Source organism: Numenius arquata, chromosome 1 (assembly GCF_964106895.1).
Source record: "Numenius arquata chromosome 1, bNumArq3.hap1.1, whole genome shotgun sequence".
NCBI lineage: Eukaryota > Metazoa > Chordata > Aves > Charadriiformes > Scolopacidae > Numenius > Numenius arquata.
In genome coordinates, this window is record NC_133576.1 from 9,311,139 (window position 1) to 9,383,227 (window position 72,089).

The following is a 72,089-nucleotide window of genomic DNA, read 5'->3' on the forward strand; positions in this document are numbered from 1 at the left end:
GTTATGATTTCAGCTTCTCTTAGTAGAACAATTTAAAATACATAGAAGTACTTTGTTGCACAGGCATAGATATCTTTTTCGAATCTGTTGCAAGTTCAAAACAGGGATTAGATAAATTCATAAAGAGATACTGAAGGGAGTGGACTGAGGTATGCTATCTATCAACCCTAGTCTTGTATTTGTGGATGCTGGAGGAATAGTAGGGGAGTGGACCACACAGAGGCTAGGCTTGCAAGCCGTCTCCAAATAGAAGCTCTTCCTGGCACTGGAGACCTAGAGAAAACTTGGGTTAGATGGATGTTGATCTGCTTCAGCATTCTTTCTTGTGTTTTGAAATGTAGTTTGCACTAAAGCATGCAGAATTGTTATTCTCTTGACCACACATTGAAAAACACAAATGTTCTTCCAATAAGGAAGACTGTCAGGAACTCTTGACTAAGAACTGACAATTTTTATATTGTGTTGACAACCCCATTGTTTCCATTTGCCTTTGTGCTTCCTGGGAATGAGATACTTGGACCAATATTCGAACTGGGATTTCTACAAAGTAGTGCAGGATGGAGCATCCTCTCTGCAGTGGATCAGGCCCAGATTCTTTTAGGGAGCAGAATATTGGAACTGACCTTAGGTCTCCAGTAGGAATCGTGGGCTATGGGAATAGTAGTTCTTCCTGCTGCCTCTGGTTTGCACTAATTTCACAGAACTCAATGAAACACCTACATTCCATTCATGGAGAGGAAGAACCTGCCAGGCCTTCATCTATTTTCTAGGAGACTTGTGCATTGCCTGAACAAACCCTAGCTTGTTTCTTAATCCTAAAGGCATGCCTGAATTCCTCCTGCAGAAGCCAGACAGGTGCATGGTTCAGATGAATGCTTAACTGCTCTTTGAGGTCAGGTTCTGCAGGTGGTATTTGTCAGAGGGGAATAGGGTCAATGTACATTGCTTTCTGACCTGTGGGTACATATTGTCTGCATACTAAGATAGAACATGCTTCAGCGAAGGTCTGTCTAAAGGTTTATGAGTGGAATCAAAAGGATTAGAAAGCAAGGGATTTTCTTTATAGCTTAGGTCCAGCAGAACCTGTGGCCAGCAGAGAATTAATACAGTTTATCTAGTTGTCACTGTTCTTGGTCAGTCTCAGAGTGCCAGGCAAACTCAGAAGAAAAACTGCAGTCTATTCTGAGGAGATCCCTCTTAGGCTTGTCATGTGCATGACCACCTCCATTAAGACTCAAGACGTATGCCACTGGGGTACTCTGAAATAAGTGACTACACAAACGTAGGAGCAAATCTGCTTCCCTTCTAATAAAAACACATTCACGGATGGAAGAGGATTTTGAGTCAATACTGACCCGTTTAGCAACAGTAGTGCCCTGTCACTCTTCAGGTGTTGTCAGTGACAATGCTTGAACTTTGAGGGAATCCTTTATTTGCATAAGGAAACTGCAGCAAAGATACTGGTTGCCTGAAACGCTTGATGTTTGTCACAGTTTAAATACAGGATGAGCACACAGCAGCCCCCTTTGTGACAGCAATCTCACAAGCACGGACCTGTACAAGTGTCAGCTGTCCTACTACATATGGGAGTACTATCACTGTCTGTCCTGTAGCACTGAGCATCATTTGCCTGGAGACTGTACTAAGGTGTTCCCACTTCAAGACTGAATTCAGAAAAAGTGAGAAATTACATCACTGTCTCTGTCTGGTGAGAAGAAACAGGCTGTAAACAGTGCCAGTTAAACTGGGCATATTATGTTTCACATTCAATGCTTTCCAGTTGAAATGGTTTGTGTTTGCAGTCTTGCAAAGCCCAGCTTTGAGGTGCTGGGCGAGAGCTGACTCTCTTCTGAGTTAGACAACAGAAGAGAGCAAGGGAGATTCTGACTATATATAAGGAAGAAAAAAATAAATCCCCAGTAGTGTTTCAGCACTGGAACTGATGCCCAAAGAAGCTGAGGAATCTCCATCCTTGGAGGTGTTAAAAACTTACCTTGATAAGCTTCCCGAAGAACTTTTCTCCCTCACTGGTTGTTCAGCTAAGAAACCAGGATTCTTGAAAATACTAGTGATGATTGTATTAATTTCTCTTATTGAATCCTGAACATAACTAGACTTTGGAAATCCAGATACCACAGTGATGGTGTCAAAGTAAACAATCATCATAGCATTGGTGAATAATGTATGCAAATAACCTGGAAACTTCCATCTTCTGTCTCTTGGAGCTTGGTACTAAAGCAAAGGCAATATGTAACTGATCTTTTCTGACTGCTTGGGATCTTCACAGTTTTATAGGGTTGAATCATTAAAAGGCATTTGAATCCTCAGGAACTCTCATGCTTTTCAGATGCTTTATGATTTTCAGGACTTCAAAGGAGTTGAAGATTATTCCACTAGCCAAGGAAGTGTATGCCCCAAAATGGTTTAGAATCCTTTATGGAAGAGTTAGCACAAGAAGGATTGACAGCTGGTACATGGGTGGCAAGTTCTACGTAGCTGGAAGAGAGAGAGAATGAGAAGGGGTATTTAAGGAAGTTTGTTCAAGGATCCTGTGCAGGGAAGGTGTATTACTTTGTAGTTGGATTTGGAGGAGAATGGGGGATTCTGTAGGAAGGAGAGGTCATCTGCCTGAAAGTGGTTTTGGAAGAAGTAACAAGCTGAGAAGGCCATGGAGAGTTGCTTGTGTGGACAAGACAAGAGCATGGTTTAAGAGTTGGAATGGATTGAGGTTTCTGTTTAAGTAGTTTGGTGTAGGGAAGAAATAGTAGGAGAAGTGAAGAATGAAAGATGAGTGTCTTTGGGTGTAGTCAAATTCTGCACACATCAAGTGCTGGGGGGAAGGGCAGGGCAGTGGTTAGCAATTTAGGGGCTTGGTACTCTTTAATTCAGAGAGGCTAGTGCTTCCCTCCTACTCTCCCTTAAAAGCTTCCATAATGTTATCCTCTATCCTTCATTGTGGAGTAAGCATTTTTCATTGAGGTGTGGAAGAGGCAGAATGAAAAAAAAAAAAAGACAGATTTACCTTTTTAAACTGCTAAATCAAAACCAGCTTTTTGGTTTAACCACAATTTAATTCAGGGGAAAATAATTTTCCCATTTAATCCAGACAAAGGCTGTATGGCGCCTCATGGAGAGCGGTGCAACTTTCCTGGGATACAGGGTCTGCCAGGGTAAGCTGAACAGATGTTGTAAGAGAGTTGTGCAGGTAGGGAGTGAAGGAGAACAATTAGTTTCCTTGGAGTCAGAAATGATTTTGTGTCTGGTTCTTGGTGGCGGGTTTTTTTCAGTTCTATCTATTTTGTGGTAACACACTGATTTCCTCTTTACCTGTTACCTAGTAAAGCCAAGCAGCCAGAGCATATTTGGGTTCTGTTTCCTGCTCTGCCACTCAGAAGTTATGTGACATTGAGGAGGCCTGAATTGTGGGCTGTTTTCAAACCTTCTGTAAATGAATGCAATCTCATTGACTGAAATGAAAGTTTTCTTTGGTTTATTTGACCTCTGTTTCTGTATTTGTTTGCCTTCAAAATGAACGTTTAAAAGTCCACATCTCTCAAGAGTTGGGTGGTGTAAAAAAAAGGATTTTAGATGTTACCATGTTATAGATTGACTGGCAGTACAAATGCTGAGCATTTGTATCTCCATGTAGAAGAGTCATTCGGGCTTGATTCTGGTGTACCAGTCTCAGACAGTAGTCTTCAGCCCTGTTCCTGGAGAACACTACTATGTGCTTGCATAGTTCTTTCTGTAAAGAAGGGGCTTCTGATCATTCTGCCTCGAATATTCTCCTTTTCACAGTTTCATCCAGTGATGTTTTTCTCCTGTGCTTCATAAAATAATATGTAGTACCTGAATTATATCCATCCTCCCATTTAAGCTTCATTTTTCCTCAGTTATACTTCACTGATTTTATTTTTCTCTTTCCTCATGAATCATGAATCAAAGTTATTGCTTCTTCTGGAGGTCCCTTAAGTAACATAAGTTTCCTTAACGTTTCAGTGATGCCCAGGGTGCCTTTGGTTCATCTATGTCTGGTGCCCTGGATTCTCATTAAGGGCAGTGTAAGAGGGAACTATTCCATTCTGTCTGGTAATTTCTCCCCCTCTTTAGTAAGGCAAATCAAATTGTATTCCATTGCCTTTTCTCATACTCCCCAGGCTGCTTTTTTCTGTGCTGTGCCGAACTTGCTCAAATCCCCCATTGCTAGATTTTCAGATAATTGCAGTGAGGCTGCCCCTTTTAATTACAACTCTTCTCTATCCTATTTCAGCCAAGTTACTGAGCCATTTCTATATATTGCCTGAGACATTTTTCTTTCTCTTTAGCCACGCTTCACTGTATCACTGAAGACTTTGAAGTGTTTTCAAGGCTCAGTGCAAAGAGCACCTAAAGAAACAAAACATACTGGCTTTTTGCATGTAACCTACACATTGCCATGATGTTTCTCTGGTGGGCTGAGAATTGGGCAGATGGAGCCAGAAATAACTTGCTTAGCAAAATTATTGTGCTGGATTGATCTAATGCAGTGCTGGATTAGGCCACATGCTGCTTCCTGACTGTGAGATAAGCCTTTATGTCAGGTTCTTAATGGTGATGGTGAAGTTTTGTTTGGTTTTGTTTGGATGTGCTCACATTCAAGATAATAAATTTGGACTTGAGTGCTTTTTCTGGCTGTAATGCAGGCTCCCTATTTGACCTTAAATATCACAACCTTTGCTTCCCCACCTATGACATATTAATGGGAAAAATGCTGTCCAGCTTCGATAGCGTTTTACAGTCATATGCTCAAATGCCTGCAACTGAAATGCAGTTATAAGTCCGTCAGCCATGCAGATTGTATTGTCAGAAACAGCAATAACTGTCCTGTCATGGCTACTGCCCTGCAGAGTTCTGAAAAGGCGAAGTGTAAATTGTAAGAGACAGAATTTGGAAAGCATACAGGGGAAATGGAATGGACACCTTCCAAGAGCCATTGCCAAAGATGCAAAGGGTCAGGACTTAAGTAAGACTGCAGCCTATATTGTGGGACAGATTAACGTTGATCTGGGAACCCCACTCTCACTGATGCCATCAAAATCTCAAAAATCTGTGTGTACACAGGGTAGAAAACAACTGGGACTGAAGTCTTGGGGGTGGAAGGTGTGGGTATATGGTAAATACTAGGTCTGTGCTACTCTTTTTCTCCTATATCTCTGAAGTAGTAAATGATGGAGGTGGTGTATAAAAACTGTCAGTCCTGTGTTATTGTGACCTGATTTTTGTTTCCACCTTCTGTTTTTTCTTAACCAGTGTTTGTCCATGAAGGTGTCTGTGCTTTGATTTTGGAAGATACTAAAACACTCTGAGAAATCTGTGACCATTTCAAGGGAGTGGTGTGTGGTTTTTGGAGATGGTGGTATCTACAGAGAATCTTCATGGATTCTAATGCTGGCATCAGTGGAAGAGGAGCAGCAGGAATGGCTTGGCTCTGGATGGTCTGCTGCTTTCATCTAGTCACCTCGCTAGAAGGTAAGAAGAGATTTTATATAATGCAACAACTTAACAAAGTTTTCTCTAGACAGAAAAAAAAAAAAAGAGAGTATGTTCTCCGGTATGCATATACTAGTCCAGATGGGCATTGAGCATGTCTTTTCTATTTGAAGGTTGATCACTATCTCATGAGATGTAAAAAGATAATGTTTCTAGTGGGATGGGCAAAGCTTCTTATGAAGGGCCATTAATGAACATTTCTACTAGCTACCTCAGAAGTGACAGTCTCAAAGAATATTTTTTTTGCCTGGGGAACAAGATCCTTGTTTATGCTTTGCACGTATTTGATTCTTGTGTTCCTGTTCTTGCACACTGTTTGTTTTGTGAAACAGTGGGCTGAAATCAGGAATTTTTGTCTCTGCCGCCTGAACAACTTGCCTCGTATAATAGATATGGAGCGAATGCTTTGCATTAACAAGAAGAGGCAGTTGTGTTCAGTCAGCAGAGGAGGAGGGAGAGAGCAGTGAAGGCAGGATAGAGAAATGATGGTCAGGGGAAAAGAGGGGCCCAGAAAATGGGAGAAGAAAGAACAGATTTTAGGAGGGAGGGTGATGAGAGCAGGAGCTAAAATGAGAGCTATGGGAGGGAGTCAGAGAAGGGCAGAGGTATTGTAAACAAGCCTCTTGTTTGTTCCAAGAAATATCCTTGCAGCTACATGTGCTCAATGAACCGCACTGCTTTGTGATGAATGTTCATCTCTTGCATAGGTGAAAGCCTCTGATAAAGGAGTGGAGGGAGAGAGGAGGAAAAGGGGAGGAAAAGGAAGGAAAAGGGAGGAAAGGAAGGAAAGACATAGAGTAAGGGAAAGGTCAATAAAGTGACATCTAAGAAAAAGAGGGTGGAGATTGGGAAGAAAAAAATATTGGTTTTTTTTCTTATTAATAGTGAAGAGGAAAGCTTGTTAAAGCATCCCTTCTCTTAATAGGAGGGGGAATGCAGTGGGAGAGAGTTTAGAGAGCAAATAATTGATGTAAGATTATAATACAAATTCTTAAATCTCTGAAACTTTTAATTGCTGATTTTAAAATGATTTTACAAAGAACAATGTTATTCCTTAGTGTAACTGGTAGAGGAACTGAGACAGAAAAAGGGAGAGAAAATGGCCATTCTCTGCAAATATGAAGTAACTTAGTGATGCCTGGAGGAACTTACATTTTTGGAATTCAGTGATCGCTCCTGTAAGTTTGTAGGGATAAAAGAATTTAGAAAACACTGTGTGATACAGCTTCATAGATCTCATGGTTGAATTGCCTGGTTTAAAATAGAACAGTAAAATTCTTACTATGGAGATGAAGCAGTAAAGTTGCCCCTGAGCTGAATTTCAACCCTCAATTCAGAGTCAGGGGAGTCAGCAGCTTGCTTTGTGACTGTACTACATGGTCCTAGGATTGCACTCCGAAGCTAATTTACATCTCAGAGGTAAGTATTTTTGTTGTGGTGGAAAGACAAAGAGGAATTATGCATTAGGGAAGGAAAGTCTGATGATAACTATACAGAAAACTTTGTTTTATTTACTACAGAGTTATCCGTAAGGAAGAAAAAAGGCCCATGGCTATTTTGTTGACTCGTATGTAGTAGAAACTTGAACTTCATGTTTCAGATTTAAGTTGAAAAATATAGGGAGTATTCAGTTTGGTCTTTAGCTTTTATAAGGCTTCTTAGAAGTTTTAGATGGTGTCTAAAATACGTCTTGCCTCTTACTGAAGAGGATTGACTGAGTGGGAAAATCAATCAAGGTAATTTTTCTTTCAAGTGTTTCTCAGGCATATGAGTTAAGATTTAAACAGTCTGAATGTAAATCACTTTTTGTCTCAAACTAAGCTTTGTTTGAAATTTTCTAACAGGGGAAAAACAATACTGATAAAACCTTAATGTAAATCGTTCAGAAAAGAAGGAGAAACTGTAGAAAGAGAAAGTAGCCAAAGTATGCAAACCATCTTTCTATGCATTATGAAGAGAGCAAATACTTTTTATGCAGAATGCTTTTCAGAAATGAGGAATGCAGTACCCTTTTACAGGACCTAATGGGACTTTAAACCCCTTCATGACTCAGAATTAAAGTTCTTGTAAGCACTTGAAAATGTTTTTGTTGTTATTGTTGTTGTTGTTTTTAACACATAAGAAAGAATCATTAGGCTGAACTTATTTGATACAAATCTAGTATTTGCATGCACTGATTTCAGTAGCAATGAGCATGTCTGTCTAAAATTTTCCAGAAAAAAAAAAGACTGCATGGGAAGAATGAGGGAAAACTGTTTTGGAAACAGAAGACATTTGTAAATTTATTTTTGCTTTATAGAAGGAAACAAGATTGTGCAAAAGTTTTCATTAAGATTTCATTTCCCAGTGTTTATGGCTCTGCAAGACTTCTTGAGATTTAAGTTTGAGGAGCATTATTTTTGAGCTATATGCTGGGTGAAAAAATAGATTTTTTCCTTTTTTTCAAAAATACGTAAAGAAATGCACAAAAATTTTATTTCTGTGAGTATCTATATATGTATGTAATTACTGTCTACAGTTCATAATTTAACATTTTTGTAGGTGAACCTTTCTGATTGTAAAAGTTAGTGAAGCATAGAATTTAAGAATGCCTGATGAGCTACAGTCAAAATAGCTGAGAGCAAGTGATAACTTGCTAATGAAATAGCTCTTACTAGGGCATAGACTTAGATTTTTTGTGGCACATTGGTTTTGCTTTGACTGAGTTATAAATGTTTACAGCTGTAAACACAAGCAGAGTTCATTTTGCAGAACTCATTAAATATGTTCCAAAGGAATGATGTGTTCTGCATGTGAGTGACTGCATTTATTTTATAGCAAGCTCTCCAGCCTCCAGAATGGCTGGACAGCCTTTCTGAATATCTTCCAGAAGATCAAGATAAAGAGGATAATTCTTCTGCTTTGGTAGAAACTTTTTGCACTAAAAGTGTCTCCTTGGCAAAAGCGAATATGCAAGCAAAAAGGTTTTGAGGTCAGGCATTCTTATTTCATTTTTTCCCCCCTATCTTTTCTATTAACTCGTTGTCATCTTGGGTTATTGGAAATAATATATTGATTGCTCAAATTGGCTTGACTTTGAAGTGGAGGAAAACAATACTTTCCTCAAAGGTAATCTTTAGAGTAAAAAATACCATTGCCTTTTGTTTTATTATATACAAAGAAAGATTTAAATGGATGTTATTTTACTTAAGGAGGGGAAAAAAAGTAAAATTAACTTTTTACTTCAGTTGCTTGTGATTCACATGAATTATTAAAATCCTAGCAAAAATTTTCTGTTATGTTCTTCCCAGTTCTTTCCTGACACTTCCCTGCATGACAAAATCTTTGCCATATGCTTGAAAAGCCCTGGGCAGAGGTATCTTCTGTTGTAGACATTCAGAAGTTGAATGGGACTGACACAGATGTGCAGCTTGTTTGTAAAGGGAGGAGTGTCTGGATTATCCCATTGGTCAGTCTCAGCAGCTCCACTTGAATTTTTTCTCCCATAATAGATTACTCTGTAGTCCCTGTGGTAGGACATCCCCATTCCCAGGTACGTACCATAGCCCTGTGTTGAAACTGTTCACAAGCTGCAGGCTAGCTCTTGCTGCTTGGAGGCCAGTAAGACAGTAGAGGCTATTCATGGTGCAACTAACGCTGTTTATATTCAAAGTTAATTAAAACTTCAAAAAAAAGGAACAGCATTCTTATAAGGTATCTGGGACTTTCAGTATATGCTTCACTTAAACCTTGGAAGACCCAAGCTCACTTTTTAATGTTTATGGAAAAAAAAAATAAGCAAGAAAACAGATAAATTTTAACAATCGCGCTGTACTGTCATCAAAAGTAGCCCATTTGATGTCAGTGGCAGTTGGATAACTTCTAGACTCAACAGTGGGTGTTTGCAGAATGAATCTCTTAAGCTGTGAAAGAATACATATTATATTGGAATACTAGGAAAGTTGTAGATAATAATTTAATTTGATTGCTTATTCAAAGTTGAAACTAAGCATTTAATGTCTTTTTTTTAAATTTCCTTTTGTCTGCATTTCCTGACATCAGCAGAGGAATTAGTGCAACATTCTAATCCTGGCAGTTTCCCTAGAGCTTTAACAAAAGAATAGGAGAGCTAAAGAGAAAAATAGAGTTATTCATAAAGCTTAAAAGCTGTGCTACCTTGCAAATAGCTGTGCATTTCCATATCTTGGATCATTTGGCTATAATTTCTCTCTTTCACAGATGGTACATAACTCCTGATTGGGGTGTGAAAATTCCTCCATGAGGATGACAACTTCAACGTTCTGATAGTGTCAGCGTTTTGCTCTGACATAGCAAATAGTTAAAAAACATTATACTTCATGGAACTCGCTAAATACATATCCCATTAGCTCCAAATAGCTTTTTTTATTAATTGCATATGAGTACAGAAGTAATACAGGAACATTCATTGCAGAGTGACTTCACAATACAGATTTATCCAAGAAATTCTCTTATGTTAGAAGGCATATTTTATAATTCTGTAGGGTTTTTTTTTTTCATATTAAGTCATAGCTGAACTGCAAAGAAGACATTTTTTGTTAAAAATGAACAGCAATCTTTGTATTGAGTAGTAATGAACAAGTGGGATTTTTTGGCTATTTTTGTTTGGATTTTCACTTTCACATCAACTCATTCTTGAAAAATAAAGTAATTGTTACAGTTGCATATGCCACTAGCCATTGATATATTATTTACTTCACCACAGTAGGTGTTTAGTTTTGGAAGAAGTTTTAGTGTATTTAAGGCTTCCCAAAGGTTTCAGTGTATTCTATCTCCAAGCCATAGCCCCCCGTATATAAATGTATTTGTTCAGTTGCATGATAAAAGGCTCCTCTCCCCACACTCAAATGAGCAAAGAAGAACAATGAAGGGCAGGGGAACCCGAATAACCTAATAGAGAAATGTGCACCCAGCCTCTTCTGGGTCACACTCACAGGAGCGTGATCAGCCCATTGAGCAGGAATGGAACCCATTAATATATGTCAATGGAAGTGCTCTCTGGAACATCTTGCAGATTGAGGGGGGTTACTGCCAACAGGGGCACAGGACTTACTATGGGATGTAGGGAAGATCATTTGGGGCTTCTGCAAAACTTACTGTGAGTTGTTTAGGGGGGGAAGCAGAGGTGGGGAAAGCAAGGGATCGAGGTGGTTTGGGGAAGGATCAAATGTGAGAAAGTAGAGAGATAAGGGACCAGTTGTGTAAACAGGCTGCTGGTCAGTACACCTGTCAGGTCTTGATCTGCACCTGATCACCACAGCCTATCCTATCTTCCTATTAAATTCAATTTTTCACTAGTTACCTGGGTAAGGGGGCTTTATTTTGTGTGTGTATGTGTGCATATGGATGTTTAAATGCCAGCAACTGGAGTTGAACCACAGGTCATAGGGTCCCATGTGTCACTGCTGCCAGCAACTGGAGAGCCTGGAATGGATGAAAATCAAGTGCCGGGTACTCAAGTTTGACCATAGGTCATAGGATCTGCACATCTGTGATGCTAGCAACTGGACTGAGTGCGCTTATATGAGTGAGTTTATGATCTGTAGCAAATACCAAGCCAGACTAGCTGGTTAGTAGAGTAAGTGGGTTGGGAAGCCAGGGAGAGACCAGAGTCAGGGGGATGAATGAGACAGCTGTTTGTATGTCTTTGTCTCTATGAGCAAGACAGCTGTAGGAGTTATCTTCTGAGGGGATCAGGAGGTCCAGACCAACTACTAGGGAAACCATAAGTTCTGGGGGTTCTTTGAGGGTCCTATCTGTATATTGTGTATCTCTGTGCAACTGTAGACAGGATGATCCAAGGACCAGCTCCTGGGTAGGCTAATTGTCTAAGGCTGAGTACTAGAGGGATTCATAGTGCATGTAGCTGAGCATGTGCCTCTATGTGTAAGTGGGGTTCAGTGGAGTGGGGCAGCACTACAACTGGCTGAGGGCCTTAGTGACTCACATGACCAAGTGCCAGCAACCTAGGAGAACAAGAATCCAGGGCCAGCTACTGACCTAAAACCAGTTAGTAGAGGATCCATAAGGTGCCCCTGTGTGTGTGTGAAGGGATGTATCAGTGAGTGAGGGTGTCTGAATACTAGGAACTGGAGTGGGGCTACAAGCTTCAGGTTCTTATATGCACAGGTGCCAGCAAATGGGGAGTCCGCAGACCCAGAGGTCAGCCACTGGAGACCGAATTGTTTAAGAATAGTTATTGCAGGCACATTCGTATTGTATATAAATGCATATATATTTCCCACTAACAGACCTTCATCCTGACCATCCAGAAAGGGGAGCAGAATGAGGCCGTTAGTGGTGCTATTTCTGTTTGCATGACTGGTGAGTGTTTCTGTCTGTGTTGATCTTCGTGGCTGGCCATTTGTACATGTGCAGTGCCTACATGTATTTGTGTGTGTGCCTATTGGGAATACCCACTCAGCCTTGCTATTGGTTGGACCCGGGGATATGGAGCTGCAGCAGCCTTGCTTATGTGAGGTTACTGAATTGGGCAACCCCTAACAATATTTTTGCACAAGGCCAGAGAATTCTTTCTCTTTCCAGCCCTTGTAGTCTTCCTACATGTTCGTGTTCAGTGCATGATCATACAAGGCAGAATAAACCGAGTAATATTTCAGTTCTTTTCAAAAAGTCTGTTAAGCCAGAGAGCTTTGCAGCTTGGGGCGTTCAGCTGCATAGCAAAACAAACTCTCTGAATGTTACCTTTTACCCTAGTGCCCTTTGCCTTAGCTACCAATGTATGTGTACAATTGGATGTATTCAGAATTCAGCTGGACAAAGCCTTGAGCAACCTACTGTAATTTAGCATGGTCTTCAGAGGGGTGTTGATCAAGATGACCTCTATACCTCCCTTCCAGCTTGTTTCATTTTGTGATTCTATTGTCTGGTCATTCTTAGCACCAGCTTCTCATCCCACAGGTAAAAGGATTCTTTTGCTGTCTTCTCAGGATCAGCTTTCTTCTCAGTGGCTGTAGTTTGCCTAGACTTGGGTTGTATAATTCCCTCTTGCACCATTCCACTGTTAAGACACTGAGGACAAGTGTTCTTCAATCCAGAAAGCTGTTAGGCCATCTCTGCCTTCAGGATGTTTGTCCAACGGTCAATCATCTTTGATTGAATTGTCATCCTCTTGCATCAGGGGAGCATTTTGCTTGTAACATAAGCGCTAAACTGTTGTCCTTGAAAGTATAGGCTAACCAAAATCTGAAAATCAGTAACATATCTATTCTGAACAGCCTGATCTGTAATAGCAACTTCCCAATTCCCATCTGCCCAATTGGTCCTGATGTTGACATTATAGTATGGTGCAGCCCAAGAGATTGGTTTGTGGCATAGGTATAGGGTGGTACTAGCATAAGACTTCGGGGGGTTTTTTCACCCTTTCTGGCCTGCAAGAACAGAGGACATTGAAACAAGGGTGTAGTTAATTCTGAATTTTGTTTTAAGAAGAGTGTAATGAATTAATTTGACTCTGCAATAAAAAATGATGGGTTTTTTTAGTTTAGGGAAGAGAAGTACAGGAGAATCTCTCATCAGCTATTTTTCTCTTCTTTGTACTATAATTGCAGTCTTAAGAAACTGGAATCTCATTCTTCAAAAATGTAAGATTAAAGCAGAAGTCGAAGCAGAATTGTTATAATTTTGTGTGTTTAAAAGCCTTCAGATTGCTCAGATACCTTAAGTATTCCTCATTTTTAATCCATAGTGGAATATCGTTCTGCTGGTACTCTGTGGTCATCTCAGTAAGTATTGTCTCTAGTAGGATCACAGACTGTCCTGGGCCTGGGTTCTGATCTGATATTGCAATACCCTTGATTTTGAGCAAGATAGAAAGGGGGTAAGCCATTTTTCTTTCAGGTAGGTAAATTCAGCTGAACAGACCATTGCTATCTGCCCTGAAGAGCAGCAGAATACTGGTCTGGCTCAGCACACTGACGATGTGGAAGTCTACATCAGTACTAATAAAGTAGCAGAGTGAAGGCTTATACTGGTACACTGGTATGTAGTCATTCATACTGTTAAATTACAAGCACAGTCATGGGTTTGACCCATGCCAACTAACCTTCTCCTAACCAGTGCGTAGGTCATAGGTTAGGCTTGACCAAGGACCATTCCTGAGAGATTGTTTGGATGCAACCATGCACTTCTCTGGGACTGGAGTTTTTAGCCATGTGAATATAAGCCATACTGTGCCTTTTGTCCTCAGAATCAGAGAGAAATCTAACAGCTTGTTGGATTTATGAGTGTACATACAGCTAGTGTGATTGAGGATCTGACTCAAGCCAGTAGGAGAAAGAGAAAAAGAAAAGTAGTGAGGGACTTTTGATGGTAGGTCATCAAATGAGATTTATGCACACAACATTCTTGTTTACTTTCCTTATATTTCTGCTGCTTCCTGACTTAAGATATTCACTGTGAGAGGGGCAATTCTGTCTGCTTCGGGCTGCCTGTATCTGTTCTCCTGTGAAATATTCATGTGCTTGATAAAGATTACCTTGCTCTCTGGTGAATATGCTTCCTGCTAGTGGTGGCAGAGCCCAGGCTGCTAAGTAAGTCTTCTGTATTTTCTCTCTTTTTTCCTTTCTCACTTTTTATCTGGCTTTCCATGCCCCGACTAACTTTTCTCTATTTTATTTTCTCCTAGAGTTTCCATGGGGTAGTTGCATTATACTTTGGTAAATGGGAGACTCAGACCTGATTAGAAAAAAAGTTCTTTCTTTGTTGAAAAATGATCTTGCGTATTATTCCAGCATATCAAAGCCATGTTTGAGAATCCAGTGGCAAAGTACTGACATGACTGCATGCAACCCCTGTGCCAGACTGTGCAACTGAGACAGTAATGTGCATTGGGGAATGCCAAGTCCCTCTGCTGCCAGGACAGCCTAGGGGAAGACTAAACCTCAAGGAGGCATAGGCCTTTCACAGATGTTTTGCGACTCAGAGGAGCCATCTGAGCTGGGCTATCCTTGAGTACTGAGCTGCTCAGCACTTCCTGAAGTTTGTTAGGCAATTTTAGTGGGGTGGTGCTTTAGCTCTAACCAGTAGCTCTTTCCAGTTCTGGCAAGCCAGCCCAGGTATTTTGCACTGCTTTTGAAGCAAGAAACTGCACTGGCTGCTCAGGAAGGTCTAAGAAATATATGATCTCCTGTAGGAATATAGGGAACATCGGTCCGGGGACATCTATGAAGCCTGAGGTCTGGATAAACTTGCTCACTTGATCATGTCTGCCTTAGGATGAGTCTAGTCTTTCCTTTCTGCTGGTTAACGTGGAGTGAATCCCCAGGAGTGCTGATAGGGATAGTGAAGTCAGCAATCCATAATTTGGAAATAGAAACTATTGAGGATCTCGCCTGTGTAAAACATGGGACTATCATATCATTAAACTTTTGCAAGGGGAATAATTAAGCCTGTTTGTAAATGAGCTGGATATTCCTGTTGAGTTTTCATTTTTTCTGTTTGTTTATGTTGTTTCTTTTTTTTAAACAAAGCAGCAAGATAGAAAAATGAAAATTAAAATAAGCAAACAAAAGACGTTGACTTCCCAGAATTTAAGAAAAAGAAAAATTTCTACAGTATGTATCAACACATGTAAATACCTATCTGATGGAGTCTTTTTCTTCCCCTATGTCCTCACTATAAATGTACACAGAAAAACGCACATGCTTGCATACCAGTAACTTCCAGGGTAGTCTCAGACCTTGACATTCACTTCTGGAGAATACTATGTGTGTAGCTTGCACTGTCACAATCTCTTCTGTATTTCTTTGTACCTGAACAGAGAATAACAACAGTCAAGTCTAGTACCTGTCTCCAGTGGTAGATTCAATAACAATGGAAATGCAGACTAGTTGTGGGAATTGTGAAGGTCGGCATGTACCCTGCCTGCTCCTGAGCAGTATAATGCAAGACACTATTTAATACTGATTTTCTGATAAAACTGGGACTTGTACATGGACTTGCAGCCTAATGCCTAGCTCCAGAACAAAGTGAATCCATCACAGGATCAACTGAGTCATCATCTTAAACTCCCGCAGAAATTTAGTTCCAGAGCTAAAAACAAAAGTGTCTTGGCCTTGTGCCCACATTTACACCTGCAAATAAAATGGGCAGCCATGGTCCTGAGGAGACTAGCATGCATTCATATAACTCATGTCTCTGTCCCACCCTTTCCTTTCCAAAAAGAGAGTGGCCTCATCTGTAGTGCTTATTATGATAGCTCCGCTCCATGCTGTCAGTGTGCTTACACTTTGCCTTGGGAACTTTTTTGTCTGGCCAGAATATTCCCAAGCAACTTGCTAACCATGAGTTAGCATGATTATGTGCCCAGGTCCTCTGTGCCTGTCTTGGTCCTGCTTAATTTACTAGTATGGACATAGCCTGTCAAACTTAATCTCAGAACATGAGTGTATATTCTGAATGTGTGAAAGCCCTCTACAAGATGTGTTTGGGTGTTGTTTTTTTTCAGAGACAATCTTGTGAGGGACAGATGAGATTTTAGTCTGACTTGGAAAAGCACAAAACACGTTCTTTTTTAATTTATGTTTTTTAAATACAAACAGAAATACTTCTGGATACAACTGGAGAGACCTCAGAGATTGGCTGGACGACCCACCCTTCTGATGGGGTAAGCATTTCCCATGTCCTCTTCTTAACTGCACCTCTGCTGGGAAGGCATATATGCATCTGATGAAGAAAGGGAAACTGGAACCAGTGAGATTTGTTTTATGGATGTTGTATGTGTGAACAATTTGAACATGGTATGGTGTACAAATCCAGATTGGTAAGAGAGGGATTACTGTCTATATCTGGGATCTATATCTGGGATCTCTAGTATCTCTGGGATACTATTGCCACATCCTTACCCTGTTCCTTCCACCCTCTTTCAGAAATACTCATGAGGTCTCCTGCCATTCTTTCACACAGACTAAATAGAATAGAATAGAATAGAATAGAATAGAATAGAATAGAATAGAATATTTCAGTTGAAAGGGACCTACAATGATCATCTGGTCCAACTGCCTGACCAATTCAGGGCTGACCAAAAGTTAAAGCATGTTATTAAGGGCATTGTCCAAATGCCTCTTCCAACACTGACAGGCTTGGGGCATCGACTGCCTCTAGGAAGCCTGTTCCAGTGTTTGAAGACCCTCTCAGTAAAAAAATGCTTCCTAATTTCAATTCTGAACCTCCCCTGATGCAGCTTTGAAACATTCCCAAATGTCTTATCTCCCACAGGGAGAAGAGATCACCACCGCCCTCTCCACTTCCCCTCCCTGGGAAGCTGTACAGAGCAATGAGGTTGCCCCTCAGACTCCTTTTCTCCAAACTAGACAAATCCAGTGTCCTTGGCCACTCCTCATAGAATATTCCTTCAGCCCTTTCACCAGCTTTGCTACCCTCCTCTGGAGGTATTCAAGGACCTTACCATCCTTCTTAAATTGTGGGGTCCAGAACTGCACACAGTACTCAAGATGAGGCTGCACCAACGCTGTAGACAGTGGGATGATCACCTCTTTTGACCGGCTGGTGATGCTGTGTTTGATGCACCCCAGGATGCCGTTTGCCCTCTTGACTGCCAGGGCACGCTGCTGGCTCCTGTTGAGCCTGCTGTCAGCCAGCACCCCCAGATCCCTTTCTGCAGGGCTGCTCTACAGCCACGTCCCTTCCAATTTATACTTTTGTCTGGCTTTTCTCCATCCCAGGTGCAGAATCTAACATTCATTCTTGTTAAGTTTCAGCCACTGATGATTGCCCAGTGCTCCAATCTATCTAGAACCTTCTGCAAGGCCTCTTGTCCCTCAAGAGAGTCAACAGTACCTCCCAGTTTGGTATCATCAGCAAACTTGCTAATGGTGCATTCAACTCCTGCATCCAGATAAAAATACTGAACAGAACTGGCCCTAGAACTGAACCCTGAGGAATGCCACTGGTGACTGGTCGCCAGCCAGACGTAGCCCCATTCACTACAACCCTTTGAGCCCTGCCCTTCAGCCAGTTCTTCATACAGTGCATCGTGTACCTGCTCATTCCACAGTAGGATAGCTTGTCCAGAAGGATGCTATGAGGGACAGTATTAGCAGCCTTACTGAAATCCAGAAAATATACATCTATTGCCTTCCCTTCACCCACTAGGCAAGTGACTTTATCATCAAAGAATATCAAGTTAGCTAGACAGGACTTTCCCTTTGTGAACCCACGTTGGCTGTGCCTGATGATTGCATTGTCCTTTAAATGCTTCTCAATAGCACCCAGTATGATTTTCTCCATAATTTTTAGAGGTATTGTGGTTAGACAACAGATATGTAGTTTCCTGGATATTCCTTCACACCCTTCTTGTAAATTGGCTAGCTTCCAGTGAACAGAAAGACACCCCAGACTCCTGAGACCTTTGGTAGATGACTGAGGGGGGTCCTGCTGTAACATCCACTGGCCCCCTCAGTACTCTGGAATGAATCCCATCAGGCCTCATGGACTTGTGAACATTCAGCGGATGCAGCTGGTTTCTTAAAATATTAGTGCCCATAAATGGAATGTCACTGTTCTGCATTTGTGGTCCTCTGACTCAGGGGACTGGACAGTCCGAAGTGTATCAATATTATTAAAAACTGAGGCCAAAAAAGTATTGAATGCCTCTGATTTTTCTTCATTATTAGTCAAGTGACCATCTTGAAGATGTATCTGGCCAGTGTTTTATTTAGACCTCCTCTTGCTATTAATGTATTTTAAAAGCCTTTCTTGCTGTCTGACACAACACTGACCAGTTTCAACTCAAATTGAGATTTGGCCTTTCATGTCTTCTCCCTGCATATACAAACCACAGCTCTGTAATCTTCCTGCGATTCCTGACCTCACTTCCAGAGATCATACAATTTCTTTTTCCTTTTGAGCTCCACAAGAAGTTCCCCGTTCAGCCAAGATGGTCTTCTGCCCCACTTGGTTGACTTTCAGCATGCTGGAATTGCCTGCTCCTGTGCTTGTAAAGGTGATTCTTAAAAACTGAAGAGCACTTATGGACTCCTAATCCCTCAAAAGCTGATTCCCAGGACACACTACTAAGTAGCTCCCCGAATATCTTAAAGTTTGCTCTCTTGAAGTTCAGAATAGAAACTCTGCTGTCCTTTTTTCTTATGTCACTGAAAACTTTAAACTCAACCATTTTGTGATCACTGTGGCCAAGACAGCTGCCTACCATCATATCTCCTATAAGTCCTTCTCCATTCACAAATAGCAAGTCTAGGAGGGCAGCTTTCCTAGTTGGCTCACTGAGTACTTGTGACAAGAAGTTTCCTTGCCCAAACTTCAGCAACTTCTCAGACTTGCTTGTCACAGTGGCATGATATTCCCAGTTGATGTCTGGGAAGGTGAAATCTCTGATAAGGACAAGGTCTTACCTATTCTGTAAATCTAGTTGAGAGGGTAGGGAGAAGTTTCTCTTACACCTTCATGCAGTAACCTGCTTCCACCCCTCCTTGTCCCTCCTTTGTGCTTCTTCCTGGCACAGAACAGATCCTGGACCTGACCCCATAATGGCCATGCTGAGTTGCCTTGTGTGCATCAGAGGTGGCAGAGCACAGCTCCAACTGCAATAAAGTTGGGTAGAAGAGACTTCTGCTTTAATGTTTTCTCCAAAGAACAGTGTCTTGTTTGTCTGTCTCATTTGTGTTATGCATCTTGTCTCTGGAGATAAGAGATGGGGAAATAGGATGGAAGAAAGCGTGACTCTGATTTTAAGATTCTCAGTGCCATGTGAGAGGTTTGCATGAATTATGTTTTTTGTCACAACATTTCTTACTTGCAAGCTTCAGCAGCTCTTCTTTACAGGGTCATACTTCGTCCTGTCTGGAGTGCTGTGCTGCACATGCCTTCAGCAGGTTCAAATTTTGTCATAGATGTGGCAAGGGGAAGAAGAAGGCCTGTCCTACATTTTTATTGCAGTTGAACACTGAATTCCTATTTTTTTTTACTATTTCTTCTTCCTTTTCTCTCCCTTATATCCATTATAGTGGGATGAGGTTAGTGTCCTGGATGACAAGAAGCGCCTGATCCGAACCTTTGAAGTCTGTAACGTGGCTGAACCAGGTCAGAATAACTGGTTGCGAACTCACTTCATAGAGCGACGCGGAGCCCACCGAGTCCATGTCCGCCTCCGTTTCTCAGTGAGAGACTGTGCCAGCATGCGCACTGTAGCCTCTTCTTGCAAGGAGACTTTCACGCTCTACTACCACCAGTCAGAGGCTGACATAGCCTCTCAGGAACTGCCAGAGTGGCGTGAGGGTCCCTGGACCAAAGTGGATACTATTGCAGCTGATGAAAGCTTTTCCCAGGTGGACAGCACTGGGAAGGTGGTGAAGATGAATGTTAAAGTACGTAGCTTTGGGCCACTCACCAAGCATGGCTTCTATCTGGCCTTCCAGGACTCAGGAGCCTGCATGTCTCTGGTGGCAGTCCAAGTCTTTTTCTACAAGTGCCCAGCTGTGGTGAAAGGATTTGCCTCCTTCCCTGAAACTTTTGCTGGAGGGGAGAGGACCTCACTGGTGGAGTCACCAGGGACATGTGTACCAAATGCTGAAGAGACAAGCATGACCGGGTCTTCAGGTGTTCGGTTGCACTGCAATGGAGAAGGGGAGTGGATGGTGGCCATTGGACGATGTACCTGCAAGGCTGGCTACCAGGCGGTTGATGATGAACGAGCCTGCCAAGGTGAGAGTCCCTTTTTCCCCACCCCTTAGGCAGCCATTTCTTTGTTGATTCTCTGTATTGGTAATATTTGGCATTTACCAAAAGTTCACAAAGCTAGGAGGTGAACTAATTTCTCACAGACAACGTTTACTAGCAACCTCTTCTGACACTTTTAGCACCTCAGACTGGATTTGGAGCAACCACTTCTTGGTGCTAAGAACATAGTTGGAAACTCCACTCTGGCCTTAGTTCAAGCTGCGACCAGACACAGCCTGTTAGGCTACATATACAGAATTAGCAGGAGTTGTAACTGGCCAGATCTAACATAGTTCCACTTTACAAAGAGGCAACAGTGTTAGAGGAGTGATGCCACATGGAGCGGAGCTGAGCCCAGAGCTAATACACTCTAGTGTATTAGCTACAATCCTATTACTCAATAGTACTCAATACTATTACTCAATCCTAACTAGTTTGGACCCTTTTGCTAGTGTTCTTGGAAGTAGTGATTAAAAAAAAAAAAGAAAGGGGAAATGGCAGCAGCCTGGTCATGAGACAGCGAACATGCAGCAGGGATCTGTGAGCCTGGCTAAATAAGAATAAACAGTTGTAATGGTATTATCATTACCTCTAGTGTGCTCTCTGCCCCGGGCCCCATGGTATTTTCTGTGATATGTTTGCAGGAGGCAGTAGAATAAATTACTTACCACCCAATAATGGTATTGGGCCAAAATCTGACCAAGTCTGAACACCCAGTCGAATGTCATGACTGTGTTCCTATCTCAAGCTTAAGACAGTTCATTAGACCAAGCTGCTTATGTTGGTTATATAATTTTGTGTGTAGTGTTATTCTGGTGCTTCCTTGGTTTTAATATGTGTCTACTCAAGATCTCTCAGCAATGTAAAGTGTTGTTGCACCACACATAGTACTCTAAAAAATTAAATGTAATGTGGAACCCAGTTTTGGCTGCAGACACAATTTTAAAGTCGGATTGTAATTTATGCAAATAGGAGTCCAACTGGGACGTTGAGGGTGCAAATGTTGTGGTTAACATTAAGTGCAAATGCAGTGGATAGTTAATGGTTGTCAATACGTTACCTTAAATTCCTGTTTCATGGAGTGATTGGGGTCATGCAAAATAACTTTTTAAAAGTACAGTTCATTGTGTAGAAGACTTACAAATAAATTAAAATTGATAAGTGCTTTTTATTTTTTTAAGCTTTGAGAATGATTAAAATGTGTGCACCTTTTTATCCTGCTTACCCTGAAGGAAATGTAACTACATTGATATAGAGTTGCTCCTGAGACAGAAAGCTCTGGCGGACATAGAGGAGCTCTATACGGCATTAGCTCTGTTGTCTACATCAGTAGCATGGCTAGTTCACAATCCAGGTAAACAGCCAGTCAATAATTTAGTATCAGATAGTGTGTTAAGCACCCAAAAAAATACGGAAATTAGGCTTGGCAAATAAAATAGGGATTTTTAAAAAATCTGTCTTCCGTTTTTTGAAGTGTTCAATGAAAGCTGACAACACCTTTGCAGCCCCAATATCACAGAAGCTGGAGATAGATGAAAATGGTAAATATTTTAAGGAATAACTGAAATAATGACAGTCTATCAAACTACAAAACACTGTTCCCATCGTTTGCTTCCTGAGATTCCATGAGCAGCATAGAACAGACAAAGACAACCAAATAGTGAACCTTAATGTTAAGAAGGTATTTTTCCTCCTCATGTTTCTCGTAAACTCCTCTGGCTTGATCACCATTCATGATTTCTTCTCCTGCTAACAATATGTTTCTGTCCTGTCAGAGTGGCAACATGTTCAGCTGCTGTAGTTTGTCCCTTGCTTGGTGTTTCTTTATGTAGAGTCCTTTCCAGGACTTCTCTGTATGTTCTCCCTTCCTAAGAACATAAGTACACTGTGATAGAGATGCTAGAGTCTTCTAGATGAAATACAGAACGAAAGCAATAGGCCAAGGGCCATTTTCTAATGATGATCCTGTAGAGTTCCTATTATTAAGACCGAAGAATGAACCAAGGACAGGAAGGAGAAGCAATTTTCCTTCTTATACTTCAGTAGAAGAGTGTGTGGGCATTGCCTTCCCCCTCACCATATGGAAGCCTGTGGAGTCCTTCCTGGACCAGCTGTTACCTCTTTATTTTTAACAAAGAATCTGACAAGAACCATTCTGAGCAGACAGATAGCAAGCCATTTTTTTTTCCTGCCCCCTATCATAAGTTAAGATATTTTCTTTCATTAGTTTCATAAGACTACCTGCTGTTTCTTACTATATGGCCATCTTCTCCAGTTAAATAGAAGAATGAAACAACATCCTTTAGTAAGCCCTTTACGTGATGTGGGATGTGGTGTGTGTGGGATTCACTTGTGACTTTATCCAAGTAAAGTATCTCATGCTGAACATTCAGAAAGGAGTTTGGGACCATAGCTCCTTTTTCTTTCTGTAGATGCATACACACAGGGTACCCTGCCTTGCAAGGTTTCCTGCAACTCAAAGTGTTTTTCTGTGTAGAAGGCCAGAAATGAAAAGTTCTGGGTAATCACGCCATCCTATGCTACTGATTCCCGAAATTCTGGACTGATCGGCTGTTCTACTAGGTCTTTTCTCAGATGAACAGATCCATTATCGAAAACGGTTGTTCCCGGATTCCATCCCGACAAACCATTTTACAATACAATGTGTTTCTTGGGATTCAGTGCTCACTGCTTATCATCGCCTTTCTTGCTAAAAGTCACATGGGATTTAAGTTACCAGATGCTTTTGAAGATAATACTTAGAATTCATGACTGAGAAATTTTTAAAAATATTTCAAAAATGACAATGTGGAGAAAAAAGAAAAGAGAAATGACTACTTGATAAAGTGCTAAGCAGACTTCCAAATGAAGAAGTAAAGTGAACTCTTAGCTTGAAAAATCAATGAAATAGAACTATTAATTTAATAATACAGAATTTATCTGTTTTTCCTTTCAAGTCCAAATGCAAACGAATTCCAAGTCATTTCTGCCAATCAAGTTCCATGACTGTTTTTCTGCTCAGTCCCATAGCAGTATCCAATATGATTTTTGTCCCACAATGCTGAAAACATGGCATTACTATATCTTTATACCCCTACATCTGCAATTACCCTCCAGCTACCCACCAGCTGTTTCTATAACTCAGAGGACTGACTCTTCTCCCTTTGTCCAGTTTTGATGTCTGAGGAAGATCATGGGACTATAAGAGAAAAACATCGATGGAACCATACTTAGAAAAGGATAGAGTGGAGGGAACTATTTCAATCATGAATTTGGGGGCAGGTCTTTCCATCCTTGTTGAAGTCCCCTTGTTGGACTTGGACTGCTGATCTCCTTGTTGGGTATCATAGTGTATTTGGTTTACAAGGCAAAGTTCTGGTAGTGGAGAGTCTGACGGGGTGGCCTCTGTGGCAAGAGGGCAGGGGCTATCCCATGCCAGACATAGCTTTTTCCGGACAGCTCAGCAACAAAACCACCACAGGACAGAGCTGAGCCCATTAGCTGTGTGTGGCACCTCTGTACAAACATATTTAAGAAGGGGCAAAAACCACCAGCCGTGGAAAGGGAACAAACGGAGTGAGAAATAGCAGAGGGAACACAAAGGTCAGAGAAGGAAGAGGGGAGGTACTCCTGACACTGGAGCAGATATTCACACTGCAGCCTGTGGAGGATCCCAGCCAGAGCAGGTGGCTATTTTCTGAAGGGACTGTGGCTCATGGAGAGCCCACACTGGGGTAGGGAAGAAGTGAGAGGGAAGGAATGACAGAGGGAAATTGCTCACCCAGTAGCCTACTTTGTGATGCTTTGGTGGAGTAGAAGTGTTTGGAGTGAAAAGAGTTGAGTTGAGCTTGGGAGAGGGGGGCGAAAAGGTGTTGTTTTGATGTTTGGTTTTATTTTCTTATTATCCAAATCTGTTTTAATCAGTAATAAGTTAAATTAATTTTCCCCAAGCCAAGTCTGTTTTGCCTGTAATAGTGATTGGTAAGCAATCTCCCTGTCTTTATCTCTACCCACGTGCTTTCTCATCCTATTTTCTCCGTATCTCTTGCTGAGGAGGGGGAGTGAGAGAGTGGCTGGATGGGCATTTGGCTGTTTACCAAGGTTAACCCACCACACAGCTACTTCTCCTCTCTTCTTTCTCTGAATGTTTCTGAGAGTATTAAGGCAGCAAAAGCTCTGCCTGTCGTCTTTAGTAGCTGTAATTGGCTCTTCTGTAGGATGCAAGGGTGTACAAAGAAGTCAGATGGAGAAGAGGATTCCATAAAATTGCCCGTGTCCGGTGACCATATGTAGTCCTTCTGATAGCAGAAGGTATCACATCTGTATTACTGATAACTACAGGAGCTAGTAACTGTGCACACAGTTGCGGGCTCATTTTGGAAGAATATTGCATTATTATTTTTGCATTATTAAAAGATGCCCTTCCTCACCAGCTTGGATAAACTTTATTTACTGTGTGAGGCTAAGAAAATGTTAAGATTTATGTTAACTCATAAGCTTCAGTAGTCTGCTAAAAATATGAATTTACTATTAGCAAAAAAAAAAAAGCACAATAAGCTTTTCTCAAATTTTAAGCACTTAAGGATGCTTCTTTTAAAACCATAGAAAAATTTACATTGCAGGGACCTGTGGAAGTTATCTGCTCCAACCCCATGCTCAAAGCAGGACCAAATTGGGTTAGGTCACTCAAGGTCTATTCTAGTCTAGTTTTCATTATTCCTAAAGATGAAGATTCCAGTATGTCCATGGGCAACTGTTCCAATGTTTGACAGCATCCATGGTGAAATTTCTTTTTCCTGTAGAGAAGGAGATTGTAATAAGAGATTATTAAAACTTGTGTCTGTTGTCTCATGTTCTATCACCTAGTGCCTAGAACTTCTTCATATCCTCCCATTAGGTGGCTGATGCCAGCTGTAAGTTTCCCCTCTCCAGCCTTCTCTTCTTTAAAATGAACAAACTCAGTATCTTAGCCTCCCCTGAGTAAGAGCTTTAACTTCGAGGTAAACTCACAGTTGATAATAATGTTTGTGCTAGATTAGCTTTTTTTTTTTCCTTACATATTGCTCCTTTCATCAGCTTCTCCAGCCTTATTCTGCTACATGTACATCATTTTGGTGCTTTTCAAATAGTTTGCTGCTTTTCCTATATTCACTGGTTGCTCTACTCATATTCTGTCCTTTCCCTGCCCAAACCTTTCCTGTCTTCTTTTGCCTTTTTTAATTCATACAGCCCATTCCCTGGCAGTCTTCCCAATGTATAACTAGTTAGTAATTGCTTCAGCTCCACCTCTTTTACCTAAAAATCACTTACTCAACTGATCTTCTATCAACGGTTCAGCAGGAAACAGTTCTTAGTCACTTCATTTATTTTATCTTAATTGATTTGATGCTCTCCTTTTCCATTAAAAAAAAAAACCAAAAGCCACACTCTTCTCTCCTTATATTTCTTTCATTTTCCACTGTCTCTTCCCCACCTAAACAGTTGTAGAAACTATCAATCTCTGGATCAACCTATGGCCCTATGGCCTCACCATGCCTTGCTTCGAACTCTGACTGATCCCACTTTATTCAGAACAAGATGCAAGATACACAGTAACAGTCACTGTGGAACAGCCTGCCCCAGTGAGAAATGACTTCTATCACCACAAATTAGTCATAAGCTTGTATGTGGTGGAAAAAAATCCAGTGTTTTATCAAAAAGTTACTTAGATTTTTTTCTTTTCTGGTGTGTCTGCCACTTGGTAGTCATGCCATCTTTCTAGCATTATAAGACAATAATATCTAAATCATGTTTCTACGTTATTATCAATTATTAAATCCTTTCCATCATCCTGTTCTCTGTAACTGTCAGACTCCGTCCCTCTTTGCAGTTGATTCAGTTCAGGGCTTATTCTAGAAGTGTCTCCTGCTATATAGTTACAACAAGTGGCATGGCCCATACCAGTTATCTTCTCTTGGCGATCTCCATGCCGATTCTGCTTTCCGTAGAGTCATTCTCATTTGAGGCCCTCTGTAGCTCTGCACATCCAGTTTTCCCTAGGCCTCAAATTCAGCTATGGCCATCCATCCCTCCCAGTTTGACCCCAATGCCAGAGAAGAAAGCAATTTTATGCTCTTCCAAATGACTTCCTATGTCCCAGCTCAGTTCCAAATCATATCTGGGTACAAAAAGTCAGTGTCACCTGTACAACATTACCTAAAAACACTGCTGGGGTTACATAAAGCTCTTTTGAAGTTTCCAACTGCCCTTCTTGGTCCTTCTTCCTTTCGTGTATTTTTTTTGGCACTCGGAATATTTCCTCTCTGCTGTTACTCTCCAAGTGAGCTTTTCAGTACCTCTTTCTCTCTTCTACTTTTGATTCTTGATCTGTCCCCTCCCCATTTTCATTTTCTTCACGCACACCTCCTCCTCCATGATTCCAGCACTTTTTCTGCTGGTTTTGAAATTTGTTATTGTTAGAAGTCTGTCAGAAACTGTTCCTCTGGCCTCCCGGGTGGAACTTGTCTCCAGTGAGCAGTCAGGCAAATACAGGCAACGCAGGGGTGAGTGTTGTAGGGGGGAGCTGAGGAAAATTGGGTCAGTGTCTCTGAGATGAGCTGTGCCCAGCTGAACTGTTGTGGCATTCTGACACTGTGCCAAGATATGAAAAATGACTGAGACAAGCTGAGAGGAAAGCGCTTGCGCACTCCGAACTCTGCCTTCTCCTTTCATAGTAACCTTGACTTGATGGGAAGTGGCAGCTTGCTCTGCCCCCTGAGGTGCTAGCTCTGCAACCCTCTGTCCTCGCATTGGATATTGCGAATCAATGTTGTGATTTTCTGTGTTTTCTTGGAAAGTACTGGTGCCTGGGGGATGATGAAGTTGTACTATTCCCAGTGACAAGGCCTGTGGCTTAACTGGTGTTGCTGTTTTGTGTGAAGTTGTTCTGCAGGCATACAGTAGAGGTGTTTCAGAAGAAGCTGCTCTTGTTAGGCTTTCTCTGGGCTGGTCTTGAAATGGTGATGTTCCCTAAGCAAAACATGCTAGTCCTAGTGCTGGAGCGCTTGCTTCAGCTTGGGTGTTTGTCTCCAGTGAGCATAGTCGTCATCTGCAGAGATTGTAGGACCACAGCAAGTGGACATGATGCCATGATCTGCAGTAAGAAGGGAATGCAGGGTACATGAAAACTGAAAAATCTCATGGTGTGAAGAAAGGGATCCTTCAGAAACAAATGAGAGAAGGATTCTGTCTGTGTGTGGAAAGACAGCCCTAGGCTCACTGTAACTGCTGAAATAAAAGGAAGTGGCTTTTGCCTATTTAGATTGCCAGGAGATTTTTTTCTCTTTCCTCTGGACTTGACCTTTGATATACTATTTATAGAGTGACTCAACTGAGCCAATGCCAGGAAAAGTTCCATGTCATGGGAACAGTTATTGTTGCCATCTGTGGGCTAAAGTCCTGAGTGCAGTGAGCTAGCATATCTTAGGCAATTTTGGAAAGGGATAAAGGTGTTCGTGAATGTACACAGCTCCCTGACTGGATGCAGAGGCAGGGGTCAGGGTTTAGATGGAAGCAGAAGGTGTGTGATAGCTGCAGTCCGTGCCTGTGGAGGCCATTCTTTAGCTACATGTAGGCCAGTTAGTGTCTATTGTAGACAGTCCAGCCTTAGTGGCCAAAATTGCAAATGTAAAATACAAGAAACTGCGAATATTAGGTCATAGTATTTTTCTTTTTTCTTTTTTTTTTTTTCTTTCCTTTTTTTCCCAGCTATCTTTTCGTTAGGAAGGTGGAGAATATGTGAATCATGTTTAATCACTGCAGATCAGCTTTGATTGCGGTATGCTGTATGGTTTCACTTTGCTGTTTTTTTTGCTGGAAGTAGACATACCCAGGGGCAGAATCAGAGTTTCAAATCATGATCCCTTCTCTGTATCTGCCATTTCTCCTGGAAATACCAGCGTGACATTATAGGTTTATGTAGTGATTCACTTTTTTCACTAGACAATACAAAAATAACCACCATGGAGAGATATTTCCTCCTAAGTTGCTCCAGATTCCACTTCATAGTTCTTCAGCGGCCATTTCTGTCATGTCAGTTGAACTGGACAGGTAAGTCTCTTCCATATTACTTTTTTTTATACTTTTCTCTGTCTCCTTTAAACTCTTTTTTCAGGTTCCTTCCTCAGAGGGAACCGGCCAATCCTATTCCCATTCCATTTCTGAACATCTGAAATGAGATGTCGCCTAAAGTCAAGAACTTGCTTCATTGCTCCGTGTCCACCCACAATCATGTATGCGGTGAAAGATCTGGCAGTAGGTCAGCCAAGACCACAAGGATCTATCCACAAGTTTTAATGTGCATATATTTAAGGGAAATCACAGAATAGATGGATGTGGAAGAGGTCTTTGAAGGACATCTTCTCCAATCCCCTCTGCTGAAGCAGGGTCAACTTGAGCAAGTTACTCATGACCACACCCAGAACACTTTTGAGTATCTCCAAGGAGGGAGACTGCACAACCCTCTGGGTAGCCTGCCCCAGTGCTTGGTCACCCTCATGGTAAAAAGTGTTTCCTTGTGTTCAGAGGAAATCCCTGTGTTTCAGTTTGTGCCCATTGCCCCTGGGCCTGTAACTGGGCACCACAAAAAAGAGCTTGTTTTGGCCCTTTTTGCATCCTCCCTTCAAGTATTTGTGCACATTCATGAGAACCCTGAAGGCCTTTCCTCTCCAGGATGGATGTCCCATCTGTCTCAGTCTCTCCTTCTATGGGAGATGCTCCAGTCTCTTAATCATCTTTGTGGCCGTTTGCTGGATTCTCTTCAGTATGTCCATGTCTCTCTTGTACTGGGGAGCCCAGAACTCGACACAGGACTCCAAGTGTGGCCTCATAAGAGCTGAGTAGAGGGGAAGGGTCACGTCCTTCGACCTGCTGGCTAATGCAGCCCAGGATATCATTAGCTGTCTTTGCAGCAAGCGCACGTTGCTGGCTCCTGTTCAACTTGGTGTCCACCAGGACCCCCCCATGATGCTTTCTGCAAAGCTGCTTTCCAGGCGGTCAGCCCCCAGCATATACTGGGTCATGGGATTATTCCTCTCCAGGTGCAGGACTGTGCAGTTCCCCTTGTTGAACTGCATGAGGTTTCTTGTCAGCCCATTTCTCCAGCCTGTTGAGGCCCTCTGGATGGCAGCAAAACCCACTGGTATTTCAGCCACACCTCCCGGTTTTGTATCATCAGCAAACTTGCTGAGACTACACTCTACCCCATCATTGGTGTCATTAGTGAAGATACTTAACAGTATTGGACCAGATATTGACCCCTGGGGTACACTGCTAGGTGCTGGCCTCTGTCTATACTTGATTTCACTGGTCACCACCCTCTGGTCTCAGTTGTTCAGGCAGTTTTCAATTAACCTCCCCATTTGCTCATCCAGCCCATACTTCATCAGGTTGCCTATGAGGTTATTATGGGAGACAGTGCTTAGTGCCCATACTGTGTTCTCCATGCGGATATTCTTGTTCAACATGTTTGTCAGTGACCTGGATGAGGGGACAGAGTGCACCCTCAGCAAGTTTACTTCATGTGCCTGGAAGAGGTTTCCAGATTAGTTGTTCCATCATTTTCCCAGGGATCAAAGCACAGCTGAGCTGCCTGCATTTGCCTGGGTCCTCCTTCATGCCCTTCTTGAATACAGTAGTGATGTTTATTTTCCTCTAGTTGTCAGGCACCTCTCACAGTCACTACAATCGTTCCTTTAGTCACCTATGTACTTAGAGAAGCCCTTCTAGCTTTTGACATCCCTTACCAGATGTGATTTCAGGTAAGCTTTGGCTTTCTTACCTGTGGCTCTGCTTGCTTAGACAGTGCCACTATGTTCCTGCCAGGCTATCTGTCCCTGCTTTCACCTTCTGTGTCCTTCCTTTTGTGGTTTACATCTAGCTGCGAGCCCCCTTGTTCAAACATGCAGGCCTCCTGGCATTTTTTTCCTGAATTCCTGCTTGTTGGTATGGGCCGCTTTTGCACCTGGAGGAGTTAAGCCTTGCACATTATGTAGCTTTTTTGAGGCCACTCTTCCCTCCAGGGCCTTATCCCCCGGGACTCCTCCAAACAGATCCCCAAAGGGGTTGAATCTGCCCTCCTGAAGTCTAGTGTTGTGAGCTTGATTTTTGCTCTGGTCACTCCTCTCAGGATCTCAAACTCCACCATCTCATGGTGACGGCAGCCAAGGCTGCCTTCAAGCTTCATGTCACCAAGGAGCCCTTCCTCGTTTGTGAGCATGAGGTCCAGCATAGCACCTCCCCATTGTCTCCTCTATTCTTGGATCAGGAAGTAGTGACTGTTGCTTTCTAGGAAGTTCCTGGGTTGCTTATGCCTTGCCGTGTTGCTCCTCCAGCAGATCTTAGGGTGTTTGAAGTGCCCCTTGAGAATCAGTGCCTCAGAACTTGAGGCTACTTCCACCTCTCGGCTCCATTCAGTTTTTCCCATGTAAGCATCTAAGTGCATCTGGGACAGCCTGGTGTAGCCAAGACATCAACTCAGGACTAGTAGATAGGAGGTAGGAACAGCAGAAGACCCATCACCTACTGGAATGCCACCTGGATGACAGAGAGAATAGATACCAGTGGCCTCTCAAGTGTATGGGCAACTGAATTTTGCCTTGGGTCTTTGCTTTCAAGTGAGCCTTATTGCTCATTAGGTTCCAGTGTTTGTATTGACTGGGGATGGGATTCAGCTGCCTAGCAAGTGTATCTGCACAGAATGTGGCCTGCATGTCATATGGCAGAGATGTTCTTGGTGTCCTGAGAGTGGCACTTGGCTGTGCTCTGCATAAGTGGGGATCACCATGTAATTTTATACTAGTCTGCTGTCTTAATTTTTTTCTTACAAGGAGCCGCCTTTGCTCCCTTCTCTCTGTGATGTGGCAGTAGCATTTTTGGGTTGGCTTTTTGCGTAGAAAACCATTTAACCGTCATAGTCAGTGTTTTGGGTTTTTTTTGTACTTGAGTAATCTTGTAAAAATTACACATCTTAATGGAGACTTTATCTTACTGTTTGTACCCCTCTGTCATCTGTTTCTTTGGGTCACTGAGGAGGAACATGATAGCCAAAGTGACAGACATTCCCCCTCTTCTCCCAAAAGGGAGGGAACATGTGACGACAGAGACATATTACTGAAATTTGTTTGTTGGTGCAACAGCTGCAGTGGAATTTTATTTGTGCATTTTACTCAGCTGTAGTGGAATACTTATAAATGAGCCTATGTGACTGCTTCACACTTTGCTTATGTTAAATACACGACAAGGGCATACTGGACCTGGAGACATTGGGAGGGGAAGATATGTTTACGTTGAATCTGCTGCTTTGCACTCAATGGCAATTGTATCACAAAATCTCTCCAGAATTGGGCCAGGTTCCCTGTTAAATGTGGTTAGGCTTTTTTGTTTGTTTGTTTGCTGTTTGTAATGCAAGTTTTTCTCAGAAGCCTTCTGCCTCTGGTGGAAGCATTCTTCTTATTTAGACCTGTAATTTACTGTAAAGTCACCTGTTTTCAGGCTCTGTTACTCTTCAGCCTAAATAAACTGTTCTTCATTCACTGACTTTTACAGTTCTGGGATTACATTCAAGACTTGATTCTGGCTCAAAAAGTAAGAGAGAGAATAGATAGCAAGAAACCGCCAGCACGAAAAGCATAGCACACTGGGCAGTGCTAGGGGAGACAGCAGTAACCTGCCTTTGCACGTGGTGGAGGCGTATAATGGCAAGCATGGTGCATGGATGAAGAAAGTAGATTTTGTGAGGCAAATAAGAAAGAATTATCTGGAAGTATTTGATCTCTAGTATTTGTTACGGGTACCTTTTCCAAAGTATTGTCTCTATAGTATTTTACTACATCTGCGGTATGAGTAGTTAACACTGTTATCCATTAGCAGACACCACGTCCCTATACAACAGTTTGTATTCTTGCTGCGTGGGTTGGTTGGTTGGTTGGTTGGTTGGTTTCTATAAGCAGCTGTTGAATGCTTCTGGTCACTTGGAGCATTCATGAACTCTTGCATGGCCTTTTAAGCAATAGACTTACTCTGCCTTATATAAACTGTCTTTCTTTACTTAGGTGGTAGTGCCACTGACATGTTCGTTCCATTATGTAAAACCCGCAACATTGCACTTCTGCTTAATACCTCTATCTAACTCATCAACAGTGTGCCATCCCTGCAAACCTCACCCTTGCATCCCCAGACTCAGCAGCATGTTGCCGGTAGACTTCAAAGCACCATGTGAAAATAAATGTTTGTTTATTTTAAATGCAACCATGTTTATTTTAAAATAAATTTTATTTACTAAATACTAGACAAATTCTTCTTCTTTATTCACAACTTTGTCTAGCTTTCCATATGATTTGCAATTGGGCTAGAGGTTAATCTACTCAAATTCTTTTAACGCTACCCTTGTAAGGTAAGCATGTTTTTGCACTGCAGGGGGAAAGTCTACATCCTGCGCAGATTTCCTTTGAGCATCACATAGACTGCAGGCATTATCATTATCTGTTCTTTTTCACTAGTGTGACTAGCAGCAAGGTCATTGTCCCTGACTTGATGTCAGGCTCTAGTACTGAATGAAGAAAAAGAACCATTCTCCAGGGTGTACCTTGACAAGTGGGAATGAATGTGCCGTTAATTCTAAACCTTGATAAAAGCTTGAGAAGGGGTTTGATACAAGAAAAAAGGGATGAAATAAAATGACTCGTAAGAAAATAAAGATGTTCACATTCAGTTCAGTATTCTTAAATTTGAAATAAATAAAGGAAGATCCCTGAAAGTGGTAAATTTTGGATGAATGACTATACAGTGAGTTGGATGAGAACTTCCCATTCATAATTCTCATAGTTTCAGTACAGGTGCATTTGCCAAGAAATGTGAAAATTATATTCTACATCTGTGGCTGTTAGCAGAGCTTTAAACTGCATGAAAGAGATATCATTAATAAAGTGGACAAAATCTTACTTTTTTGTCCGTAGGAACATAGGGACAGATCTTTCCAGGTGAGAATAATTTTATTTTCTGCTGGATAAAGGCCTGAAGGCAAAGGCATTTGCTCTTTTCTTACCATCACCCATCATACGCGAAATTGCAATCTCTTCTTCCCCCTTCCTTTCCATATGGCAATGTATGACACGCTGAATGTTGTCATTTTCAGAGTGCTGGGAAGAATCAGTGTTCTCTTACCTAATAGCTATCATTCAGAGTTATTCAAGTCCCTTTTATAGTCTGACCTGTTCCAGGACTTATCACTCTTAACACAGTACATGTAGAGATTACACTGCAGCCAAGAAGGCCTCTGACAGAGAAGAGGAAGTAATATAACAGGCGTAAAGCTGATGGGACTCCACAGATGTTATTTACTGTTATGTCTGGACTGTGGCTGTAACCTTTTCAGCTTTGGTAAGGTTTACATACCTGCAGTCCCACAGTATACATCAAAAATTCTACAGTGGGCTTTGAAAACCCAAAAGAAAAGGAATTGAACACGTAATAAGAAGGTTAGATAAGCAACCTGCTCTATTTTTGAAGTTGTTTATTTGTTAAGAAAGATCCATCAGTGACCATTCAGCATCCAGAAACATTTCCAACTAATTATTATTGGAGATGAAAGCCTGCAAGCCCAGTAACTATAACCAGATGGGCTAATTCTGCAGCTACTGGTGTGGCGTTCCATTTTGGAACATTCATTAAATACCCTAATTTCATTTTAACACCTGTATGCAGTGTTCTTCTCTTACACATTTTTTGTTTTTTATGTAATTTTTTTCTATCCACAATCCTTTGAAACGTTCTGCTTATGGTAATCACCAGGACAGTTCTTCTCCTGAGTGTATCCCTTGTCTCTTTTGACGTCAAACGCTCATCTGGGGTCTATCTGACAGTTTCCCATTCTCTGTGAATGCTTTTTATTTATTTTGAAGTTAGCTAACCAAATGTCAGTCCACAAATGAACTTCCACCTGAGCTTTTTAGTCCATAAAATCAAGCTGAATCTATTTATATAGAAAATCAGCTCTAGAAGACTTACATAAAACTTACATAAAAATTGTAAAAACTTTATCCTAGCACTTCAATGTGAGATCCAAGCACCTTCTGTTAGGTAATTCAGTATAGCATCTTTTCCAAACCTAGAATGTGCCATATTCCCATTTTGTTAATAAGGCTTTTGCTGGTTTTTTTTTTTTTTTTCATTTTCTTTCACTGTAGGATGGATTTCCATCCTTGTTTCAGCTTTTTGCATAGGCATGTTCCTATCCATTTGCAGATTAAATTTGACTAAATTAAGAGGCTTTTATCCATTATTGGGAGATTTCCAGACCTACAGGAAATCAACAGGACTGCCAATCTGAGTGCCTGTTTCTGATTTTGATGCAAAATCAGCCATGGTAGCTTATATTACTTTGAGCAATGAAACTGTTGAAGGCAGCATAAAAAAATCAATTTTTGTTGCTGTGTTGGGTGGGGAGAAGGAGGTGTGGATAATACCTGTAACTGTTATGGCTATTTCCATACAGATCACATGACTATGCTCTTTGGCTTCTCCAACGCTAAAGCTCTTTAAGTGAGTAATGAGAAGACAATTAGTTCAGATGGCCAGAGCTGTCTCTGGACTCATTTGCTTTCATCTGCCAGTATAAGTGTAGAATAAAATAAACTGTTTTGAAATTGCAACTTTAACAATACATGCTCCATAAAGCAACAAAAACAGTAGTAGCTACTCTATGTAGTAACTTCTCCCTAGAGCGGCAGCACAAGTTAAATGTAAATAATATTGCATTGTTTCTGGAATCTGAATTAATGAGTTTTCTGTATTTGATTTTCTCATTTTCCTCCTCCTAGCCTGTCCCCTTGGTTTCTTTAAAGTATCTGTGGGAGATGAGCCCTGCCATCCATGCCCTGCACACAGCCACGCTCCACTGCCAGGTTCCAGTGAATGTGTGTGTCAGAACCGCTACTATCGATCTGCTTCGGACAATTCTGATGCTCCCTGCACTGGTAAGTATTTGGATGGAGAGTTTGAAAGCAAGAAGGGAAGTTAATGAGAGAGAATGTGCCCGAATGATTCAGGGGAATTGCAAGTCACCTCTCCTCAGGACATCTGAAATAACCCAAAACTTCCATTTGTCCCTCCAGTTGACTACAAGGGTATATCTACTCCTTGAATGTAGATGAGAATGCAGAAGTGTTCCCACATGCTTTTTACAATGTTGATACATTGGTGAAACTGTGTTTTGAGAATACTGGTGTGTTGCAATACTAGATGCTCTGAAATGAAAATTGCCAAATTTTAGATGACTCGTGCAGCCTTAAATAAGTCCTTAAATAAGTAAATAAGACTTCTAATGAGAGAGTAATATACTAATTTCTCATGAAATGCTAAACTAATTTCATACATGGAGTAGATATTGTTCATTGAAGGAGTTAACCAATATTTTCTTCCCTTTATCATTGAAAGTGTGAAGACCGTATTTACTGCACAGAATTCAAATTCTGCAAATTTTATTTATGGGAAAATAATTTTTTCATTTGCTTCTCTGTGGTTCTCATCATTTAGGACTTTTCACAGTCGTTGATTATGAATATTAATAACTCAAGAAAAAATAATTAGATGCAGAAAATGAAATAAGGTTAGTGATTAGCAATCAAAAACATAGTTTAAATAATATATCAAACATCACCCTTAAACTTTGTGGAAGCAACAGGGAAAAAAAATTAACTTTCTAAAGCATCTTGCAAATACTTTATGGCTCTGAAGTTAAACACTCAGGAATTAGGAAATGTGATTATGGGTTTTTTCTGTAATCCTTTGTTTTCTATACTGCACAGAATCCATCTTCAGCAGCATCAAGCAATCTTTACTTCATGGTGATTATTTTTCCTGAGCAGTTGTCTATCCTTTGCATTGACTGATACGAATTCTCAGGGAAAACTAGTATGTGATCATGTGGTTAAATGCTATATATACCACGATGCAAAAGCTCAATGGCCCAGTTAAGATCACAAGAGAAAATTTAATTCGGACATTTCCTGATGTACAAATGCTTCATCTTGTCAGTAATACATTTTTTAAACAGTCTTCTGTGTGCAGTTTTCCAGCATAATTTATTTTTTTTAACAACACGAAATGTGAGTCTGCAGGGAGATACAGCTATTGGAAATACTCAAATGCTCCAGCAATGAACTGGATTGCGGGGGGAGAGATCCCCCACAAAGGTCTCGTCCACCTGTACTAACAGAGGGTGTCATCCTTTATATTGATCAGTGTTAGCCAGAGAAATATTTCATCAGTATTTCTTGACTATAGATGAATGGTGAGAATGAGGATTATTAGATTTCATTACAGCCTTCAGAAGGAAATGTTCTGTAAATCATGTTTCCCTTGCCCGTCCCTGTTACTGAGTTCAGCCTCTCTATCCCTACCCTTCCAGTCCTGCTTGATGTCTATGCCCAGGCTTAGCAATGCACCACTGCTGCTTATTTTCACCTGTCTGAGCTTTTAACTTTCTAGCTCCAGTGTCTTGTCCCGTTCCCATCCCCATGCCATCTTCTTACCCTCTGTGTTTTCTTCCTTCTCTTCACTTCCTCTGTGCCAGCAGAACAGACAGTTTTTCAGCTGTCAGAGTTTACTCCTGATGCCATTCAGGAATCTGGCTGGCAGCAGGAGTAATCATAGGGAAACTGATATTCAGTTCCTGCAATAGATGGAACACGCTAACTGAAGTTTGAGAGAGTTCAGAGATATTTGGTGCCAGAGGAGAGAATTAGAGGTCTCAGTAGAGATGTATCTTTGCTAAACTTGTGCAAAATTTAAAGTTTCAAAGGCTTGGAATTTCCCTAAACGCTGGCTGTTCTTTGGGGAAAAGTGAAAGTCACACTCATGAAACAAAACCCCTTGCTGTTAATTTTGTTTCTTTAAAATGTCATAGTACAGTTGGCTCCTTCGTGTATGTAAGTGTATGTTTGATGTAGCAAAGAATGTTTTTCTTAGCCTTGTTCAGATTAACAACTAGAGAAGAGTAAGAAAGAGAAGAAAAAGCAACTTCCTGTTGTGTTCTTTTCCCCCTGCTTTTTCTTCTCCCCTCCTCAACCTCCCACCTGTTCTTTTATGGGATTTTGATCTTTCATTCTATCTTGTAGGCATCCCTTCTGCTCCCCGCGACCTTAGCTATGAAATTGTTGGCTCCAACGTGCTCCTGACCTGGCGACTCCCCAAGGACCTGGGCGGCCGCAAGGATGTTTTCTTCAATGTCATCTGCAAAGTGTGCCCAGCAGGGTCCTCAGGGCCGTGTGTGCGTTGTGGGGACAGCATACAATTTGAACCGCGCCAAGTGGGCCTGACAGAAAGTCGCGTGCAAGTCTCCAACCTCTTGGCCCGTGTGCAGTACACCTTTGAGATCCAGGCTGTCAACTTGGTGACTGAACTGAGTTCAGAAGCACCCCACTATGCCGCCATCAATGTCAGCACCAGCCAGTCAGGTGAGGAGACCCCTGCATCCAAGTCTGCAAAATTTTCACTTCTACCTCTCATTTGATTTGCTTTTATCTTTTGAGTCCTGGAGCTTTGTCTTCTTACTTGTGTGTTGTGCATTTTTTTATATTGCCCTGCTAGTTCCATGATTTCACTTCTGCCCTTCTCATTCCTGCTTTCTCTGAATGTGCTTTCCTTTCTTCCCTCTTGGCAGAGCTTAGCAGCTAATGTGGTTGTATATGGAGAAGAGTTGTAGGGACAGAAGCTGCCCTGGAGAACACAGTAATGGGTGATGGAGTTCTGTGGGTCAGACAAAGCATGTGCTTCATTGTGCAAGACAGGAGACACAATCGGGGTTTGACGGGGATTTTGTGAGCATCAGCCTGCCACAGCAGCACTTGGAGAGGACTTCTTCATTTTCTCTTCAGCTTCTCTATATCCTACTCTTCTCCACCTAATGTTCTTATACTGTCTTATATTGTCTTTCTGTATTTTGAGATACTCTGTTTTTCCATCCTTTCTTGTTCCTATACACCACCATCCATTCTCCTCATTTCAGTTCATACTCTACTGCACTTTAACAAGTAGTATTGAGAGTTTCATCAAATCTGTCCACCTTTGCCTTGCTGCATATCAAAGTGAGGAAGTGGGACATGGAGAGACAGATAGGCACTGTCTAAAGATGAAGATACAGTTAAAGATACAGATATTCATCACCTAAATATACATTACCTTGGGATGGGATGTGTTAATACTGTGCGGCCCTGTGGTTCTAAAAGGATATGAAAACTACACTTTTTACAGTTCTTGGAGAGTTGTTAACTGAAATTTTGATAAAGGATCCAGAAGCAGAATCACCTTTCCTACTTCACTGAAATTACTCTGGGTTCTTCTGCATGCCATGTATTTTCTTCTACTTTGTCCTTGGCTTTTCAACCTTGCTGTTCTGATAAGTAGTCTTGGAATATTAATCTCCTGTCAATAGGAATCAAAGTGGGTTTTTTCTTCTTTTTTTTTGTTTGTTTGTTTTTTACATGGTAGAAATAGTGAAATGTGTTGTATGGTTGTGCCAAAGGTCTTGTGATCCTTGTAACTAGGAACTAAACTGCAGAAATGACTAAACTAAAATACTAGTGGCTTGTGTGGGCAGTCAAAGGAAGGGAAGAGATAGCATACAGAAGGCTTAAATGCAGAGGAAAATGGAGAACAGCATCAAGCAAATTCTGATTTTCTGTAAATATCATATTCAAGGACTGGAGCTGGAGAGAACCACATGCACACAGGCATACAGTTCTGCTAAATGTCAACTATAAGAGACTGGGCATATGTTCTTTACAAGCACGTATAAGCTGATACGGAGAGGAATTGTACACAGTTTGTTTAAGAGGATATAATGAGGAGTAAAGTGACGAGGAGGAGAAAGAGGGGGAACAATTTGAACTGAGTGACAGAAAATATCTGTAAACATTTAGAGATGTGTAAATGTTAAACTCAGACAAATTCCTGATGAGATTCCACAGTGCAGTTCTGGAAACCCTTGCAAAAGGCTTTGATAAAACTCAAGAGAAATGCTGTGAAACCAGATGTGACATCATGATCTTGATTAAATCACATCTTTTAATTTGTGCCTCTATGCTGTGGAAAGTAAGGGAATATATATACACCCCAAGTAATTTCCTACTGTTAGCAGATGCCAGGGGTTAGACAATGTCTGTTTCTTCCCTTTGAATCTTTGCCTGACAGGCACTGAGTAGGAGAGCATGTATAGGATACACGGTCCCCTTCAGAGGCTGGCTGCAAGTGGGTGATCAGTTTTTGTTTACAGTAGAAGATATGGCTGGGTAATTTGTATGGTAATTCCAGGCAGTTCCTTTGACTTCTGCTGGAGACAGGTGGGTGTTCTGTTAACATCCTAAAGAGTTCTCTTTCTTCATGCTTCTCATCTCAGCCTTCTTCACCGCTATCTGAGGTAATTTAATTGAGTAGCTGCTGCTTCTCCTACCTGGAATCAACAAATCTACCCTCTTCTTTTGCTTCTGTTTGACTGTTCTCACCACTCCTATTCCTCCAGGTGTCTGTTGGTGTCTCTGGGTGTGTTGGGTGTCTCTCTTTAAGGTGCCTCTCTTGTGCACTGAGGGAGTTTCAGGGGAGGCCAACGTTCTTAAACAGCAATGTGTACTGAATGACTTCTTTTTGTGTTTTGCTTTTATTTTCCTTGCTCTTCTTCAAGATCGTTAGGAATGAGCTTGAGATGAGCTGCCCTCGATTCATAGTGACAGCTCATACTAACAAGGCCCTGCTTCCTCCGTCACGTGGCCTGTCTCATCTGTACCCCTTCCGTTCAATCCCTTCAGCAGCTTTTCACTTTAGCGTGGCTTATTGTTGTTGTTATTGTGCTATTATAACAATTATTATTATTACTATTGCTATTATTCAAGCAGAAATAGACATTTCAGAATCTTATGTTCTGAAAGAGACAAGAGGGGGCAGGAAGGCATGAAGAGTGTGAAAAAAGCAAACTGGAGAAAGATAAGCTTTCAGAATAAATGGCCGTAGCAAAAAAAAAAATTCTCCATTGAATTAAAGGTGACCAAAGAAAGACCCTCCAGCCCTGGCAGTTTCTCAATATTCTGCTTACTCATGCATCTCGCTTCTTCCAGTTGCTGATCAAAAAAGTCCTCCTTCCCACCCTCTACCCCTTTGTTAGAGATATCTTAAACAATATTATGTGCTGGAACAGTTCTGCTTTGCTTTTTCCCCTGCTATCTATTTTCTCTCTATCATCTCCAAAACACTGTTCATCTAAGAGTTTGTTTACCCCTAACAATCTGCTAGCCCTGCTTCTAAGTATGATAGGATCCTTTGGTTACACAATCACATTTTTCTGTGGTAGCCTAATTATGATGTTTCTGCTCTTCAATGACTATGTGTTTGAAGATAGAATAAGGAGGGTTGGCACTGAAAAATTTCACTTAATATAGTAATACCTAACCTTCCATAACAAAAAGCATCTGAAACCTTTTTGGATAGTAATAATAAAACCTGTTTGGATAGTAATAGTATGACCTGCAAATATTATATGCAAATTACCAGAAGGAAAATACTGTCCAGAGATGAGACAAGAGAGAAGGGAATTGCTCTCGGCTCAGGTTTGAATTACTGAGGGTGAATACCTAAAGTGGTGTCAGGATATATAGAAAGATGTTGGGAGGCTGTTCCAGATAGCATGGACTGCATGAGGAAAGGCTATTACTTAATTGCAGTGGAGTTATGCTGCTTCACAGAAGGGAACCTGACACAAAGAAAGCAAAAATTCAACCATATTGTTAAAAAAAAAAAATCTGACTAAGATTTTAATGATTATTTTAACATCTTCAAGTGTACTTACCAGGGTAAATAAATAATCTCTTCCCATGTCTTACAACAGAAGTCAGATTTTCATTTAAAGGATTGTGGAAAAACTTTCTCTGTCGACGGCTGTAAATATCTATCCATTTTTTTTCTTACACCTTCCACTGAAGCGTGTAATAATATCTGTTGCCAGAGAAACACTACTGAATTTATTCATTCAGGCAGTTGTTACATTCCTAGAAAGAAGAGGAAGAGATAAAGACAGCAAAAACTCAAATGCTGGAGCAAATCTATTCAGACTTTTAAAAGCAAGTAGATTTTTCCAACTGAATCCAGACTTTATGAGAGCAATGGAGGTATGCGAGGATAAAGGTTATGTGACCAGGTTGCCTTGTACCTGTGAAAAGATATGTAGCAGCTTTCTACATAGATGGATACAGAGCAGTGGGATCTGGCAATACTAAAAGATCTGTAGAACTGTAGAAATTAAAGCCAGACAGTCTGAAGGCTTGCGTAAGAGGCTGAATGGGGACAAGGACAGCTATGGGTAGTGCCAGGAAATTTAAGAGGACCTGACAGAAGATTTTCAGGTGAAATGGTGTGAGAAGAGGAAAAGAATTAAATGCCAAGTATGATTAGGACATTATGATGGGAAATAGATGAGTTGCTTGAAGATGTTTGCTTTTCCAAAGAGAGACAAAAGGGTCCAGTAGACTTAGCTGGCAAAAGCAGGGACACAGGCAAGGCATTTTCTTGATCAAAACAGGAAAGGAATAAAAAGAGAGCCATCAAAAGGTACATCCTACTGTGTTTTGCCAGGCTAAAACCAGCAGGTAAAGAAAGTGGAGTGAGAGCTCTGTGTTCATTGTCTGCTGAATGAACTGCATTAATTTTCAAAGTAACAAGCTGTTTGTTTATTTATGATCTAATTGCCAACCCTGACCACTTGGCGATGATCCCTAAGAATTTAACTGTTTCATATTATTCTTAGATAGGATCAACAAAAGTACTCTTAAGCTTTAATTTTTCCCTTAGTGATGTTTGTCAACTTCGCCGTTTTCAGCGGGTTTACCTAGTTATGACTAGGACTTGATAAAAATTTCTGTGGTCACTCCACAAAAAGAAACTATTCTGATTTCTCTTTTTACTATGCCCTATCTCTGCAGCATGAATGTGCTTGTTTTCACATTTCAGGTTTCAGCAACTGCTTAAATGAAGACGGAAACTTTATGAGCAGGTAGAAATAGGAGGTGCATAGTAGGACACAGCACCTTGTGTCATAAAGGATTTTTTCATGCCTTGTTTATTAGGCATGAGTGGAACCCATACACAAAAAGTAGTAATAATAGAGGTAAGGGAGTGAAAATAACTAATTTGCCTTTTTAAAGTACTCTTCATCCACAAGAAGTGCAAGGTTATTACAGAAGACAACCCAAGACATTTTTAAAGTATTTAGAGAAAGGGTTAGAACTAAACTCAAGTCTGTGGAAAAGACATAGGACATTTTAAAAATGAAGTTCAGATATTAAACACATAAAGAAGGAAATTTCCATGCTGTATTCAGACCGGTATTTCTTGAAGATGATATGTGGGACAATGAGTAGAACAAAACTAGGGTCTTCATGCCATTTGCTTAGACTATGAGGATACCTGAACAGGTAATGAAGGAGAAGCAAGAATGTGAGAGTGGTAGATTTGGGGCTAGTATTAGAGGAGACAGAGACATATAAGGGAACATTAGAGGCATAGCTGAGATTGATGGCAGCACAACCCACTGGTGTTTCAGCCACTCGTCGCAGTTCTGTATCGTTAGCAAACTTGCTGAGGGCACACTCTGCCCCATCCTTGGTGTCATTAGTGAAGATACTTAACAGTATTGGACCAGACATTGACCCCTGGGGTACACCGCTAGGTGCTGACCTCCATCTAGACTTTATTTCACTGGTCAGCATCCTCTGGTCTCAGTTGTTCAGGCAGTTTTCAATTAACCTCCCCATCTGCTCATCCAGCCCATACTTCATCAGGTTGCCTATGCGGATATTATGGGAGGCAGTGCTTAACACCTATACTGTGTTCTCCATGTGGATATTCTTGTTCCTGCCAGGCTATCTGTCCCTGCTTCCACCTTCTGTGTCCTTCCTTTTGTGGTTTACATCTAGCTGCGAGCCCCCTTGTTCAAACATGCAGGCCTCCTGGCATTTTTTTCCTGAATTCCTGCTTGTTGGTATGGGCCGCTTTTGCACCTGGAGGAGTTAAGCCTTGCACATTATGTAGCTTTTTTGAGGCCACTCTTCCCTCCAGGGCCTTATCCCCCGGGACTCCTCCAAACAGATCCCCAAAGGGGTTGAATCTGCCCTCCTGAAGTCTAGTGTTGTGAGCTTGATTTTTGCTCTGGTCACTCCTCTCAGGATCTCAAACTCCACCATCTCATGGTGACGGCAGCCAAGGCTGCCTTCAAGCTTCATGTCACCAAGGAGCCCTTCCTCGTTTGTGAGCATGAGGTCCAGCATGGCACCTCCCCTCATTGTCTCCTCTATTCTTGGATCAGGAAGTAGTGACTGTTGCTTTCTAGGAAGTTCCTGGGTTGCTTATGCCTTGCCGTGTTGCTCCTCCAGCAGATCTTAGGGTGTTTGAAGTGCCCCTTGAGAATCAGTGCCTCAGAACTTGAGGCTACTTCCACCTCTCGGCTCCATTCAGTTTTTCCCATGTAAGCATCTAAGTGCATCTGGGACAGCCTGGTGTAGCCAAGACATCAACTCAGGACTAGTAGATAGGAGGTAGGAACAGCAGAAGACCCATCACCTACTGGAATGCCACCTGGATGACAGAGAGAATAGATACCAGTGGCCTCTCAAGTGTATGGGCAACTGAATTTTTCCTTGGGTCTTTGCTTTCGAGTGAGCCTTATTGCTCATTAGGTTCCACTGTTTGTATTGACTGGGAATGGGATTCAGCTGCCTAGCAAGTGTATCTGCACGGAATGTGGCCTGCATATGGCAGAGATGTTCTTGGTGTCCTGAGAGTGGCACTTGGCTGTGCTCTGCATAAGTGGGGATCATCATGTAATTTTATACTCGCCTGCACTTCCTTCACATTTCTTCCTTACATAGTCTGTTGATTTAGGTGGATTTTTATGCTTGCAGCACGTGTTGCTGGCCTGAGAAGATACTACAGTCAAAGACGTTTTCTTTATTAGAAAGCGGCAGAAACTGTTACGTTAGTAACTCCGATATTGTAGCTTTTTCAATGTACTCAAAATATCTTAAATCCACCCCTCTGTGCTACCAGGAAAAAATTTGTCCTGCCATGTAGAAGAGTTGCAACTGACAGCCCACAAAAAAATAGTCTTGGAGCTGTATTTAAGTGGTGTTTGGACTACTGTACAGCTTTAATTAGGTTTTGTATGTGCATGAATTTTCCATACATATGCCATTTTATAAATAGTATTCAAAGAGCAGTCCTTTTTCAGTCTTCTGTAGCAGTTTGATCTCACAACATGTTGTTTGCACTCAGTGAATTATTAGAATAGAATAGAATAGAATAGAATAGAACAGAACAGAACTGAACAGAATAGTTCAGTTGATAAGGACCTACAATGATCATCTAGTCCAACTGCTCAGACTGGATTGAATCAGACCCTGTGATTTCAGGTGTCATTAGAGACAGACCTAGCATATCTCCATTTATAAAGCCCATGTGAAAGGAGTGGATAAAATTGACAAATGAACATGGAACTGGACACTTGTATATATGAAACAAGCTCTGAAAACAATGTTCTGTTATAAACATTCTTAATAGTTGGCATGCATAGGAAGGAAAATACTCATCTAGCACTTCTGTGGCAGCAGAGGTAGGATAGTTTGGATGTTTTCTTAAGACATAAAATCTTGAACTTCATATTTCCTAATTTATTAACATTGGGAGAGTAACTTTATCATACAGTTCTGACAGAAGTAGGGACTTATTCCAACCACAAGTAGGTTCACATTTCACATCACCATAGTATCAGTATTCACATCACCTTAGTATGAACTTTTTCAAAGAAGAAATATAGATACCTCTTTTACTTGAAGTGGTGGTAGAGCTCTGTGGCCAGTGTTTCATAAGTTTTGTCCTTAAAAGAGAGGCAAACACATGTATCGAAATCTGAACTCTTTCTCAGAGAGGTAGATTAACTGTCTTACATTGATTCATAGCTATTTTTAGTACTGAGCATTTTTACTGGTTTAGGCTTTTGCCTTAAGTAGTATCTGCTTACTAGGTATGCATCACTGAAATGACTATTTTTAATACAGCAGACTGCATTATCCTGGGCATCACCCCCACCACCATCCGATTACCCTGAGTGATGGACATACCTGGCTAATAGGGACATTCTAGAATGCTGCGGCACATGGTCAAGAGATACACACAGTGTAACTCTCGGTAAAGCCACTCCAGTGATTTTTTTCTTGTTTCCAGTATATCTAATTCCACTAGTTGTAACCTGTTTCTGGATACTGCCTATCTGAGCAGAATACCGTTTATCATCATTGCTCTTGTGCAGATTTTGCTCTGCCTAAATGTACCATGCACAGTGCCAGCTCAGGTCTTTGTACCATTGGCAAAAGATAACCTGTTGATGGGTAGCTGAAAATTGATAGTACACATTAAAATAAGAATTGGTATGTTTTAACTAAAATACAGGTCAGATGTTGCTAGTTGACCTTGAGTATTTCTTCCAGGTATGGGAAAAATTGTGGATTGGGAAGAAAAGAGAAGGGTGGGAAGAATAACTAACTGCTGGATATGGGAAGGAGAGGAATGAAAAGAGGTGGGTGGGGAGAAACGGAGGGGAGATTTAATGCAAATCATTTTGCAAAATCTTCATTCGAAACTAGAAGGAAGTGGGCTCTTTCCTGACAGTGTAGCTGTGTATTTAGGTTTGCACCTCTCCCCATGTGTGCTTTATGTCCCATCAGAAGGAAGTTAAACTTTGCACATTAAAATGTAGAGAAAACTGTCTCAATCAAATGTTGACTGACCAGTTATCCCATCCTCCTCACATTACCATTTGAATATAGTGTTCTTGATTTTTGTCTTAAATGCTACATACGGTCTTGATTAATTGCTGCCGTCTTCCATCCTTGTCGCAACATTATCATCAGCAGGTGAAGCAGTTGTGCAATCTTGTTTGAAAGACAAGCAATGGTAAAAAATAAAAGGAGTAGGGATGAAAGCATTTTATTGTTTATACTCTTACATTTTTGTTTCATTTACATTTTTAACTGGTTCCCACTTGCCTGAGCTGTTTGGAGCCCATTTGAATTGTGTCTTTAAGAATAATTGTATCTTGTTATTAAAAACATTCCTTTTATCCTTTTCATGATAATGAGGGAAGAAAATGCTATTCAGCGGGTTTTGATCATTTACTAAATGTCTCTGCTTCATCCCTCACATCAAGGAATTTTGTGTCCATTGTGTAAAACCAGTGGATTTAGGTGTCAAGTTTTCATCGGCATGCTTTTTCTGGAAAATGTAAATGTTGCTGAAAATGTTACTTCCATTTGGAAAATGAGGGTTCCCTAGCTGCCTACATTGAGGCTTCTTGGCAACATGACATTTTGCTTGCAGAGAGAAAGCAAAACTTGAGGAGAGCTTTATGGACAGGCAGCTGCCAAGGTGAAAGATCCTCTTCCAATTATCCTGGAATTTCTACTTGGAAATACCTTCCTAAGAAGAAACTCATAGTCTTTTAGCTTTCACACAAACCTGGAGAATGTGTGTGTACATGTAAATTCATGGATGTTTTTTACAGAAGTGGATTTTCATTCTCGAGAAAGCTTCACATGCAAGTTCCTTTAACAACCATTTATCTCCCTTCTTGATCTGAGGACATTTTTTAGAAGAAGGGCCTGTTTTTAAGTAGGTGTTCTGTTCTTCTGTTATCTTCAGAACATGTGAATGGTGCCTCTACAAGAACAAGGAATGGAAAGCAAAACTACCCCAAATAGTAGCTTGGATTGTTTCTCATTGTAATCTTAATTTTAGTTCAGTAAACGGTGTTTGAAATCATTAATAATATTATCTTCAAGCTAATATTTTGTTTCCTTCCTACTGATTTAATGAATTTCAGGTTAGTGACAAGTAATGGTGATTACACAAGTCTTGATCTGAACTTCAGACTTTCAGAATAGCCAATCAAAAGATTTCTCAAGTTGGTAGACACAAGCTGTTGCTTGCTTTCTGGTTTAGATTCATGCTTCCAAAGCCCTCTTTTACGTTTGATGTCCAGATTCTTTCTTTGTACATAAAGGGAAGTTGACATTTTCCCACAGTAATTAATATTTGACACAGACTATAAGCACTTAATATCATAATGGAATCAAGAGAGCTAACAGCTCCATCTGGGTACTACACCAGGCTGGCCTGTTCACCAAAAGACAAAAACTTAGCAAGCTATTTAAGAACAGGCAGAAAAACTATATGTGAAGCTTCCACACTTACACACGTAACAATGACCTTTAGGTGATCATTCTGGGCCATGGTGCTAGTTAGAAGCCCATTCAGACTGGACTTCTGAGTTTAATGGCCTGCAGTTGGACTGAGAGTCTCAAATACAGTGGCAGTTTTGACATCTGGGCAACAGTCCTGACAGGGATTGGCATGAGATCCAGGAGCTAGTCTGAACACAAGGCTGCATATCAGGCTATGAAAATGAGATGCTTTCACTCTCTGTAATCTGCAACTGAACTGGGACCACTGAACTGAGGAGTTCTTCAAAGGCTGTTCCTTAACGCATCAGTGTTCTCGTCTGCCTCCATCTTCTGGTTTGCAGCCATCATCCGGTAGTGAAAGGCCTCCATTACTCAAGCCCATACTTGATTTTTTTCCCCAGGCAAAGAATTATAACCTGGGGGAGAAGCAGAAGAGAGGTAGTGTGCTCTGCTTTTTCTCTGATCACTGTCACATTGTTTCTCCAAGCATGATCCTAGAACAAGGCAGTGGCACTGAACCCCTTGTCATTTTGCATATTAAAATTGCAAATTTGAAGACCAGGATAATGTTCCAGTTACAATATAGATAATTTCATAATTCCTGTGCATGATCAGTTGGATGTGAATTTCTTCATTTTCTCATTTTCTTTCTGTCCAAGTTGTCAGTGACTGTATCTCCCAGTAGAGTAGAATTGCACCTGGATTTCTTCTGGTCATTTTATAAAGTACTTCATAATGCAAATTAAGGGAATTTAAAGGAAGACCTGACCTTACTTATTAACTCATCATAATGAATATTCAACTATAGTTCATTGTTAAGCTCATCCCTTTCCAATCTCTCCTCCTCTCTTTTATTCCAGTCCCTTCTGCTGTCCCTATGATGCATCAGGTGAGTCGTACTACCAGTAGCATCACACTATCATGGCCTCAGCCAGACCAGCCCAATGGGATCATCCTGGATTACCAGCTCCGCTACTTTGATAAGGTGAGCAAAAAGTGATGCAGTGCTGATTGTTGTATAGCTGTTATGCAGAAGAGAACAGGGAAATCTGTCTGTGAGGTGCACCCCTGGATCAGGGTGGATAAGGTGGAGAAAAATGCTTCAATTATGAGGGAAGAACAAGCTGTAGCCAAACCAGAATTTTATAATATACACTTCATCTAACATCAGTCCATCTGCATTTCCCAACTTGGAACCACCTAGGGACAATGCAAATAAAAAAAGAGAAGACACTTGTAGCCAAGCTAAAAAGCTGTGGCTAACAACGTACTAAGTTTAGCCCCAACTGGCACTGGTAACAGTGGAAGGAGCTGAAGTTTCCAAACATATATATTGGATTTGGACTCACTGCAACATTTTGTCATGTGTTTGTGGAGGGAAATCCTGTGTCTCTAAGAAATTTCTGGGAGGAGGAATGCACTCTTTCATCGACTAAGTGGTGGATATCAGTTACCTGTTTATGTGCTGGAATTACAGGGTGGCAAATATAAAGTTGTTCTCCATTCACATCTTTCATGACTCCTAATGCAACTGATTTGAGGGGAAGAGGTATGTAGAGCTGTTCAGACAAGCTCCCATTCCATATTGTTGATCTTTCACATAAATATTTTTGCAAGATTGTGCAGGGCTACTGTTTTTCCTAGCAATAAACGACCTGCTATTTGTAATGACATGTTTAGCAGCTTCCTGGATACAGCATTATCTGTCTTTTTGCTCTGGATTCTCCTAGGAGAATACAAGAGTTTGGAGCTTGTAGAAAGCAAAATTTCAGGACAGCCTAGGGATTTTTTTATGGATATGCTTGCTAACAAGGAACCACGGGACAAGGTAGTTTTGTCTCTCACTTTTGTTTAGGTCAGGACTGAGGATCTTTGGCAGGACTTTGTGGAAGCCCAGGCCTGAGGGAATGAAAAACAACAGTGAGGAATGAGTAACGTGCTATGAAGTTAGGTCTGGAATAGCAGTTGTGGTTGCAAGGCTCTGTAACAGATTGAAAGAATATTGGGCGACATGGAAACTAGCATTCCTTGATGAGGAGAGCCAGCGGTGTGCGTGGAATTCTCATATTCCTTTTTGGTCACTGACATTTACAGGCAGAAGATGAGGATAATTCATTCACCTTGACTAGCGAAACCAACATGGCAACCATATCAAATCTGAGTCCAGGCAAGATCTATGCCTTCCAAGTACGAGCTAGAACAGCAGTGGGCTATGGCCCATACAGTGGAAAGATGTATTTCCAGACTTTAACGGGAGGTAAGTGCTATCATTTTGTACTCAGATCTGCACATGACCATCTTTCACTCGTGTGTGTCCCTGAGTGTATTAGCTTATCATCTGGAGGACTGCTACCAGACACTTACTCAACTGGTATTTCTGTATATCATAGTTTGCATATGCAGAGCTGTTCAGTCAAAGAAGCTTCATGCTGTCAGAGCGTATTGTTTATGCGAATGCCATATTCTCCAGTCCTAGTCCTTGTTGCCTCTGCGCCTCTGACCAGCCAGAGCAGAGTGTGCCGTTAGAACTCTCTTTAGGAGGGTGTTACAGTACATAGCACTATATGCTGCTGCAGTTTGGTCCCCAGCTGTCACAAGATATCTTACAGCTCTGTGAAAGTCTTAAAGACAGGTGATACACAGGACATACACCCAGAAGCTTGCCTTCCAGCAGTATCACCATCCATTCATGCAGAGAGCAACATATCACATTGTGATACTCTTTGGTCTAGATCAAAGGTACTCATGTATGTCATCTACAAACTAAATTAATAGGGGACAATGGGATCAAAGCCCAGGTGTTGACCTAGCCTATACCTAAGGTGTCAGTGGACCAGGGGAAGGAAAAGTGGATTCAGAGGGAACACTGGCTTTTCGGAAGTAGGAAGGCAGGCACTGGAGAAGTGCAGTGACTGAAGGGGTAACAAAGTCAAGCGTTTGTTGAACTGTCAGGACTAGCCTGTGAAGCAAAGGACTGGTAGGGATGGAATTATGGGTAAGACCTAGTTGAGTAGAAGGGAAACTCTAACAGTTCCTGTCCTCTGCATTTGTGTGTGTGTATGCATGTGTCTTCCTTGCTAGGGGAGCGCTCGGAGATGGTGCAGGACCGACTGCCGCTTATCGTGGGCTCAGCGCTCGGTGGTCTAGCCTTCTTGGTAATTGCTGCCATTGCCATCCTTGCCATCATCTTCAAGAGGTGAATTCCTTGACCTGCTCATGTGCACTGCAGACAGTGGAACTTTCTTACCCCTGCTACATAACCCCATCCCAAGGGAAACAGCCTGATCTACATTTATCCAGATGTCCTTGAGATGCCATTTTCTAATTAAGGAAAGATCCTGCCCCATTACTCCTACCCGAGGAGCCTCTCCTTTGGTAAACTGTTCATGTGCTTAGCTAATACTTGGCTAGTTAGCAATGTGAACACAAGGGAAGCATTTTAAAGCTGGTGCTCAAAAGGTATTTAAATGCATCACTGTAAAGAAGGGACTGTAAATTGCATTTTAGGCAAGCAAGTGGAGAATGAAACAATGTAGTGAAGAAGGACTGGTGGAATAAATATTTAGATCCACTTATTTAGAAGGTGCCAAATACCCTTTAACCAAGGACCAAGAGACAATAGCTTATTTGCTGAAGAATAAAATCTGTACAACCCCAATGGTTCCATGGAACACTGACTCATAAAATATGTGTTAAAGAAAACAAATACTGCTCCCCATTTTGGAAAGAGAAAAGGGCAGATAAATCAATGTAGAGATAATCTGTTATGGCAAAAAAATGGACAGAGAAAGAGAAAAAAGTTAGGGTTGCTACTTTTGTAGAGATACAAAAGTAAACAATGGGGGTTTTGCTATTTAAAGAAAAGAAACAATCATTACCCACTCCTTGAATTTAATGAGGTTTGAACTTAATCCCCTAGACTGTCAATAATGGATTTCTGTATCTTTGCTCTATTCTACCTCTGCACAAGAGGGACTTTTTAGCTTTTTCTGCTGACCTAAAAAAGTGTATAAACTACTTAACTTTAGAAAGTGGCATCTAGTTTTAGTTATTTCTTTTTTGTTCTCTTCCCTTTTCTACATTTGTTTTCTTCTTCTGTGTATATTCTCTTTTAATATTTTTCTTTCTGGAAAGAAAATTATCAAATATTGTTATACTTGCATTGTTGCTTCCTTTTGTAGCTTTGAACTGTTAAAAATATAATTTTTTGTTACAGCTGGAAATGTAATATTATGTGCACAACTCAATAAAGCATATATTTTTCTAAAAAAATAAATCAAACCCCGAATAAATTAATATTACCAAAACTGTGTTGGGGAAAGACATTAATGGGTTTCTGTAAATGTATCTACATAAAAGGAAAGATCATAAAAAATAGATTCATTTATACTTGAGTGGAACGCTAATAGATGTTCAAAAAAAAGTGGAGATACCAAATTTCTATTTTAAATTTGTCCTTGATAAGAAAAGTAAGTTTGAAGATGTAGGAAATGCGGAACACCACATGAAAGGAGTATTTCTTTAAAAGGGAGAGTCAAATGCTGTAATTTTAACTTGTTTTTGTAAATTGTTGGTACATATTTTCCAGGCAATATACAATGTGAAACACCTATTTTATTAGCTAATTATTTTTTAGCTAATTATTTTTTTTAGAAATTATGGAAAATCATTTGTATGTCAATTGATAACCTATAAAAAGCCTCATGAATGTAGGTCTGACTTTCAGATGCAACAGCTGAGTTAGAGCTCTTAGGTATAGGCCCCCAGTAAAGCCAATTTCTTTTCACAACGGAACAGATTTTGAAGGTAGAACTGTCTGTATTTTTGCAATCTTAGCAGAATTTAAAGAGGTAAGCCTGACAAGTAAGAATAATACACAAAGTTACCTGTTAGAATGACAGAATTAGTTATGTTAGTAAAGAAAAGTGTCATAATGTTTCATGATACTCTGCCTTCAGTTGCTAATTGAATCAGCAGCTAGAAGGTCTGGTGCTGAAACAGAAATGCATATGACTGGACACAAATCCATGCATACAACAGGTGTGCTACAGGATACCACAGGGTTTGATTTACAATCTGGTCTAATTAATACAATTTAGAAAAGATTGTAAAACAGCATGAATTGTACATTTCTAGGGAAAAAAACATTTTTGAGAACCAAGGAAGTGACTTGAAAATGGAAAATATTTTTAGAGCAGACCAAGAATAGGACGAAACTTATAAAACAACTAGATCATTTGGGAAAAATTGCTTGAATTACACACATCTAAGAGGAGAATGAAATCTGAGAAATGCCTATGCTGAGAAGGACCTATGCTTACTGGAAAATAGATGCATATATGCAATAAATATTACAATAATAAAGACCATATCTGTTTTCATCTGCACATGCAAAAATAACACCATGGAACAGATTTCTCTTCATCTGGCTATGTGTGGTGGGATTTGGGTACCATACTTATGAATAGTTAAAGTAAATGCAGTTAAAAGACCAGAAGGAAAAATAAAGAGGAATTATTCTTTGGGGGAAATTTATACAAATTAAGCATTAGAGTAAATGGCTCCTGGAATGTTTTTGAAGAACTTAAAAGGCATCACAAGAGATGCCATAGATTAGTATTTAAAAGAAAAATTTGTCATAATTAAGTGAAATGAAAATGCAAATTTAGCTTGAATAGCAAGAAAACTTCCAAGACAGTAATGTCAAACTGTAATATTTTTTTTCAGGATAGTGCTGGCGGCCCTATCATTTGTCATATGTAAAGTGGGGATGCAAACAGTGGTGTAAAACCTACCACATAGAAAACAAGCATGCACTGGTTACCAAGAGATGGGCAGGATCTTAACACCCATCTTCTATCCTTAAATTCAAGCATTCCCTGAGTCTTGCAATGAGAAGTCTACCCCAACATCCTATCAGAGACTCTTGTGTGTGTCTTGACTTTTCTTTCCTTTATGTCCTGCAGTAAAAGGCGAGAGACTCCATACACAGACCGCCTGCAGCAGTATATCAGTGCACGAGGTAAGTGTTCTTGAGCAACAGATGCCAAGGGCCTATCTCTTTTCAGGACTCATTAACACCCATGTCTCTCAGGGTTTGATTCTGGTGATGTTTTGGGCTGTCTCCTCCACTACAGGACTTGGAGTGAAGTATTACATTGATCCTTCAACCTATGAAGATCCCAATGAAGCTATTCGGGAATTTGCCAAGGAGATTGATGTGTCCTTCATCAAGATTGAGGAGGTCATTGGATCAGGTAGTGTGAGAATCTGCAGATTATGAAGTGCCTTCTTGTTCACCTTGAGATCTGGCACATTACTGGCCTGAAAAAGACCCAACCATGGTATATCAAATGTCTCAGGATAGCTAAATTTCATTTTTACCAAAATTCATCTTAACCTACTTACCCTTAGATGCTGGCTCCAAACCAAGTTTAAAACACTTGAAGACCCAGAGCTCCTCATTTGAACCCTGAAGATATAGCCTCCAACCTGACTGAATTCAGAACCTTCATCGGGAACTTTGCCTTAATCCAAACAGTCCTAGTAACCCTATTTCCAAGCAATACCTGAAGTCTTCCACAGTAGAATGTTTCAGTGCACCTAACTAAAATTCTTTGCTGTGTTTCCTTACTTGAGGTGTGTTTCTTCCCTCCCTGACAGGAGAGTTTGGAGAGGTGTGCTTTGGGCGCCTAAAACACCCAGGGAAGCGTGAATACACAGTAGCTATTAAGACCCTGAAGTCAGGTTACACAGATGAACAGCGGCGGGAGTTCCTGAGTGAGGCCAGCATCATGGGGCAATTTGAGCATCCCAATGTCATCCATCTGGAGGGTGTGGTCACCAAGAGCCGACCAGTCATGATTGTCACAGAGTTCATGGAGAATGGATCACTGGATTCCTTCCTCAGGGTACCACAACCAGAGTCCCCCACAACCGTTACCTCTTCATCTTGCTGTATGCCAGTCTCAGATCTGATAATTTTGCCTGTCCTTCCTCTTCACTCCTGTTTCTATAAGTCCTCAGCTGCCCTCTTCAGGTGCAATAGAAGTAATAGCAAATTACGAGAGTAAGTGGTTTTGGGCCAACATGGTGAAAATATTCCAAAATCTCTCCCATCATATAAAATGTCTTTATTATTTTAGACTTCTCCAGTTCAAATAATTAATGGTAAACAGTACTAAATTGTTTATCATTGCACAGAGACTTACAGTTCCTTATGTGCGTGCTCCAAAGTTTGCCTTCCTAATATTGATTTTCAGACTTTATTCCACTGAATGTTTCAACATTGTAATGAAGTAATGAAACTTGTAGTTATTTTTGGACAGAGTTTCCAGTGTTTTTTTTCTAGTAATGAAACATAAATACAGACATTTTTGTAGCATAGACGCTTCACTTCTTTTTTTTTAATGATTCATATGCTAATTCAACCACAAATGCTTTGGCAGGTACATTCTGAAGAGCACATGAACCCATTGTGTAAAATTGCATAGAATCCATTATAAAGATCTTTAGGGCAGATTTGTCTGCTTACATTTATTTAGCCATCTTAGTTGTCAATGAGACCAGGCGTAGGATGCTAAAGGAGGATATAGCCACAAGACGAGATTTGTCTTCAGAAAAGATCACTAGTGTCTGACTTCATCTGAGATTCGTTGCCTTCAGCCCACCCTCCTTTCTTACTTGCTGTCCCTGAACCTTCAGCTTTTGGCTGAAGTTAAGATCTCTGTTCTCTAACTTCATAAATTCACCTTGTTACCTTGCTCTTTGTTAGATTTCCCTGTTGGCTTCATGTTCTGTGGTCATAAAAGCCTATGTTTGCCTCCTCACTTGCAGCAGAAGGAGGGACAGTTCAGTGTGTTACAGCTGGTGGGAATGCTACGGGGGATTGCAGCTGGCATGCGTTACCTTTCAGACATGAACTATGTGCATCGTGACCTGGCAGCACGTAACATCTTAGTCAATAGTAACCTTGTGTGCAAGGTGTCAGACTTTGGTTTGTCCCGCTTTCTGGAGGATGATGCTTCAAATCCCACCTATACTGGAGCTCTGGTGAGTTACTGCTATGGAGTGAGTTACTGCAGTGGTGCTAGTTATAATTTTTTCCTGTTTTCCTCCTGGATTTGGTATACCCTTTTTAGTCCATTTAGAGACCAGAGAGACCAGTGGGCAAGAGCTTTATATCTACTTGTGGGCTATCTGTTCCAAACCAGTAAAAACAAAAATATCTGAATAGCTGGTCCACTCTGCCATGGGAATTGGAGTCTCAGCACCATTCTTTGTGGAATGATGATGAACAGGACAAACATCGTAACCTGATGTAGATGTTCTCTATCAGAAAGTATAAAGAACTGAAGTAGGGATTGAAATCCTGTAGTACCACCCTTTGAGGAAATAGTTGGTTTTTTCCTGCAGAAAAGATAACTGACATCGTAAGTATATTTATGGGCTTACAACCAACCATCAAATGAATTCTTTGCCTATGAAGTTCTCATACCTCTTATACATACCATAAAAGGGGTGGGAGTAAAACAGGCAGGTTGAAACTACCACTTGGTATGTGGGGGATGAAGAAGAATTCAATCACTGAAAAGTGAAATAAGTTTTAGATGTATGTGTTTTTGAAGAACCAGCACTTGAATGATATTTCATTTGGCAGGTCATACTGTGGTCAGAGAGGTCAAGATGGAAAGAAGAAGGAGTTAATGATAGCCACTCAGTGTACCTGTCCTTGGTGTTGCAAGCTGGGATTGTTTAAATGGCTTTAGATTTCCAAATAATTGTAACTTTCATGAGAATTTTCATGAGAGCTATAAAAGTTAAAATCTATTACATCATGAGATCTGTAGCAGCAAGGAGGCATGATTCTGTTTTTTCATCTATATTTGTCAATAGAATAAGGCGGAAACCTTGAGCATAATTTGAATTTAAACACCAATGTCTACAAGATGACATCAACTGGACGGGCATCCCATGCCCAGAGTTGTGTCATGCTACAGGCATCTGATCAGTTCAGTGATGTAATTTTCACCAATAGTCCTTACCTCACTAACATTCTGGTTGCTCTCTGACTGCTTTCTAGGGCTGCAAAATCCCCATCCGTTGGACTGCTCCTGAAGCTGTCCAGTATCGCAAGTTCACCTCCTCCAGTGATGTCTGGAGCTATGGCATTGTCATGTGGGAGGTGATGTCCTATGGTGAGAGGCCTTACTGGGACATGTCCAATCAGGATGTAAGTTTTAGAAGTGGCGAGAATGTACATCTGTCTCTCTATCCTGTAGCAGTTCAAGTAGAAGAAAGTCATACACCACCAGTGATTGAAGCTTATTTGTCTTTTACTTTCCGAGCTGTGACAAAGCTGTGTTCTTCTTTTCCTGCAGGTAATTAATGCCATTGACCAGGACTATCGCCTGCCACCACCTCCTGACTGCCCAACTGTTTTGCACCTGCTGATGCTTGACTGCTGGCAGAAGGAGCGGGTCCAGAGACCCAAATTTGAGCAAATAGTCAGTGCTTTAGATAAAATGATCCGCAAGCCATCTGCCCTTAAAGCCACTGGCACTGGGAACAGCAGGTGAGATGAGGATTTAGTGTAAAAGAATAGGGCTTGTTTCTTGGTAGGCATCATGAGGAAAAGAAAGCAGTAAATCAGGCTATAGTATTTTTTCCAATCCTCTCATCTGAGACTGGGAACAAAAAGGAAGGAAAAAAAAATGAGGGAGAAGGTTGGAAAAACTGTATATCCCGATTCACTTAATGGGTGATGAAGAGTTGTGAGTGTTGAATGTGAGTGGAGATAAATCTCTTGATGAGGTGCACTGAGGTTGAACATGACTGAGAGATGTTAGGGAATGGAGGGACACATCTGGGTCTGGGTGCAGCTACACAAGATATTCTGTGTGATCACAAAAAGTGATGAAGAGAAGACCTTAGTTTGTGGATGGAAAGAAATCTGTAGCTAAGACTAATCAGAACTGCAGCTTTCATCCCCTATTTTCCCAACTGCATTTTGCAGCCTTATGGAACCAAAGGCAAGAGGTCAGCAAAGGACAAGTCTCTGGGGAGGTAAATGGTACCAAAATTAGATGCCTGTTGGGCTGATGACGGAATTACATCCTGCTGGCCTGGAGGTCTTTTCCCCGTGGTTATAATCTTGTCTCAGTGGAATGTACTCCACAGATGAGGCGGGGGGAGGGGTGGGGGTGCAGGGAGGAGGGAAATGCCTAGTCATGCCCAGTTTACTAAAAACATCACATAAAGAGAGTTATAGCTTTGGGACAGATTCAGTTGATGGGGAAAAGAGCAAATGCCATGTATAAACAGTCATTTATTTGGCCTTTTGGTGCTATGCTTTTATCTGATGGGTGTTGGAGCTGAAACAAGGCACTTGTCTCATAGGCTACTTTCTGATGCAAGGAGTGCGTCTAGGAGAGGGAGAGCTAGTCACAAAGGTAAAAAGGTATAAGGTCTCATCTCTGCCTCAGAAAGCTCCTTGCTGCAACTCTTCGCCCAGCTAATAGGTCTAGACCCAGAAAGTGTGGAAAGATCTGGGGCAACAAGAAATGAGTGTGCCTGAGAGAGGATAAAATGGGAAGGGAGGATCAATTTCTTAGGTTGGGTTGATTGTTTTCAGGCAGAAAAAGGGACACAGGTATTCTAGAAAAAAGGGCATCAAGGTGGGACTTTACGAATCAGGGCATGAAGAACAAATATAATTGTTCTCCTTCATTCTATGCTCTTCAGAGTTTGCATCCTCTCCCTCTCTTAACTCTTACCTTACTAATGTGGTCAGCAGATGTTGACAACTTGGGTTTTTAGAACCTGCCTCTTTTGCAGACCATCTCAGCCTCTCCTGAGCAACTGTCCTCCAGATTTCCCTTCACTGAGCAATGCCCATGAGTGGTTGGATGCTATCAAGATGGGCCGTTACAAGGAGAATTTTGACCAGGCTGGTCTGAATACATTTGATGTCATATCACGCATGACTCTGGAGTAAGTAGAGGGGTAGAGAGCAGATACCAGACACTGAGTATTCCATGCAGAAAGTGAAAGCAGTCCGAGAAATATTTAATAACGGATATAGGGAGAATGCATACACATGAAAAAGGAGAGTGAAACCAGAACAAAATAGCTACTTTTTCTTACATTTTATTAGGGCCTCTCAACACTCTCCATAGCACCGTACATTTGTAATCTGTTTCTATAAGCACTAATACAGATCCCATGTCCACTACAAAACATATTGTCAGCATTGCAGAGAGACTGTTATATCAGAATGTTCATGACAGCTGCCAGCAGTAATAACCATGTTTAAGGGGATGTGTAGAACCAGCCATTCCATACACTGTGTTGAAGTGTTATGTACAAGATAGGAGCCAGGAAAAGGAACATTTGCAGAGTCATAGAATCGTAGAATGGTTTGAGTCGTAAGGGACCTTTAAAGATCATCTAGTCCAAGCCCCCTGCCGTAAGCAGGGACATCTTTCACTAGATCAGGATGCTAAGAGGCCATCCAACTTGACTATGAACACTTCTGGTGATGGGACATCCACAAATTCCCTAGGCAACCTGCTCCAGTGTCTCACCACCCTTGTCATAACAAATTTCTTCCTTATCTCTAATCTAAAGCTACCCTCTTTCAGTTTAAAACTATTACCCCTTGTTGTGTTACTACAGGCCCTGGAAAAAATGTCTCTCTCCATCTTTCTTGTAAGCCCCCTTTATATACTGAAAGGCTGCAAGAACGTCTCTCCAGAGGCTTCTCTTCTCCAGGCTGAACAACACCAATTCTCTCAGCCTTTCTTCATAGGAGAGAAGTTCCAGCCCTCTGATCATTTTCATGGACCATTTCCACTGCTTCTTTTTGTATCATAACCTACCAAGTTCTGCTGACGCTGCCTCCACCCACAAACATTTGCCAAGCAAAAGCAGATGCCTTGTCAACTGTTTCTCAGGCAAAGATGGTATCCATACACATTGATTTAGATCTACAGGGAAAGGGACTGGGACTGTTGAGCACAAGAAGCCCATTTTAACACCTTTCACATCTTCTATTCTCTTGCAGAGATATCCAGCGTATTGGCATCACCCTTGTTGGTCACCAGAAAAAGATTCTAAACAGCATCCAGCTCATGCGAGTCCATTTGAATCAGCTTGAACCAGTTGAAGTGTGATGTTTACACCATCCTTATTCCACTAGTCTCAAACTCTGGAAAGGTTCTGGAGGAATTCAGAGGGATTTTCACTGTAAGAAAAAGAGATGTCAGTATGCTACTTGAAGACTTACTGCACCCAGAGAGTGCACACTACATGTCCTGTTCCATGAACAAAAAAAAAGCCTTGCCATGCAGAGCTGAATAACTGGTGGCATTTAAATGTGGCTGACATCATACATTGGGAATGGGTAGGGGGAGGGAAAGTTATAATAATTTGAGAATGGGATGGAATAACAGCTTGGACAGATCACAAGCACTTGTTGTCTCTTCTCTGCCAACAAAAGGTATCAGACAATTTTACAAAGCCATCAGCAGGCTTTATCAGTGGCTGGGAGTCCAGCAAAGCTACAGAGACATAATAAAGGCAACAAAAAATTACCATTTTTTTTCCAAAAGAATCCCATCACGGTGTGAGAAATTATTACTCAGATGGAGGTGACCATCAGTTTATCACTTGGTATGCCAGCTTGGTGGGGAACTCAAGCTCCAGTTAGTGCACAATATGAGCTAAGCAATAAGACATGTCACCTGGTAAAGAGGTTGAGAGTAAAGGGCTCAAAAGTCTATGCTATTTTATGTGCAGTTCTTGGGTCTGCTCCATGGTCCGGGAGGGAAGCTTACTAATACACTGTGCTCTAGCAAGGAACAGCAAGTCCCTGGTGCTATGCAATTTTGTTCATGGGGCTGCAACAGAATGGAACAATAAGGATTCCTAGGATCCATCCCGCTGGATCTGCAAGTGAAGCAGGAAACAGGTTCTGGTCCTCACAAGCCCATTCTTGAGAGAAAAGGCATAAATTGTGATATTCTGAAATCCTGAGCACCCATTGGGGTTTGTTCTCTTCTGATGCCCGTGCAGATATTGAAGAGTGTGACAGGAAAAAATATGAAGCCCTTTGCTGTTGAAAAATACTTGCTCTTTTTCTCACCCAAACCAGCTACATCAGTGGGCACAGTTGATTGAAGATTCTTTCTGAAGAGAATGCAGACCTGCAGTAGTCAACTCCAAATAGACAATTGGAACAAGGAAGGTGAAACTTTTTTACAAGTCCTTGTCAAGAGTGATCAGGGAAGGGTACCAATCCCGCAAGTCACTTCAGTCCTTAAATAAGGACTAACGATGTCCTTGGAATCAACTATGTTGTCTGGTAAAGGTGCACAAGGATGACCAGAATGACAGAGCTTAAGCCTCCCTTCAGACAGACTAGTGTCTGCTTAAGGAAAGATCTGCTTTGAGGAGGAGTAGAGCTTCACGACTGTATTTCTGTATCTATCCCTATGCAGGAGTATGAAAACGTGAAGCTGAGCTTGAGAGGAAACCTCATAAACTATATACTTGTCCACCTCACCAACACATAGGAAGGGAAATGGAAATGGCCTTGTTAAGCAGGACCCCAATGAAGACATTGCATAAAAAGCTATCTTCTTTGTGTCTATAGAGGAAATAAGCCCAGCTGTTCTCATCAGTGCTCATCTGTTGGCTCACTGTGAACTAGTCATCAACTTACTGTATTTCTCCAGCTGTCAAGGTTAGAATACCACAACTTCTGCAGATACCACTCCTGTAAAGATTTAAGGATTCCCCCAGCCAACCCAGCAATTGAAGACTGAGAAACCACATCTGGTAGTTATTGAAGAGTCCCATAAGATGATAGGGGGTGCTCCAGAATAGTTGCACTAGAATAGCCAACACAGTTCAGACTCTTTATTACACCATTTGAGCAACATGTGTTAGGTTTTTTTAGTTGAAGAGGGAGAATAGCAGTGCATTCTTTCAAGGTATAAAGTGTCAATACACAAAGAATACAAGGAAACAAGAATAAAATGTTTACAGAAGTACAAAGACAGTGTGAAGATTAACAAAACCCCCACATCAGACTAGAGTGAAACCCTAGAAAATTCGAGTCTGTTGCTTTTTAAGGGGTTTCTAGAAACCTGTAATACTCACAAATCCAGTTACATGTATGCTGACTGTCAGCTCCACCTACAACAACTGAGACTGAACAAATGTTGTCCTCTTCAGGAAGCATATTGAGCACAAGATGTTGAGGGGAATCTGTGGTCTCTAGCACCTTCCATATTTATTCACCAGAGAACAGCAATGCATATATGTGCATTCATGTATGAGTGAATTCTTGAAGTTCTGTGGGCCATTTGGGGAAATACAGCAGGCTATTTTTTTTCCATGCCTAGGGTGGTCAAGATTAGAGGAGAAATTAATCACCTAGTTCCAATCCTATAGCCTCTTTTCAGGATAATGGAAATTTACATGCAGAAAATACATTCTCTTTATGCAATTGGAGACAAAATGGTAACCTTGTCTGAATCTCGCACCGATGATAATAAGGTTTAATAGCCTCTTATAGGGAGCTGCAGTGAAATGAAATGCTTGGTGGTAGTTCAAGCAGTAGGACACTTACTTTTGCGTATGAAGTCTAGGGCAATGTTGTTTTCACAGTCAGAGGAAAGGGATTTACTTGCTATACCAAGGCAGGCCTGGATCTCTTCTTCCTCCTGTTCTGAGGCAATCTTGCAGTGTTCCTATGATAGTTCCAAGGGGTCTGGTGTCAAGATGTCCTGGCTGTGGCTAGAACTGCACAGGGACAGGCTTGGGGTCACAGAATGAGTGCAAAAAGGTGACTCTTTTCTGTAAGAAGTCTGTCCATTCTCTTTATTCTCAGGATGTTTCCTATTTTCAGAGTAAGTCTGAGCAAAAACCTCTCATGTGGCAGTGCATTTTCTGTTATTTGTCATCATGTCAGTCCTCAGTCTGCAAGCACGGAGGAAAGACAGTTATGGCAAAGCATTAGAAATAACCTGATCTCACTTTTCTCAATCTTATGTGAAAGCAGAAATCCTACATTCGGTTTCCACAGATGTCAACTGGGATGTCCTGCAGTATATGAGCACCCTCAACAGGTAGGGATGAGGATCAGGAGGGAAAGGAGTAGAACTCACCTAAGCACCTGATATCTGTCCTTCATCAGAGTGGGAAACAATGCAAAAAGGTCTTACAAAGCCATAGTCTTTGCCATAGAAGTAATGAGAGATTAACAAGTTATTGCTCACATTTACTCCATATGATATCTTAGGCAGTGCATAAGAAGACTGAGTAAATTAAATGCACAGGTATCGATGCATAGACTTTCATGAGGGCATTAGGCATTTGTATGAAAACTCAGAAGAGTCATACCTACAGTTGGAAAGAATATATTGCAAAGACTAATAGCTCTTCTGCTTGAACACCAACCTTTCACTATCTGAAGACAGGAAGAAACTTCACTTTAAGGCAAGCGTTTTGTAATTATTCCTGATGAGGTTCCTTGCGCCTGCCTTTTTGGTGTCTGTTGCTGGACAGTCTCCCAGATAGACAATTGGGTCTGCACCAGTATGTCAGTTAATGTATTGTGCTGCCAAGGAGCACATCAGGCAATCAAGTTTCCACCTATGCTGCTTCAGCAGCCAAGTAGAATTCTCAGCCAGGAGCTACATGTCTGTGCACCCCCTGCCTCACTAAGGCATGGCATGTTTATGTCAAAAACAGGCCCTGCTCACCCAGAGTATTCGAAGACAAGCACTTAAGCTGAGATTTTTGCACCCATGCCTGAAATGATGTTGAGGAAAGGCTTGATGACAGAACGATTTACACAGTGATTTCTATGTTTGGCATCCAAGTATCCTCAGTGCATGTGCAGATGATATGGCTTACAGCCCTCATTTTTTGTTTTGTTGGGTTTAAGTTTTAAAATTTTAAAATTTAAATTTTAATATCCAAGCAGGTAGTAGTGCATACTTTGACAGCACTATATTAGGGCTAGTTGGGGGAGCACAAGTTGCTTAATGCTACTGAAGGAGAGCTGAAAGAATCTGTCTGTTTAGTATAAATATATTCAGCACCTGGGACTGTCTAGAAAGAAAGAAGCTGCTGTAGCTTCCTTAGTCCCAGACAATTCACGTTATTAAGCTGAATGGCACCTCCCTCAGAATTTATGTTTGGTTGTGGCATTCAAGATCATCATCCTCTGTGTATGAACCTGTTCCGCTTCTGAGTTACTGAACGGGCTGCACTGAGCTAACGAGAAATCACTGTGTCTTCTTCTAGCACTTGCCATTTTGTAACTCAGACCGTTCAAAGAGGAATTACTCCCCCCCGGTATTCTGTCTGCTACATGAAACACAGAAGAGAAGGCTTAACTGCCCTCAAAAAGCCTTGTAGCTTATATATTTTATCTCCCTTTTCTGGGTGATGAGAAAAATCTCAGTTGAAACGTGTAGATTCATGAAAACATATAAAGATTTCTTTCTAGTTTCTTCCACGACCTTTGTTCTTTGAATGAACAATGGGTTGGCATCTTGGCGTCTATGCCTCAACTAGTTAATAGAGTTTTGTCTGTTATTTGTGTCTCTTATACAAGACCAAGTATGCTTAGCTAGCAGAAATAATGCTGTTCCCTTCTGAAAACTAATCCCTTAAATTCAGGCCATGCTAAGTAAGGTTGGATTTTTTTCTAGTTTACAGTGGCACTAGAAATTATTCACACTGCTGGCTAAAACTAGAATTTTAGTTACATCTATGTGACTGTCTCTATCATTGCATTTTGGTAACTTTTATACAAACCTACCACTGTCCATGCATTTGGACAGCGGTAACAGATTGATCATTTATAAACAATTTTGTTGCTAAGAACAGACTCTAGTCCTCTTTGAACCATATTGACTCTGCTAGTGAACAGGAGATTAAAAATAAGAAAATCAGGTTTATTCAGAGAAGTCAGCTGGTTTGACAGATATGAATGAGAAGGCATTATCTGAAATAAGTAATTTAAAAATATATCTGTTAGTGTTGTTCTGTTAAAAAGGACGGTAATTATAATGTACACCTAATATGTACATGTGTACATTAGACACCTAATGTGTCTACTATGAGTTAAGTTTCAAAACTGTTGCTATTTTTAACCTGTCATCTCTGCAGACTCATAAAAAGAACAAACTAACAGCAACAATAGTAACAATTATGATAAATATATATGGTTTTCCCCGATGAAGAGAACTACAGTAAAAGTAGCAATAGTCCAACAGCTGGGTTGCCTGCAATTCGTACTGAGAAGCAATGTATTTTTTTGACAGGTGAAATATTATTGCAAACTTCAATAATATTGAAAGTTCAGTCTATCAAACCTACCAATTAGGAAAATATATGTCAGCTTAGGGACATACTTAGAATCATGTGAACAGCTGCTTAACCACATGCACACAGAACTTAGTCAGGATGTAATATTTATTGTTAGGACTGCTAGACCGTGTTTATTCAAATTTAGGATGTTTTTTAGACTTCTTTAGAAAATAGTCCTATGCTATTAAGCTAACACTGAGACTCTTAGGTTGAGTAGCTTCACGTAAATATATATCAAAAAAATCAATTAACTGTTCTTGAGACTTCTCTTACCCAGCCACAGTCAGAATGTGGCACAATTGGCAAGCTGGACTGTAAGTTCAGCTTTCAGTACCACAGACTTAGGGGTGGTCCCTTCTCTTATGACTGTGAAATGATGCCTTCCCTTCAGAAAGTAATTTGATATGCTTTTTGTGTGCGAGCAATAATATTTGTCCTTAATCTTTGTTTGACAAGGTCAAACAATGTGAGATAATTTCCATGCCACCTGGGTATCATCCCAAGACACTTACGTAGGACATAGGAATTGTTTAAAAGAGTGCAATTTGGGAGTGGGAGTGAATGGAAAAGAATTGGATGATACTCAATATTAAGCATGAAGAGACATTTTCTAGCGGTGACCATTTATGGGGCTGTGACTATGCTGAGACATTTACTTAGGACCCCTATAAGCTGCCTTCCTCACTTCATGATGTATGTTCCTCAATTCATGATGAACTCTAGGTAAAAGGTCTCTACTTGGGGTATGGGAGTGGGACCTAATATCATGTAACAATGTTTTTAAAGCTCTGATTCCATCTTTTTCCTGGTTTTTGTCCAGCCTCACATTTCAGAACTCCACAATGATCCCATCCTGCATGATGTGGTTTGTTTCTCTGGGTCTGACTTCTTAGAACAGGGTAGTCCTTCCTGATAGGTTTACATATTAATTTACTGTGTTTAGTTGTCTACTTTAACAGAATTTACCTGAGGTACCATCTGTCCCCTAAACAGTATTTGTGGCCACAGATTCCAGAGCAAGGACAGAGGAATCATGGAAGCTTCCTCTCCAGCATGGCAGTAGTAGAAACAATCTGCAGTAAATAAATAAGTAAATATTTGCAGGCATTGGGGGATGTAGATACAGAGGAAATAGAATATCTCCATATTTGCCATGAGACCAATGTAACAAAGATAAAATCCACACTTCGAATCATCTTTGAATTCATGAAACATATACGTGTACTTCTCATCTAGCCCTACCTTTGCTCATAAGAATTCAGTTCTTCCCTCCATAAGAAAATCTGCAACTCTTCTCAAATGAACATGCCTCACTTGTCAATGGCATCCTAACTCTGCCCCTTGCAGGACTGGGCAAGCAGTCTGTCCTTTCCAACACACTCGTACACACACTGCCTTACTGATAATGTTTTCTCTCTCATTCTACCACAGTCGTTCCCAATTCAAGAATTAGCTCTGTTCCCTCAATTTCAGCACCATGTCATAGAATCATCATAAATCATAGAATCATAGAATGGTTTGGGTCGGAAGGGACCTTTAAAGATCATCTAGTCCAAGCCCCCTACCATAAGCAGGAACATCTTTCACTAGATCAGGTTGCTAAGAAGCCCATCCAACTTGACTATGAACACTTCTGGTGGTGGGGCATCCACAACTTCTCTAGGCAACCTGCTCCGGTGTCTCACCACTTTCACCATAACAAATTTCTTCCTTATCTCCAATCTAAAGCTACCCTCTTTCAGTTTAAAACCATTGCCCCTTGTTGTGGCACTGCAGGCCCTAGTAAAAAGTCTCAGCCTTGCCTCATAGGAGAGAAGCTTCAGTCCCTAAGTTGTCCTAGTGGCCTTTCGTTGGATTCCGTGCAGCAGCTCCATCTCTCTCTTCTACTGGGGTGCCCAGAACTGGACACAGGACTCCAGGTGTGGCCTTACCAGAGCTGAGTAGAGGGGAACAATCACATCCCTCTATCTGCTGGCAACATTCCTCCTAATGCAGCCCATACCATTAGCCTCTTTTGTGGCAAGGGCACATTGCTCGCTTACGTTCAACTTGGTGTCCATCGGGACTCCAGGTTCTTTTCCACAAAGCCATGCAGTCAGACACATGATTTATAACAGGGTTTTTTTCAGGCTTTTATTTTGGTGCAGGAGGGAAAGAAGCAATTCCCCTTAAATCTCAGGGGAGGGAGAGAAAGAACCATTCATATAATGAAATATGAGCAAAGCATAACAAGGAAAAGACTTAATTATTTACAAACATCAGAAAGGACAAACAAGAAGGGAAAGGAATAGTTTATATTAATCTTCTGTTTATAATCTTAGCTCCTACTTACGGTCTCTATTAACAGGGCAAAACAGAACCGAAGTGGATGTACCTTCTTAGCATTCATGTAAGAGAAGTTCATCATGCACAGAGCAGCAGTGTGAGGCCTACATCCCACTTCAGTCTTATTTTATAGTGTGAGTAGGATGTAAAGGAGTTGATAAGCCTCCTAATGGCTCTATTTACACAGATTATTTTTTTCCTCATAAAAGTAGTTCACTTAAAATGCCTTTGCTTCAATGCAATGTCACTATATTTACAGTGAAGTAATTAAGAGTAAGATTAGACCATCATCTGTAGCAAATTTTATCTGAAAAATGTCCAACTCTCTGAAAAGTTGCATTTATTAAACAAGTACCTGGGGAGGTAAGTGACCCTCTTTTGGAAGCTTCATGCCTTCTCAATCTGAAATTAGACAATGGCCCAGTAGTAGAAAGATGATTCGGTCCTGCAACAAGTCACTATGCCAATCTCACATCTCTCTCTTGCCAAATCCTGGCAGCAGAAGTGTTCTAACATTTCAGGGACAGGTTTGGGTTTTGGTTTTTTTTTATTATAGACAGATTGATGTTTTGTGTCAAGAGAGAGCCTTACTGACTGTTAGTAAACATATAATTCTTCTTTGCTTTTTCTGCTCTAGTTCTAAACGACCAGTGCTTTGTCTGCTAATTGCCTAATACTTTGTATCCCAAATTCCGTAGTATCACAAATATTTCCTGATACTCAGCTTACGCTTTTGCTTATCAAATTTCAATCCTTTACTTTCTGTTTTATTTTCTGAGATCTTTTTGAAAAATTGCTCTCTAGGGTTGTCATATGCTTCTTTGAAGCATATGATGAGATGAGGTGCTGAGATGCGGTGACGTGATGTGACGTGATGTGACATGAAGACTGTAGGAGAGAAAAGGAGAAAGACACGCATTCATAGGAAAAACAGATGACTAAATCACAAGTCTCTGCACTCTGAAGCAATGATCTTTAATTTCAAAATGGCAGATAAGAAATTCTGTGAATATTTCATATATATATACTTTCAGACAGTTACATTTTAAGTGAACAATATCATGGACACAAAGCCATCTGTATTACTTTAAGGGGGGCAAACCATGAAACCAGGGCTGATATCAAGTATTTCCTTGCAAGGTGTGTGGACCCACAGAAGCACAGTTCCATCTGAGAAGAAAACATTATTCAACAGTATGGATAAATTTGGACAATCTGCACTTTTGTTCTTCAGATCATTTTTATGCTGACTTTGGTTTGGTTTTATTTTCCACACACATCAAAATTTCATATTGCATAATTCCATTCACAGTTGAGGTTGCTGAATTTTTTAACGGTTGGATATGGAACAGCGGATGCTCTTGGGCACAAGAAAAAACATGATATGAAGTTCCTGATTAGTTGTATTAGTGCTGTAATGGGTGACATTGTAGTCATTAACAGCTCCTGACAGTATCATTATATTACAGAGTTACACCCAGGATTAAAGTTTGGTCCTTCTTTTAACTGTATCAGGCTCACTGCAGGCTCAGACAGGCATTTCCCCATGGGTAACAGTTCCACTTTGGTACATGGACTAAAGATTACTTCCTTTTTCAATGAAGACCAAACTTCTAGAGCAAAGTTCTCTGACAACATTTGCCTTTCATGGCAATTTTTAAGTTAGGGCTTATGGAAGACACATGTACATGCTACTGATTAGACAGATTGATAGAAAGAGAAAGAAAAGGAGGACAGATGCAAAGACAGCTAGCACGTGACAAATAAAGCATCACAGCAGTTTAGACCACAGGTAAATGCTGAAGTAGATGAGATTGTAACTGTTGTGTCTGAAAACTTATCCAGTGGCCCAAGGATTTTTGACATCAGCTCCCTTTTCCATTATTGCCTTCCCCAAACTGATGGTTTCTTTCGCCACAGTGATGTGAAGAGCAGTCTCCCCCGCAATACACAATTTACTTGTTGTCTATCAAACCATACCAAATGTGCCAGAAGCACTTCAACAATTAGAAATCCACAGCACAGCCACAGGTATTTTATTTGTGAAAAACTGAGACATACTTGGTAAAATACAGGATTTTCAAAGATTCCCATGGCAATGAGTAATGAATATCCGTGGAACTAGGGAGATGAAGTGTATGATTTCTTTAGAGTCTCTTGAAATTCTCAGTTCAGATTCCCATCTCATTTACATGTTAGGAGTGACTTTCTAGAAGACAGTCTGGATTTTGGACCTGGCCTAGTTTCTCATCCATGCAGTCTTTAATTTGTTTTGACCCAAAGGCAGATACTACAACTGCAAAATGAATTGCCACGCAGAATGAACAATATTCACTCTCAGCCTTTCTCAAAGTGTTTTAGCACCTTGTTTATTCCACTTAGGTTCCTACCCATATTTTTACACTTCTGTAATAGCTTCTATGTGAGTATCTCGAGCATTGTAAATGTTCACCAAATTTTATATCAGCCTTTGTCTATGGCTCTGAAATAATTCATGACATTTTGCAAATGGAAAAACTGAGGGACAGAGAAATGAAGAATATTGTTCAAAGACAGGCAAATGACCAAGCTAGGTTTCCCACACAAATCGCTATATCCCCTACTTCTTTTCAATCTTTTTATGAAATAGGAGGATGCAATTCTCACACAACGCACAGAATTGCTATGAAATCATTCTTAAAAAGTGGCATCCTCCTTGAAAAATTCACAGTTAAATGGAATGTTCACCCTGAAATTTAGGCAAAACAACAGGATCAATACTGCTGCTCCTGAGGGCTACACGAATGTACAAGAACTTCAGATGCATTCTCCTCCCGTTGAGTGTATTTGGGCAGGGAGGAGGCTCCTCCCCAGGGCTGTTTACATTGCTTTCTCTGGCGTGTCTCTGTTTAGCAACATCTGTGAGAATGAGTTTCAGATAGGAAAACCATCATCTTCTGAATCCATACTGCCTCTTGCAGCGCTGAAAAGTATCTGCAGAGGTTATCACAAAGTGATCTTGCTCAATCATCAATCCAGACAATCAAATGGGAATGAGAAATGGAGAAAAAGGGTTGAGAACGGGATGTTTTCTAAGGACAAAATAAATTTCTGGGGGTTTTAGGTCAGTATATATACACAGTTTAGGTATATAGTAATTTTAGATCAGTGTAGGTACACAGTTCAATTTTTGGAGTGAAAGCAGAGCACCCAGAGGTGTCAAGCAACTGAGTCAGGGGACAGTAAAATAGAACACCCTTTAGTAGGTCATTTTCACTGGCTGTTTGGAATCCTGAGTGAATCTCTAACATGGATCTGGACTGTTATTGGACCCTTTTGGATGATTTGGGTGTCCTGACACTCTCCTCTCAGCTCAGCATTTTTACCTGCTTACAGCTCAGATGTCATTACTTCATTGACAAGCTCCAGGGCTGCCTCCATCATAGATTCATAGATTCATAGATTGGTCCTGAGCAGCATCCACATTGTCATACAAGGCAGCCACATGAAGGGCTGTCTCTCTTACTGCACCTAGAGAGACAATAATAAATTAACTATCTCAATTCTGAATACCCACCATTCAGTTTCCACTCTACCCTGGCAAGTCTGTCCTCTGCTACAGTTGCAACCCGGTGCCCATTATGCAAACATGCAGACCCCAGAAGTTTTCTTCTCAGAAGTATTTCAGACAAGGCCAGTATAAGAAGGAGCACTACCACTCTGATGAATACCACAGGCTTTAACAAGGAGTTTCTGAATAGCTTGAACATCATTATATTTCAAGGCCTGGAGCAGGGGAGATTCCCAGAGCCTGGAACAATAAAAATTGCCCATTCATAGTCTTAAAAAAAATGAAGTGATAATAAGAAACAAGTTTTAGTGCAACAACAAAACAGACTTGATTAGTGGTTTTTGTTCTCAAGATACCAGACACTTTTGAGAACTGTCAAGACACATACATGAATGTTCCACCTTTTAGAGATCAGACATTTTGTATAACCAGAAGATCTGTAATTCGGCTTTTAAATGACTAGAGAGCTGTTGAAAACATCACGAAGGAAATATAATTCTCACTCAGGTGGTAATTTAGCATTCCAGGGTAATTGCACATTTACTGTACTTGACTAGACTTTGTATAAGGTGCCAAATTACCTTCAAATCTCACACTGGCAGGCCTCAGCATTTTTTAGCAGGCGACATCTGAGATCCATGCAGAAATTGTACATAGTCCCTGCATTATTTCTTGATTTCTGTTCCCATTTCAAGTTCATCAGCCAGTCTCAAGTAGGATGGATCATTGATTCTTGTCATAATACAAAATTCAGTAACCAAATCCTTTCTTTCTGACAGATGGAAATACACTGGCAGAACCCAAAACTGTTTCTCTGACTCACAGCCCTCTGCTCTTACCAGGAAACTCGCGTAGAAAAAGAATCCTAATTAAATATTCAAACCTTTCATCTTGCTCCATACCAGCATGGGAGCTTCAGCTGAATACAATACATAATGATCCTTCTGGAAAGTTTGAAAATAAAGACATCATTGTTAACAGAAATAAATAATTTTTAAGAAAAATAAAGGTTGGCTGCATGCCCATTGTAATTATCTCTGATGCTGAGAGCCACAGGGGTTCTGTCTGTATGTAGCCAGCCAGCTTAATTTGCCAAAATGAAAAAAAAAAAAAAAAAGAAAGAAGCTTCTTCATCAGCTTATTAACTTAAGTAAAATAAGGTGATACCCTGAGGAAATGTACTAACAACATGCAGCATCATGCTTTTCATAAGGAGAGAATGAGAACCACTCTGCCTGCTTTTAATGGGG

At 40.9% G+C, this 72,089-nt stretch overlaps 1 protein-coding gene across 1 annotated transcript; it reads left to right on the forward strand.

The window, feature by feature from the left end:
• The first annotated feature begins 3,127 nt into the window (after positions 1 to 3,127).
• Positions 3,128 to 59,900, forward strand: LOC141462758 (ephrin type-B receptor 5). The gene is made up of 17 exons (XM_074144749.1): positions 3,128 to 3,170; positions 5,290 to 5,508; positions 16,110 to 16,174; positions 19,554 to 20,250; positions 35,121 to 35,276; positions 37,419 to 37,757; positions 48,437 to 48,561; positions 49,671 to 49,833; positions 50,658 to 50,772; positions 53,543 to 53,598; positions 53,714 to 53,833; positions 54,240 to 54,487; positions 55,413 to 55,628; positions 56,659 to 56,808; positions 56,957 to 57,150; positions 58,413 to 58,568; positions 59,641 to 59,900. The coding sequence occupies exons 2-17, from the start codon at positions 5,415 to 5,417 to the stop codon at positions 59,747 to 59,749; spliced, it is 3,003 nt and encodes a 1,000-aa protein (XP_074000850.1). The 5' UTR covers positions 3,128 to 3,170; positions 5,290 to 5,414; the 3' UTR covers positions 59,750 to 59,900.
• The last annotated feature ends 12,189 nt before the right edge of the window (positions 59,901 to 72,089 follow it).

What these genes read in the sequence shown, in the direction of transcription:
- LOC141462758 (XM_074144749.1), top strand. Translation starts at nt 5,415, where the DNA reads ATGGATTCTAATGCTGGCATCAGTGGAAGAGGAGCAGCAGGAATGGCT. An exon ending in TTCTGATGCTCCCTGCACTG is followed by an intron (nt 35,277 to 37,418) that starts GTAAGTATTTGG and finishes TCTATCTTGTAG; the next exon opens with GCATCCCTTCTGCTCCCCGC. An exon ending in TGAGGAGGTCATTGGATCAG is followed by an intron (nt 53,834 to 54,239) that starts GTAGTGTGAGAA and finishes CCTCCCTGACAG; the next exon opens with GAGAGTTTGGAGAGGTGTGC.